At 42.8% G+C, this 69923-nt stretch overlaps 7 protein-coding genes and 1 long non-coding RNA gene across 9 annotated transcripts in view; 3 read left to right on the forward strand and 5 right to left on the reverse strand.

The window, feature by feature from the left end:
• Positions 1-436: 436 nt before the first annotated feature.
• On the reverse strand, positions 437-19483 carry LOC146557433 (uncharacterized). The gene is made up of 6 exons (XM_085247252.1): positions 19269-19483; positions 18887-19087; positions 4269-4402; positions 2578-2614; positions 1091-1163; positions 437-1006 (listed from the first exon to the last, which is right to left on the reverse strand). The coding sequence occupies exons 2-6, from the start codon at positions 19031-19033 to the stop codon at positions 915-917; spliced, it is 483 nt and encodes a 160-aa protein (XP_085103378.1). The 5' UTR covers positions 19034-19087; positions 19269-19483; the 3' UTR covers positions 437-914.
• Positions 6876-15355, reverse strand: LOC146557434 (sterile alpha motif domain-containing protein 3-like). Of its 2 annotated transcripts, none has more exons than XM_085247250.1 (10): positions 15219-15355; positions 14108-14192; positions 11323-11437; positions 10800-10988; positions 10628-10715; positions 9611-9772; positions 9290-9499; positions 8657-8822; positions 7730-7809; positions 6876-7576 (listed from the first exon to the last, which is right to left on the reverse strand). In XM_085247250.1, exons 2-10 carry the CDS (start codon positions 14187-14189, stop codon positions 7274-7276), a joined length of 1395 nt encoding a protein of 464 aa, XP_085103376.1. In that variant the 5' UTR covers positions 14190-14192; positions 15219-15355; the 3' UTR covers positions 6876-7273. The 2 variants fall into 2 exon arrangements, with proteins under 2 accessions (XP_085103376.1, XP_085103377.1); XM_085247251.1 differs by lacking the exon at positions 15219-15355 and adding an exon at positions 11658-11867.
• Positions 17358-18573, reverse strand: paqr8 (progestin and adipoQ receptor family member VIII). The gene is given in 2 exon segments (XM_085246700.1): positions 17358-17962; positions 17965-18573. Coding segments are annotated over 2 exon segments (1062 nt in total). The 5' UTR covers positions 18422-18573.
• A 3538-nt stretch (positions 19484-23021) lies between the features above and the next one.
• LOC146557436 (uncharacterized) lies at positions 23022-25803 on the reverse strand. The gene is made up of 4 exons (XM_085246570.1): positions 25670-25803; positions 24594-24742; positions 23716-23880; positions 23022-23641 (listed from the first exon to the last, which is right to left on the reverse strand). Exons 2-4 carry the CDS (start codon positions 24648-24650, stop codon positions 23474-23476), a joined length of 390 nt encoding a protein of 129 aa, XP_085102696.1. The 5' UTR covers positions 24651-24742; positions 25670-25803; the 3' UTR covers positions 23022-23473.
• A 6361-nt stretch (positions 25804-32164) lies between these two features.
• On the forward strand, positions 32165-39633 carry mcm3 (minichromosome maintenance complex component 3). Its single transcript, XM_085247466.1, has 17 exons — positions 32165-32371; positions 32615-32727; positions 33669-33877; positions 33981-34111; positions 34201-34439; positions 35875-35983; positions 36067-36220; positions 36594-36725; positions 36865-37073; positions 37162-37336; positions 37417-37543; positions 37626-37776; positions 38008-38148; positions 38234-38337; positions 38435-38508; positions 38898-38991; positions 39101-39633. The coding sequence occupies exons 1-17, from the start codon at positions 32297-32299 to the stop codon at positions 39297-39299; spliced, it is 2436 nt and encodes an 811-aa protein (XP_085103592.1). The 5' UTR covers positions 32165-32296; the 3' UTR covers positions 39300-39633.
• Positions 39634-41559: 1926 nt separating this feature from the next.
• Positions 41560-46664, forward strand: il17a/f3 (interleukin 17a/f3). The gene is made up of 4 exons (XM_085246753.1): positions 41560-43459; positions 43785-43990; positions 44080-44223; positions 46041-46664. The coding sequence occupies exons 1-4, from the start codon at positions 43451-43453 to the stop codon at positions 46162-46164; spliced, it is 483 nt and encodes a 160-aa protein (XP_085102879.1). The 5' UTR covers positions 41560-43450; the 3' UTR covers positions 46165-46664.
• Positions 46665-47697: 1033 nt separating this feature from the next.
• On the reverse strand, positions 47698-60644 carry stmn4 (stathmin-like 4). Its single transcript, XM_085246352.1, has 6 exons — positions 60519-60644; positions 53131-53204; positions 52814-52909; positions 51071-51276; positions 50259-50450; positions 47698-48918 (listed from the first exon to the last, which is right to left on the reverse strand). The coding sequence occupies exons 2-6, from the start codon at positions 53141-53143 to the stop codon at positions 48859-48861; spliced, it is 567 nt and encodes a 188-aa protein (XP_085102478.1). The 5' UTR covers positions 53144-53204; positions 60519-60644; the 3' UTR covers positions 47698-48858.
• A 5534-nt stretch (positions 60645-66178) lies between these two features.
• LOC146557440 (uncharacterized) overlaps positions 66179-69923 on the forward strand; it is a 5695-nt gene continuing 1950 nt past the window's right edge. Inside the window, exon 1 of the long non-coding RNA XR_014888654.1 lies at positions 66179-66897. This is a non-coding gene — a long non-coding RNA (uncharacterized LOC146557440). The remainder of the gene's footprint in view (positions 66898-69923) is intronic.

Below are 69923 nucleotides of genomic sequence, written 5' to 3' on the forward strand. Positions count from 1 at the left end.
GCAGTCTTTCTCATTCCACTGAAGACCAGACCAGGCCCAGAAATAAGGCAAGCACCCTGAACCCCGAGATGAAGTAAATGTGATATAATCTGTTATTAGCTTTAGCGGGCGTTTTTTAAGGCTTGGTGAGTCTTTAGCCTTAGCATGAGAATCTGTGGATACATATGATTTCAATCTTCTTAGCGCCAATGAGACAGCACATTTTAAAACTGATAAAATACGATCTGTAATAAAAAAAAAAACTACAGGTGACACTTATTTAAACCAATCAGAAAAGAGCTTCATAACAATTACATGATTTGGTCGTTTCCCTGTTCTGAGTGTAGTTAACACACTCCAGGTGTAATTTCCCAGCTTACTCTGAAGCTAAACACACATGACAGCTATTGAAATTAACACCAGTGAGCACCAGTCAGAGTGAAATAAGCTCAAAGACTTGATAGATACGCCTGTGACGGACTGCTTTAATTTCTCAGCTTCAAGAGTTTTCGATTTTACCACTCTCACAGTAAATCAGTTCAGATAACTGCTTATATTTTCTATGTGATGAGTGGACGTACTAAAGGCAAAGACAGGAAAGTTCAGCTTACAGAATCCAGACTTCTACAAAGGCTTCCAAAATGAAGACTATAGGAAATTAAACAGCATCCAAATAAGTGAAGGTCTGATTTGTTAAAGACGAGGTATGGATGGTAGCTCGAGCTGGCACAGGACAGAGCCAACTTTCCCTCCTACCCTTCCTCTTCTTTTCCCGTCCATCTGTGCATTTGGGATATGATCAAGTGTGGGAAACTGGGGTTTCTTTGCAGCGGGATGTTGTGGATGATTTGTCCCTCCTCCGGATTCTTGGGAGCTTCTGTTTTCTGGGGTGTGTTGTGTGGTTGGGGTTAGTGTTCAGGAGTATAACTGATTGTTTAATTTGTTCCTGCTTTCGGCCTCTGTGTCGAGAGTGTGTGTGGAGGCATGTTTTTGTGGTTTCTCCATGTGGAGCCTGAAGAATCTAGGTCTGGGAAAAAAATCAGATAAGAAAATCTAAGTGCAAATGTTCATTTACATGCAACAGAAATGTCTTAATCTGTGGTGAACTCACCGGACGCATTTCCCGACTGTGTGGCAGTTGTTCCATTGGATCCTCCTCCTCCTCCTCCTCTTCCATCAACATACTGTGATGGAGCAGGACCAGAGTTAGGACAACAAGGACATAGAGTGCTGTAGGAATGAGTCCTGAAACCAGGAAGTGAGCTGGCATTTTTGCACTCTGGAAATTTTTAACGTTTTATCTTGTGCCATAAAAACATGTAAGAAAAATCACGTGGTCCTTACCAGGTTCCCAAATGATTTAAACAACGCGAAACGAACAACACCCCGTCTTTATTTATTTAACAAAAACTAAACCAAAGTCCCGACAGAAGGAGCGTGTGAGAGAAACCGAGTCCAGCTGGTGGACGGACGGCCTCGCACTCGTCCCTGGAAGACTTTGGTCTAAGAGGAGCTCGTGGTCGACTCAGTGGAATTCACTGTCGACGCTCACAAAGTAAGATTACTGGCCACAGCGTAGCAACAAAAGAGCTTTCCCCTCGCAGACGTCTGCGGCTGTCACGGCGAGTCAGTGGTCGTGGTGGTATTATGGTTGCTTGACCTTTCATGGTAAATTTGGGTGGTTTAAAATGAAGCGCTAATTTGGTTATTTTGCCCTTTTGTGCCTCGTTGCCTCTGCACTTCTGCTGACAGCCGGCCCTCCAACACATCAGCACATATCCACGGTTTAATGTGTTTGTCTAAGCTCACTGCAGCATACTGAGATTGTTTTTTGAAACATCCTAATCCAATCAGGGTTTTGCAGGTAACTCTCACGAACATATAAAAAGCTTTAATAATCTTAATCTCTTCCTGACACTGCACAGCAGCGGTCAGTCTTAATCTGCAGAGACAGCGCTGTGATATTGGAAACAAAAGGTCAGCGCTTCCCTGCGTCACTTTAAAGAGCGGTTTCGCTTTTTAAATGGAGGCAGCGCACGTCTGTTTCCCTTTCATCTGAACTAAAATAAGTCTTTATTCACTTTTTGGTTGTTGTTTTGTTCCCTGCGTTCGTCTCTGCCAGTTTGCATTCATTGTGACGTTTCTCAGTAAAAACTAGAGAAGGCTGCGTGGAGTCCTTGAAGTTTTTATATTTGAATGAACATCAACGTTTCCATTTAATCATTTAAGTAACATCCTGCAAATGCAATAAACAGAGGAGCAAATGCTACAGCTGAAAGTAATCATTAGTATTCTGGATTTTGGTATGAATTAGTTTTTGCCTTGCATCTTTATTTCAGCGCTCCACATATGCAGTAAAAGTCTTTTTGTAGAGATTTCAGATAAAAACAAAGATGATTTCTGTCACATAATCGATTATTTTCATCTGTCCCACCCAGCCTGGCTCTAATGAGCCAGCATCACTGTCTCTGCCTCCCTTTTGACTCTTCATAATTAGCCAGTTATGGCTCATAATTGGAAACTAATGAACTGTGGCAGGTACTGCATGCAAGTTAGTTTCTACTGATGGGAGAGAGAGAACAAAGAGCCAGTTCATACCACTGCTCCGCTCACGTCATAGGCGTTGCTGCTGCTCCTGTAAACGACAAGAAGGAAAAGTGGAGGTCATTAAGCCGTATGATGGCATGCTGCTGTAGATTTGTTCCTCATCCACACAGAGTGCAAACAAAGGAGCAGAGTCCTATTTACATGCCAATGTGCCATTTTTGTTTTATGGCTCAAAACTCTGTCCATGTGTCATCGTTTTTTTCTCTCCTTCTACCTTTTCATTAAACATATCGACCACGACTTATAAGTGCATAGATTTACCAGTCCCATTGTCCACAGCTGTGTGCACGCTCTCACAGCCCAGCCCCAAATCTGAGAGGGCTGCTTGGACCACGAGGGCTAAAGCTAAGCTCAGCTGAGGGCAGGATACATTCCTCATTTAGCTGCTTGAATCGGGCCAAACTCATGAAAAACTTTGATCAGAATAAAATGAATTGGAAATTTAGCTTCTCTGGAAAAACGTCAAAATCACTCGGACTGGTTTCAGATTGCTTTGAGAAAAATTGTCCTTCATAGTTTGTTACACTTGCATTCTTCCTAGTAGCCAGCAGGTGGCGACAACTCCACAGAACAAGTCAGAAAAGACAAAAACCATGGAAAACTATACCAGTGGCTAACAATGTGTCAGTGAAACGCTGCTAGCAGATCCAGATCCAGACTGTTCTCGTCATGTCCAGTTTCAAAGAAAGTGATGGCAAAAACACCCATGCAGATGTCCCATCTTTTATATACAGTCTATGGAAATGTAAGACTTCAGGCCAGATTTGGACTTGCTGGTACAAATTTGTGAAAGCTTTAATGTACTTTGGTAAAACTGGAGTCTGGATTCTGCTCGACCTGTCTCAGGTTTTGGGACTGAACAAAGACGTCTGACTGCACTGAAATGTGTCTCGAGGAGTTGAGGCTTTCTCCAGATGTGCCTCGTGGGTTTCTAAAAAGCAGCTTGTCTAAGATCACGCACTGATCTGATCATCTATCGTTCTAAAATTTCCACATGTATCAGTCCTGTGAGGATGTGAGACCATATGTACACAACTCAATCAATAAACAATAAATTATATTGGTGCCAGATTGTTGCCACGCTTTATGTAAACAACCACTCATCGTGATGTTCCTGTTCAAGTCCAACTCTTCTAAATGAAAAAGCAGCAGGTGATACGAGTGTTGTTTCGCCTCGCAGTTCGTCACTGTTATGTCTGGCATGTAAACCACAATGATGGGCGTTTAAACACATGCACACACTAATGTGTGTAAAACTCCCGCCAGGGCGCGCACACACACACACACACACACACACACACACACACACACACACACACACACACACACACCTCATCGAGGTCATTAGGGTAGTGACGCTTTATGAGCCCAGCCCATTTGGTGCAGCTGCCAGATCACAGAGTGATTTGTGTCTGCGTCTTCCTCTTTCAACGGGCAACACCCTTCATCAGAAACCAGCTATCGGGTTTGACAAGCTTTGGGAGAGTGATGAATGGTGAGCAAAGTCTACAGGAAAATGAAGAGAGCCAACTAAAACCAGACTGTGTTGGTCAGGTCCCCGGACTCTGCTCCTGGCTCCTTTAATTCCCAGCATATTCCAAGCTTTTTAAGCAGGTAAACAACAGGAAAAGAGACAAAAGCACCCGAATGGATGTCCCATTTCATCGGCACACATTGCTCACCTGTTACACTTGGCACAAAGAGCCACAAGAGTGACGCTGAGGACGAGGAAGGCGACGAGGGAGATGACGCCCACCTCTGGAGAAAACCAACCCAGTACACCGACCATCCCAACTGGAGCCATTCTTGAAGTCTCCTATAAAGAAATAAAAACACAACAACATTAAAGGAGCTGTGAAGTAAAGTTCACGTGCACACAGTGGATCCTAGCTATGTGAAACTCCTGTGAAAGAACCATAACTATACACTGTAAGGCAAAATAAAACTAAAGGGCTCACAGCTTACGTCGCGTGCTGCTTGGCTCTGTAACTGTCACCAGCTGCTCGCAGTCATTCAACTGCCTCTGCTTTATGTGGCTCAAAGCATTCAAACAAGTTAGGGAGGGACCAGTTATCCAGTCTGTTATGAAGGAGGTGCTCGCACAGCCCATAAACAACCTATTGTCTCGTTCATTATCTCTGAATAACACTTGCGTCTGTCATGCCTACGCATTCCAGAAAAGCTGGAATGTGCATTTTATCGGAAAACTCCTGTCTGACTTATTTAAAAGATAAAATAGATGAATCGATACAGGAAGCTGTAGTGTACAAACGATAATAAACAAAAGCAGCTGTTTCCTAGAAAACACTGCAGGTGGTCACAGGCCAGCAGCTGCTTCGACCTCTAATCTTTACGCACTTTAACTATACAGTCATCTTCAAACTATGGTAATACAGTGTTTTGTGTTTTTTAACTCAGGACCGCCACAGGCACAAGAAACGTGTTATTTAAATGTGCTGTATTTTGTCGGTGACATGGCTCTGTTCTGGGGATATGTGGAAAGATCCCAGCACAGAACCATCATGACGGGGTCAAGGCATGAGGAGGAGGTGGTGGTGGTTTGGGCGAGGGGGTTGCAAAGTGGCTTGCAGTGCAACTGTAGAGTACATAAAGCAGATAAGCAGCTTATTTCCTATATGAGGTTTTCAGCAAAGACGTTAGCAGTGATGCGATGATGTGTGCGATCAGACTTTTTATATAATCCTGTCGACTCTGGGGTTTCAGAGGATATACAGTACACAAAAAGACACACACATGCTAGCTTCTCCATGTTTCTCACTGTACCGGCAGCTGATTGGCTCTGGCAGGTGAAATTATTCCCACAAAGGGTGTATTAGACAAAAAAAGGATCTTTGTTCTAATGCAGAGCACTGTCTGGACCTGGATCCAGACTGAAGGGATTATTGTGCTTTTGCAGGCTGCAGTCTCAGCTGTGCTCGTGGAATTACAAAGATTAATTTGAATAGGGTCAAGACTTAGTTTCATGACTAAGGGCTCATACCGTAGAGTAACTCCTGGAGCAGTTATCAGACCAGCTGAATGGTTGCGCACATGAACGGGTACTTCCTGTTAGGCAGCAAGTATAACCAGAGCATGGTGTGGAATTACAGTGTTTAATGGTTCCAGTACAGTCGAGTGACGGTCCTACATTTGTCCAACACATATGATCCAGTTTGACACACACACAAACAGGATATGCCACCTTTATGAAAGTTTGACATAAACAAGTATTCAGAGAATTGCAGTGGTGTTCCCCAGCACTTGCACAACACCCACACGTCCTCGCCTCACCACCCCGACTCGCATATCTTTGTGAGGAATGACACGAACACCAAGCAACGCGCCCACACCCATTACCTGTTTAACAGCCCCATCCTGTCACGATGACCTCCCGGAGCCCCGCTCTGTACCTCTCAGCAATTTTCCTTTTGCTGATATTCACATGAGATATGCTCAGCAACACAAAGTGAAATCAACAGCCACTCTTCCACAGCATTTCAGGTATTTGGACCATAGCCACGAATGCAGCAAACAAATAACTCTCTTCGCTTCCATTTGAAGAATACTAAGTGTAGAAGATTACTCATTATCATTGAATCTCTGCATACAGAGCTCATGAACAGGCTGCTGGGACACATATTTAGGTGATGTATTTCAAACTACATATACTTAATCGCTTTCGTCCTGAGACTTCCAGCAGAAAGATCGAACAAGTTCAGAATCGTTTGGGAAAAAGGCCCAGTTGTGCCCAAGAGCTACAAAACCTGCCCAGTAGCACTTTTAAAGGATGCAGTGTGAAGTTTGTCACGTGGAGCATGTTTACTGTGCACAGGAAACGTGAACAGACATAAAGACCCATCCAAAGGAGAAATCAGCACAGAGTCTTTATGAATCTGCTTTGCACTCAGAAAAATAAAGGTGCCAACTGGAACAAAAAGTGGTTCTTTAGACTGATGCCATAGAAGAACCTTTTTTGGTGCCACAAAGAACCTTTCAAACAAAGGTTCTTTGAAGAACCATTTCTTTCAGTGGTTCACTGAAGAACCTTTAAAGGTGCCCCAAAGAACCATCAAGAAATGGTTCTTTGGGGCACCTTTAAAGGTTCTTCAATGAACCACTGAAAGAAATGGTTCTTCAAAGAACCATTTTTAAAAAGATCCTTCAAATGGTTCTTTAAAAGAACCATTTTAAAGAACCTTTTTTGGGTGGTTCTTTAAAGAACCATTTTAAATCTTTCAAAATAAAATGTATCATAAATTGAATTTGAGTAGGGTAAAATAAATACAAGCACATATATTAATGGTTTATTGGCACTTTGTATTACAGAAAAAGACAAAAAGGCATTTTAATGCTAAGCACAACACCACTACTAATAATAGCATACAAGTCATTTAAACAGTAATAATTAAATATCTTTACTATAAATACATATAAATATTATACTATAGATAAAAAAACAATTTTTACATTAGAAATAGCAATACTTTCATAACAGACAATTAAACAACACATTTTTATCAGCATGTTTGCATTTTCAGTAAGACTATTTCAAGAACAATCTTTTTATTTAAATTATCAATTAACTGCAGCCTTAAGTTATGTAAGTTAAGTTTAATGTGGGACTCATGGTCCTTTGTTAGTCCACACTGGGACAATTTCAGTCTCTCACCTGCACTATGCTGGCAATCTAGGAGATATTTAATGCATTTGCCACTCTTTGCACAGCTACTGGTACAGGTGTAGTCAGAGTTCCCAAGTTGAGAACAAATGCCTCCAAAAAGCAAAATGTCTTTTTTAGTTCACTTGGATAGGCAACATTGTAGACATGGTACAGGGAGAAGACAATACCCATCGCCAATGAAATGTCCATTTCCCCACTGTCCAGAATCATTTTTTGTCCATCCATCTGGACATTGACCTCAGTTGAATCACTCAAGGGCTTGCCGTCACTGCTGCTGAGTACGATTGTAGGTATCGGGCTGTGTGGATCCTGAAACAGAAATTAAATTCTTGAAATGAGGAGTATAGTTTAAATAAGTATAAACAACAGCTGTCCCAATGAAAGTATAAAACTCCTGTAAAATACTGGATTTGTTCAAGACCCCCCCCCCCTCTCACCATACCAAAAAATATATAAATTTACCTTATTTATGACGAAGAGACGAGAGGCATTTTCTTTGAAAATAGATGGCAGGAGAAGAACAGCTGTGTTTACCATCTGACCTGAAAAATAAAGAGAAATATGTAAATATTTTCTGGCCAATTTTGTTAATACAAAGCAGTAAAGGCCATATGAGTGCCTTTATCAGGAGTTGAATGTCTTGCAGAACATAAGCATTAGTGCAGTAAATGTATACCTAATTAACTTTTCAGTGTAATTCAGTGTAAATGTTAAGCATTTATACAAAACCCCCAAAATGTTGTTCAGTTCTGTAAGTTGCTAGCTTTAAATAATTTGAGTCCTAAAGAACTTGCAGAGCAAGTCTAGCTGCCACTGAACATTTTTTGAGATAAACATTGTGTGAATGACTGAAAATCTTCATAGAGATACATATAGCATCGAGGGTATATCAGTTAAATCTTAAAGTACATCATTGCAGAGACGAGACAGGAGAAATGTCAGTCTGTGGATATTGTAAAGCAGCGGTCCCCAACCTTTTTTGCGCCACGGACCGGTTTATGCCTGACAATATTTTCATGGACTGGCCTTTAAGGTGTCGCGGATAAATACAACAAAATAAAACTAGTACCGGTACCGAAAAAAAGAAAATTTATTCATAACACACGTGAAAAGACCCAGGAAAACAGAGTAAACGATAAAAACGATAACAAAATAACGCTGAAAACCGATAAAAACCCTGAAAAACTATACATTTCACACCTGAGCCTCAACTCTCGCGGCCCGGTACCAAACGACTCACGGACCGGTACCAGTCCGAGGCCCGGGGGTTGGGGACCGCTGTTGTAAGGGACACTGTGTTTACTAATGTGCTGTATGTGAAACCTTAAAAAGTGGTATCTGAGATAGGAGTTAAAATTGTTTTTGCTCATTATTGCCAAGTGCCCTCACCTTTTCTTTCAGTGTCTGTCTGGCTCTCATCAACAGATTTTAAGCAGAGGCTTTTAAGGTTGCTGTTTGGGGCTATTGACACAAGCTTCGCTGCCAACTTACTGAATCCTCGGATTACTTTTTTGTCCACATCAGTTTTAAGTAACATGGAAGCCTCTTCAAGAAGCTAAAATAAAGGATAAACATATACATATTAGCTTTGTACCATAATATATACCATTATATAGCAAACCAGAACAATCATTATTTCACACATCAATTATCATTAGAGAAGAAATTATAATTTTGCATTTGTTTAGTTTAATTCTCAAGTACACATTGCTGTGCAAAAGGGATGTTTAGACTATTCTTCCCAAAAAACTATCATTGGCATCAGATTAGTCCAAAATTATCCTGTAGCATGAAAATAAAACCAAAGAGAAAGACATAGTCAATGTGGCAATTTCTGTTAGTGTTCTGTTAGTGTACTTTTATTACTCATGAAATCTGCTGAGTCAGTCACTTTGCCTGTCCTGTAGGTACATGATTATTAGAAGTCTGTATAAATGTGCAGCACATCAGTACATATTCGTGTTTTTGCTGTGCACTATTGTTATTGTTGTTTTTTGCTGCAGTTTTTGATAAAACACTCACCACAACAGGGATAGTGAGACATGGGAATTCTCGTAGAACCTCTTCAGTAGTATGCTGAAGAATGTAGTGTGTTCTGTACTTCTGTATTTTCCTGAGGTGCGTTTGAATGACATCCACATTTGGCCTAGTTTTTTGGCACTCTTGCTTAATCACTGATACATGTTGGTCGGTGCTCCTTTCATCCTCCCCATCGTCAAGAGGATTGATATCCTGGTTATTAAAAAGTTTAGCAAATATTGAGAGAAAAAACAAACAAACAATACTTTTAACTTTTATGTACAATTTAAAATGGCAAACAAACATTGAGCATATTTAACTTGCCTTGGTTTTTTTCAAAAGGATACAGGGCTGGATATCTGATGATCTTTTTCTTCCTGAATTTGGAACTGAGTATTTCTGTCTCATTTTTTCAATTTCCTCTACGTCTACTAGTGGTCTTCTTTCCTTTTTAAACTTGTTCCTGAGAGACTCATGCAGAGCATCCTACAAACGATAAAAATGTAACTAATTATTCATAAATAGGTGCAACTAGGTCCTCCCTTTATGCAAGACATTTACCAGAAAACTTTGAGTGACATAAAGCTGGTAGGTTTGCTGTAATCATGTCATAACCTAATTAGTTCCTATTTACAGATCTCTTCTTTAACTCTTAGGAGTTGATCGAACACATGATATAAAGGTTTGGAGCACTTTAGATTGGCTAAATACACTATAAAAGGTAGATAAAGTATTAATGGCAATATGTCCTACAAGCATACTCGTCATGATCTTTCAGTCTATATGTTAATACCTCTACCTTTTAATAATAATGTATACTTTATTGATCCCCACAGGGAAATTTCTCTCTTTGCATTTAACCCATTCACTCAGTGTGTAGGGACGGTACCTTGCTCAAGGGTACCTCAGGGTAGCCGTTCAGTTGATTCAAACCCCCGACCTTCCGATCATGGGATAACCACACTACCTACTGAGCTATCCCTGCCCTATTTTCAAATTTAATTTTTTAAATACAAAAACTACACTATCCTGATACAAAGGCAAACAGAGCTAATATAATGCTGAATTTCACACCATTCACTTGAGAATTCACAGAGAAATGAAACAATTAATTTAAAAGAGCAATTGATATTTTATTTATTGTTTGACCATACTGCACGACATCTGCCTCAAAAATCACAATACTAATACTTGTATTGTAGTGGCCACAAGGGAACAGATAACCTCTGAATATGTAGCAATGAAAATGTTAGCATGTTACACTCATTAGCCAATAATTGGGCAATTCAAAGACAATTTGTTGGACAATTGTATCAATGTTTGCTTTTCAGGAATACTTACATATCCAGAGCCATAACTCTCCTTCAAAAAAGGAAAACTCAGAAGGACAGTCCTCAGAAGCTCTACATACTGCACATGAGAGGGATACCTGCAAATTTTGAATGATGAACTTAAATTCTGATGTACATACTGTATTTTAAATGAATCAAATCTTAATTATATATAGACTTACATTGTCTCATTACTCAAGTGGTCAAACAGTGCTTGAATAAGCATGTTTTTGAGTCTGTTCTTGGTGGGTGACTTTAGTGCTGCATCTTTATTGGTCAACGCAGTGAGCACAGCTGGAGGAAACTGCACTTTGCAGTTAAACATAGGTTGGAGTGCTGACACAGTATGCTTTTCTTTGTGTTGCCTTCCACTGCAAGAAGAAGTAAGAAGTATTTTTAGAGTTTGTTACAAGACATGAATATACGTGTCCTTGTGTCCTGCATCAGGAATATCCGCATATTTAAAACGTACAATAACAGCTGCTGAACTACAGAAACAGAATCATAACAGAGAGTAAGAGTGGCTGTGACATTTCAATTTGAAAGTAAATGGGTGTGTGATGCACATCAACGCTGGAGAAACAGAACAGGGCTTGCGTCAACCCCTTGCCCCCCACCCTCCAACACCATAAACCTAGGGGAGGGGAAACACTGGATTGTATGAATGTACAATTCAGTGAATCAACCAGTCAACTTAAGACTCACTCTTTCAGCTTCTCTACAGCAGACAAAAATTTCACTTGGTCTTTCACTTTTGGAAAAAGACGCTCACTCATTCTTTCAGTCATCTGCAGAAGTGTCGATCCATCGATTTCATTGTCTGTGGCACAGAAAAACAATAAGACACGATCAAAACAGAAATGAGCATGTCAAAGATAAAGATTAAAAATATTATAAAACATTACTAAAAAAACAGCTATGACTTCATTAGTGTCTATAGATGATGACAGACCTGTGGAATAGCCAAAAAGTGGTTAAAATCATTTTAACAGTGGTTGACAACTCCTAACTAAAAAGTCATGGTTTAGGATGTATCTTACCTAACTTTGGTATGGACTGCCTTAAAAGGTCGGTGGATCAGTGTAATGAAGTCTTGACCATCACATCTGTATGCGTCCAAAGCATGAAAGTCTACCTCATCCCCAGGCTTGAATATCAACAGATCATCAGTCTCTCTGATGTGGTATGATTGAAGGTGTCTTATAAACTCCAGTGTTGTGAAAAGTCTTCCAACAAGAAACCAGTTGGCCCTGATATACACAATCAGGACTATTTTCACAAACAGTGGAATTTGCTCTGCATGCACAAGTTCCAAAATGAAGAAATCTCCAACTGCATATTTTACAGAGTTTAAAATGATGCATTTACTTGTCCAGAGTTTCTCATCCACAGTAACGGCTGTCTCCAAGTTTTGCAAACAAATCTGCAAGTTCACTGGAAGTTCTTGAAGTGATAAGTTATTAACTGCTGCTTGTGTATGATCGCTCCTGATGATCCGTTCAGGCTGCCACTCCCAGCATTGACGAAGCTGATTCCTCTTTGCCAAAGTCTGACAAATGTTAATATAGTTATTGGTGATTCTTGCTACTGTCTTGAAATATTGATGTCTGGCTTCAAACCTCATGCACCAATGAGAGCGGAGTGACCCATAATCAAGGATGAGCTGAGGATAATGTAGCAGAAAATGCAGCTTGGGTGTAAACACACCAGGAAACAGATTGATGAAATCTGTCAAAAAGTAAGTGATCAGTTCATGTAGATTACTAATCCAGTCAGTGCTGATGGTTGGAGCAAGAATAATCTCTCCTATTTCTCGAACCAAAAGATAAAGCTGCCAAAACTTGTTACCCTTTTCAATCCTGGAGCCTATGAGGAAAGGCAGAGTCCTAAATAATGTCCATTTCTCAACAGCAGTTCCAGAGATATTTCCATCCAGTGCTACCTTCTCAGATATTAGAGCAGGTTTGGAGGTGCAGTCATTCTGTCCAAAACTAAAAGTCCTTATGCTGTCATTCACCTCTTGGATAGTAACGGTTTTGTCCTCGTGCAAGGCTTTTACAACAGACTTCAAAACAAGAGGAATGACCCCCTCAAGAAAATCATGCATTAAATCAGGTGGGAATGCATTTGTGGTATCAAAATATGACAGCTTGTTGAAGGCACATGGGCCAGTTACACCATACACTGACCTACAGTGGGGGTCATCTTCAACACATTGCAGATGGTATGCATGAACAGTCTTTGTTCTAAGAACACAATCTCCCTCACTAATGATCCTAGACAGGTCCTTGTAATGACACATACAAAACCTGCATATTCTACCATTACTGAATGAGCAGCTAAAACCTGCAAGTGTGTGAGAGGTTAAGTTGTCTGCAGATATTGTGGCCAGACCACCTTTGATGCAGTACTGTCTGTCTTCAAATTTTAATCGTAATCCACGTTCTTGCAAAACCTGTAGGTCACAAATTAATGGTTCTAATATTTTCTCAAATCCATATGTTTTCACCAATCTATGTTTGACAAGTATCAACAGATGAATATGTCTTAAAACAGATCTGTCTTTTGGTGGAATATTTCCCAAAGTAAAATAAAATGCAGACACTTTATGTAGACGTTTCTTTGATCCTAATGGATTAGAAACTTCAAATTCATCACTGTACAACTGAATTCTCAAATGTGGGTTGTCTGTGTTAAAAAAATCACTTTCTTTGTAAATTTTCCCATCACTAAAATCTGTTAAGGTTTCAGGAGCACGGGATTCTGGCCTAAAAATTTGTCTTAAAATGTTAGGATCATTACATATTAATTCTAAGACTTTTAGAAGTGGAATATACTGAAAAGTGTCCTGTTTCCCAGTAAAAGGATCTATTCCCAGGATACATTCAACAGGTTCAATCAAGTTTAATTTCTCAACACAGTATCTGTCTAGTTGATATGCGTTGCTGACTGCACTGAAGCAATGTTCTACCAAACTATTGTCATCAATATAATGAAAACTTGATATATCAAAATTAAGAGTCTGCAAACATTTAGAAAATATCTCCCTATAGTTTTCAATAAAATACTTGAAAAGTGACTCTACTTCACTAAGAACAAATGTTTGAACTTTTCTATTTACAATACTTTTCTCTTGAAGATTCAAGGAAAACAATGCCAGTTGTTTTCTCACAGTCTCTGTAAAGTTCTCTACAAGTTCACTCAGAGTTCGTTCAGATGATCTGGGAAATTCAACAGTTTCCTGGATGACAGGGTCACAGTCTGGGGCAGACTCTAATCCTTGTTTCTGATATTTATGTTTCTTCCTTATGTGATTTTTCAAAGATTTCACAGACAAAAACTTTCTGGGACAGTCTTCTAGTCCGCAGACAATGAAGAATCCACATTCACTTTCATGGTATATCTGTTGATGTTTCAGCAGTTTTTCATATGTTGGTTTTCTTGTGGAGCACTGTGGACACTGATATGGCACATCCATAGAAATGCTCACCTACAAAGACCTGTTGATAATCTGCCAATTCATTTTCCCCAAGCCAAAGAGATACTTCTCCAGCAGTCCACTGCTGAGCCATGATCTGTTAAAACAAAACAAAATTCCATTACATTGTTTTATTCTGTGACATCAAAAACTTATTTATTTATTTTTTGTTCATTCATTTTCCAAGCCGCTTTATCATCATAAGGATCGGAGGGGTGCTGGAGCCTATCCCAGCTGTTTTTTTTAGGCGGGGTAGACCCTGGACAGGTTGCCAGTCCATGGCAGGGTCGTCATTCAGATATGTATGTTTGGATTGTGGGTGGAAACCCACACAGAAACAGGGAGAACATGCAAACTCCACACAAAAAGGCACCCGGTTGACCCTGGGAATTGAACAGAGTCTTTCTAGCTGTGAGGCAGCAGCGCTAACCACTATACCACCGTTTAGTCTAACTTTTAAGCCTTCTTCAGATAAATATTGATAATTTTATGCTTTGGATTATCTGGTCTTGTTAGTATAATGACCTCTTTTTTGCCTAATATATGATGTTGGATAAATGAAATGTACATAATTTTTTTTTAACTATAATAAAAACGGACATTATCTTGGTAACATCAAATGACTGGAGCATAATTTGTCAACTACTCTGAAAATAAGTTCTACAGTAACAGTCAAAGACACAACTTCTCATGTGTCACATTTCTATTTATTCAAAACACTTAAGTATTGCTGTATTTTATACAGCTACTCCACAATTCAAAGTACAGGCTACTGAATTTCTGAGTTTCTAGACCAGACACAGAGCTCACACAACAGGCTTCAGGCGCCATTTTGGTGACTTTAACCATATTATTGATTTTAATATCTGTCTAGCTGACATTAGTTTATGTACGCAGCACGCAATATAGCCACATATTTTACAGGCCAAATTATTTGGGAGCACCTTCACTTAATTGTAACAGTGGTTTTGTTAGGAAAACAGTTCTTTATACCAGATACTAAACTGCGTTAACGTCAAAGGCTAACGTATCTAACCATTACTGTTAGCACAACATTAACAGCAAGCTACAATGACGAGTAACAAAAACAAAACAATAAAAAGGTTTTATGAAAATGTTTTACCTTTTCCAACAGTCCAGGAATCCAGAATCCTTTAAAGACCAGCAGGTACTGAAGACTGTTATCCACTGGCAACGTCCGAGAGAAAGTTTTCTTTCCGTTAGAAAGTTCAAGGCTCGCGCGATCTGTGTGCGCATGCGCATCCCTACAGTTGCCCCCCCCCCTCTCCCTTTGGTTGTACTACGTGTTCTAACGTCTCTCTCACTCTCCATGTCTCTCTCTCTCCCCCTGTCATTTATTTGGCTTGGCACATATAATAATAAATTGCGCAGTGATAAACAAGTACTCAGATCACATGTGCAATTATTATTTACTTATATTATTTTATAATTTGACTTTACATACTGCTGGTTAGCTTGTAAAGCTCACAGTAACTAGTATTATCATTATGATATATGTTGTATATATATATATATATATATATATATATATATATATATATATATATATATATATATATATATATGTGTGTAGAGAGAGAGAGAGAGAGAGCGAGAGAGAGAGAGCGCGCGCGAGAGAGAGATCTGATATAGATCAGTATCTGAATCTGTCTAATATCCCCCGAATGGATTGTTTAGATTGTTAATTTATAAATTCACCATATTCATAAACGGCTTAATAATAAATTCTATATTCTGTTACCACATTATTTGTGATCAGTGGGTTTGCAGGGTGGGTGCTGGGGGTCTTCAGGCTTTGGCCCCCACCCCTGCCACCAGAATATTTTTGAGCAAGTGTTTCTAACTTTAATTTGAATATTCAGTATCCCACCATCTGCCCCCCCCCCCCCCTCCGCACACAAACAAAACACACAGTATAATTCACACCCTCATTAAAGTGAATATTATTTATGCCATTTTACACCAACAAACTCAGATAGCTAAGGATGAAGAACCTTTTGTTCTTTAAAGAACCATTTGTAATAGCTGAAGAACCATCTTCAAAATAAAAAGGTTCTTTGACGTATGATGGTTCTTTAAAGAACCATAGAGACATCAGAAGAACCATTTAAGAACCCTAATTTTTCTGAGTGTGGGACAGAGCTGAGCTAACCTATCACAGACAAGTCTACATGCTAGACAGCCAGTGCACTCACAATCAAATGAATACAGGTAAGGAATCAAATATTGTTCACTGCTGCTAAACGTGGACTTTCAACCTCAAAAGTAACCCAACAAGAGGAAACCACCGTACCCAGCCAGGGTCCAGCACACAAGCCTGTTAACAACCGCAACTTTTCATTCATGCCATCCTTTTCTAAGAAGTCAAACAACCACATATAAAGTGGTGACTCACTGAACCTGACCTTTGTTACCTTTGGACAAAGTCGACTCCCTCCTCTTTGAGATAAGCTGATAGTAATGAGGGTGGCATGAATTTTCTAATAAAACTGGAGCAGCAGAGCCTCACAAAATGTGGAAGTATCCCTTTAAAAGGAGCCTGACTCGCTCCCATTCTGGGCCGTCCCGTAAACTCTCACAGGGGGAAACTTTCTTCACATAATAGATACAAAAGGTGCGGCCGCAGCCTCAAAGTGCTCGACATACAGTCTGTGTAGCGGAACAAAGAATGGCCGAAACCTCAGATACAATAACCTACTTTCCTCAATGGGAACAAACAGGGTCGACAAGATATAGTGTTTAGCTTCCATTATAATGCCTGTAAACACACGTCGCTCACAGCCCGCTCCACACAACCTCCAAAGTTTATTGTGTTTCTGGTCTCTCACGTGAATTTCAGACGAGGACAAAAGCGCGTTAAGTTGATCTTCTCTGAACGTGATGTACAGTATAAATGTTTGTGTTCTCGATACGTTTCCAGCAGCATCCAGAGACGATTTTAGGTTATCGTGCTCCTGGATTACTCTGAGCCTCTGTGACCAGTTACATGGGAGGGTGACTCACTGTGGAAAACTTCACTCAGCTGTACTTAGCACATTAGAGCAACTATTTCTTTCATGAATCAGCAGTTAAATCTTCAGATATACCAGACCGGAAGACGTTTCAGAGTATTTTATTCTTCAAGTATTTCCGTGATAAGATAGTCCTTTATCTGAATCTTTTAGACAAAAGTAAATATATGTATTTGGTTTTGTTATTAAAATAATTATGATTTGCTCTTTGATTTTTCTTCGTTGCGCTCTCACTCGTCTTTACTCTGCAGTGCCTTGCTCATGTGCCTCATTGCGATCAGCGCCGTCAGGATACAGCACACGAACAAGACGGGGAAGGATACGCACGCCCACCACAACTGCCGCTCCCCAAATAACTCCACCACTGTATCCCTCCACCGGGCGTAGTCCTGGAACAAAGCCTCCAGCTGGGACAAGGTGCACAGGGACAGAAGCACGTGGAAGATTTGATGACCCTGGCCTGCAAAGTCACAGTTGCCTGGAAAGAAGCGCTCAGGGATGGAGCAAGAGAAGAAGAGGGCAGACAAGAGGAAACAGGCAATCTGGAGAGCGTGGAAGGGTAGCGAGGGCTCCTGTGACCAGGAGACAGTGAGCAGGCGGTGGGCTACGGGGCTGATATCCAGCACGTACGCTAGGCCGGTGGGGATCAGCTGGCACACTTTACGCTGAGGTGGATATGGCCACCTGTACCTGAACTTGGCGTAACAGCAACCGGTGCAGGAGAGCCACCCAAAGAAGGCGGCGCCAGGCAGAAAGATTACCCCAATGCGTTCTCGCCACGCTGGCTCAGACGCGTAGAAATAGTGGCCGAGCGAGCACCCATACTGATACAGGCCACACCCACGTAGTCCAAGAAGAAGAAGTAGTGCGCGCGTTCGGAGTGAGATTGCAGGAGATGAGCCGCCACACTGAGGTACAGATATGTGAGAGATGACACCAAGAACAGGAGCAGAGGTAGCGAGGTAACGTCATCCAAGGTGCACCCCAGGGTGTCTACATTGGCCCACCAGCGGAGCAGCAGGACAGGACCGGCCAGCAAGTGGGTCCACACGTTCAGGGACTCATTATGTTTCCGGAAGAGGCTGAGGAGGTAGCAGCGCCAGTCTTGCTGGACAGGACGGTATCCTGACAGGATGTAGGGTTCCCGGAACAGGCTGGGTACCTGGGAGGCAGTGACGGTGGGGCTGGGCGGCAGTAAAGAGAAAGGGAGGAAGTCTGAGAGGTGAGGGAGACGACGCGGGTGCTTGGTGCTCAGTGCTATGGTGCTGAGCCGCTGCAAAACCTCAGTCGACATCTTGATGATGAAGAACCAGAGGACAGAGCACCCTGTGGGAGAGATTAGATTAATGCAGGCTTTAAAGCAGAGGACTCAACGCGTTAAATTAAACCTCACGGGAGCACGCGGTGCGCTTTGATGTCACATTCAGAAGACATTTTTAGATGTGGATCAGCGGCAGGAAGCTGGGGATAAGATACAAAACAAAACAGATGAGGGGATCAAAAATCTCACAAAACCAGCCAAAAACATGCCAACAGAGACTGGTTTGGAAAACTCTGGAACCAAGCCGCTGCAGTTGGCAGTGTTTCCACTGTTGGTCCAGGCTTGGACTTCTGTGACATTCCAATTAAGAGCTTTCAGTCGCCAAAAGAAAAACGGCCAACAGGAGACCTTTAATTACGTGAGCCAGACATTCTTCTCTTTTTGTGTCATGTGCACCGGAAAAGCAGCTATGCAGTCAAACCTGTAACCATCACCCACCTGTGGTGGGAGGAATGTTGTCACAAAGCAACCCAGCACCTCCGCAGACAGCACGCACACCCGCCCATCCAGAACGCAGCTTCTGAATCTCCTCCTAAAAGGGTGCGCCCCTCTCTGCTGGCCCCCTCTCTGTTTCCCCTTGACCATGAACACCAGCACCCATTTAGAGCTTCTGAACGGCCTTTTGACCTGAGCCGCTTTCTGTGAGGAGCCCATTCAAGTTTGTCCAAGGTAACCCCGCATTAAAAAAAGGGAAAGAGGGGTAAAACGTCTCTTTTTTTCAACATTAAAACGAAGAAGCTCCGTGAGCCACACAGAAAAAATAGACTGCACTTCTTCCATCATATATGCATTTATATGACGACAGAAAAAAGAAACATACCTGCAACACAGGACACCTGTTGCCCGTCTGGACTCACGCGTCACTCCAAGAAGGTGGAATAAGACGTGTGCAGCAGCGCTTCTTCTCATACAAACACAGGGGGAGAACTACCACATGCTGGTTTAACGAGATGTTTCCGACGCTGCAGGGCGAAGGGAAAAGGCCTCAAACTACTGACCTGAGAGGCCGGAGGGGTGGGCGGGGTCAAAGTGACCAGAAACGCCCTCAAATGTAGTCGCCAACGCTTTGAGGGCTGTGACTGTTACACTCCGGAGCTCAGTGTGCCCGCGGTGTCTGCACTCACCTGCTCATTAGAAGACCAGTTTATCGGCACACTTATTAAAACACGTGTTGTTATTATTTTTATCTGGATTGTTTTTGTTTGTGATCATTAATTATTATTAAGTTGACAATAATTGTTTAAACGACTGAAGGCACATCATGGCCAAAGTCATACCGTATACATGCACGTGTGTCTCCATCTACTGGTCTGCACTGCGCACTGCACTAAGGCGGTTTGCACTCAGACGTAATGAGAATGTGACAGTATCCTGGTAACCTGAGGTGATCACATGTCCAACTTTATGTGGCCAACATCTTTAACCAAAATCAGGTCTTATTTGCTGTTATTAGTTGAACTTATTAGTCCAAGCGCCATGTTTCCCACCTTTATAATGTCTATGATGGTTTCTCCCTCACACCCAAACTCTAACCAGTGAGTGTAACAAGACTCATAAGACCACTTATACAGATATTATTGTATTTGGTGAGGGAGTTAAGATAAGATAAGATAGAACTTTATTAATCCCTCGGGTGGGTTCCTCTGGGAAATTCGACTTCCAAAAAAAGCACAGCAACGACCGAAGTTACAGTTACAGAACTGTTATTTATATTTATATATATATATATATATATATATATATATATATATATATATATATATATTATATATATATATATATATATATATATATATATATATAAATACAGAGACAAATATAAATAAAATATACAAAGGGGATAAATAGAATAAATAGGAATAAAAAATAAAAATACAAGTGAATTGCACATTTCAAGTATTGAGTCTATTGCACTGTTGACTATTTACAAAAAGTATTGCACAAAAAGTATTGCACAGTGAGGTGAAGAGGCACTACAGCTTAGTTGTTCCCCCCTCCTTTGTCCTCCTGTTTCCCCTCCCTCTCCCCTCCAGAGAGGAGTTAAACAGTTTGATGGCGTGTGGGACAAAGGAGTTTTTAAGTCTGTTAGTTCTTGTCTTTGGGAGAAGCAACCTGTCACTGAACAGACTCTTCTGATTGTTTATGGCCGTGTGCAGAGGATGCCTGGCATTGTCCATAATGTCCATCAGTTTCTTTAGTGTCCTTTTCTCTGCCACTGTCACCAGAGTGTCCAGCTTCATGCCGACCACAGAGCTAGCCTTCCTGATCAGTTTCTCCAGCCTGGATGAGTCCTTCTTTGCTGTGCTGCTCCCCCAGCACACCACAGCATAGAAAAGTACTCCAGCAACCACCGACTGGTAAAACATCCTCAGCAGCTTCCTGCAGATGTTAAAAGACCTCAGCCTCCTGAGGAAGTACAGTCGGCTTTGGGCTTTTTTATACAGGTGCTCTGTGTTGCATGACCAGTCCAGTTTATTGTCCACCCACAGCCCGAGGTACTTGTACTTGTTGACCACCTCCACCTCCTCCCCCTCTATCTGAACCGGCAGTGGACCTGCTCTGGACCTCCTGAAGTCCACAACCAGTTCCTTAGTCTTTGAGGTGTTGAGTTGCAGGTGGTTTGTGTGACTCCATGCGACAAAGTTCCTCACCAGACTTCTGTACTCCTCTTCCTGATCATCCCAGATACACCCCATGATGGCTGTGTCATCTGCAAACTTCTGAATATGGCATAATTCAGAGTTGTAGCAGAAGTCAGAGGTGTACAGGGTGAAGAGAAGAGGGGACAGCACAGTTCCCTGTGGTGCTCCTGTGCTGCTGACCACTGTGTCAGACGTGATGTCCTTCAGCCTGACGTACTGTGGTCTGTCGGTGAGGTAGTCGGAGATCCAAGCCACCAGGCAGGGGTCCACCTCCATCCTGTTCAGTTTTTCCTGAAGCATACAGGGCCGGATGGTATTAAAGGCACTGGAAAAGTCAAGAAACAGGATCCTGACCGTGCCTTTTCCCCCATCCAGGTGTGAGTGGGCTCTGTGTAGGAGGTACAGGATGGCATCCTCCACTCCGACACCCGCCTTGTATGCAAACTGTAGTGGGTCCTGGGCATGTTGTACCTGTGGTCGGAGGAAGTTGAGGAAGAGCCGCTCTAGAGTCTTCATAAGATGTGACGTCAGTGCCACCGGTCGGAAGTCATTCAGCTCATTGGGCCGGTTCCTTTTAGGGACCGGGACGATGCAGGACGTCTTCCATAGGGCGGGCACTCTCCCCAGTCGCAGACTGAGGTTGAAGACTCGTTGTAGCGGCTCCCCAAGTTCAGCAGCACACGCCTTTAGCATCCTAGGACACACCTTGTCTGTGCCTGCTGCCTTTCTGGGGCGAAGCTTCCTCAGTTGTCTCCTGACCTGATCCACTGTGACACTGGGAGATGTTTGGGAGGAGGGGAGGGGGGGAGATGTCTTGCTGCTGAGAGAGGGATTGGAGGAGGGGGGTGTCATGGTGTCAGGAAGGGGGGGAAGCGAGGGAGGCAGGAGAGTGGGGAGAGGACTCTGTAGTGAAGGTGAGCGTGAGGGTGGGGGGGTTGTGGGCTGGTCAAACCTGTTGAAGAAGTTGTTGAGTTCGTTTGCCTTCTCCACAGTCCCCCCCCCCCACTGTGCTTTTCTTGGTGTTGTGGCCTGTGATGGTTTTCACACCATTCCAGACCTCCCTCATATTGTTCCTCTCCAACTTCTGCTCCACCTTCCTCCTGTAGGTGTCCTTTGCTTCCCTCAGGCAGTGTTTCACCTCCCGCTGTGCTGCTTTCATCTCCTCCTTCACTTTGCTCCTGAAAGCCTTCTTCTTCATGTTGAGGACAGCTTTGACTTCCTGTGTTACCCACGGTTTGTTATTAGGATAACACCGTACCGTCTTAGCAGGGGCGACCGTGTCCACACAAAAGTTGAGGTAGTCTGTAAGACAGTGTGTCGCCCCCTCTATGTCCTCACCATGTGGGCTCAGGAGCACATCCCAGTCTGTGGTGTCATAACAGTCCCTCAGAGCATCCTCCTTTTCTGGGGTCCATCTCCGGATGGAGCGCGTTGTGACAGGCTGCCTTTGGACGAGGGGTGTGTATTGTGGCTGTAGGTAAACCAGGTTGTGGTCTGACTTCCCTAGTTGCACTCACGTTAAATCTTTGTCCTACACTCAGAAAAATAAAGGTGCCAACTGGAACCAAAAGTGGTTCTTTAGACTGATGCCATAGAAGAACCTTTTTTGGTGCCACAAAGAACCTTTCAAACAATGGTTCTTTGAAGAACCATTTCTTTCAGTGGTTCATTGAAGAACCATTAAAGGTGCCCCAAAGAACCATCAAGAAATGGTTCTTTGGGGCACCTTTAATGGTTTTTCAAAGAACCTTTTTAAAAATGGTTCTTTAAAGAACCATTTTTAAAAAGGTCCTTCAAATGGTTCTTTAAAAGAACCATTTTAAAGAACCTTTTTTGAGTGGTTCTTTAAAAAACCATTTTAAATCTTTCAAAATAAAATGCATCATAAATTGAATTTGAGTAGGGTAAAATAAATACGAGCAGAGCATAGACATATATTAATGGTTTATTGTCATTTTGTAGTTACCAAAAGACAAAAAGGCATTTTAACCCTCAGCACAACATCACTACTAATACATGTCACATATTAGTGTTTTAAACAGTAATAATTAATAAATATATTGGCTATACTATAAATAAATATATATATATAAATACTATATCTACAGATAACACAACAAATAATACATGTATTGTTTAATTAATAAAACATCAGAAAGTGATAAAACACATTAGAAATAGCAATAGCTTCATAACAGACCAATAAATCAACACATTTTCATCAGCAGATATTTGCATGTTCAGTAAAAACATTTCAACAACAAGTTTATGATTAAAATGATCAATGAACTTCAGCCTTACGCTATGTAATGTACTTTTCATGTTGTACTCATGGTCCTTTGTTAGTCCAGTTTAGGACAATGTCTCTGACGTAAGTTTCATATCAAATATATGTCATATCAAAACAAGCCCACACCTGCAGTTGTTTCAGTTTTTCACTGGTGTTTCCTGTCAGCTGGTCAACCTCACTCAGGCGGACATCCATATCAGCCAACCAAATGACAAGTTCCTCCCTTTGTGCTTCAAATCCCTCCCACTCTGAGACAAGGAGCTGAAAGAGAGAGAAAAGAGTCAATTATAAAGAAGAGAGAAAAGTGAAACCCTCCTCAGGTCTGACTCGCATACCTGCAGTTGACCTGTGATGGACTCCAGTTTGGCGTTCACGTCATCCCTCGTCGATGCCAACAGCCGAGTCTGCAGGGTGCCCTGGAAGAGCTGAGTTAATGTTCGACTCCTCCTGGTCAGGCTCTCCAGCTGGATGACCCGAGGTCTCCCCTCTCGCCGCTGCCTCTGAACACAGAAACACAAATTGCATCTGAAGCAGGAGGTGCAGATTTTTTTTGCTATTCTTTTCTAAATCCAGGCTAGATCACGTGGAGGTATTTGGAAAATTGTTTTGGCCAGTGGACGACTGTTGTCTTGCAGAAAGTCAAATCAATCAAACAAATGCTATACACAATCAATTCACAAGAACACATTGTAAAAAATAAGTCCAGTTCTTGCCTGATTTCAAGTGAAATCTGCATCAAAACAGGGTAAAATGAGTGTTTGCAGCAAATGTGAGCACAAAGCCTCACTTTGTACAAGCCTGCTATTACAGTTCTCCTCTATGCAGACGACTTTCCTGTTTTCAAGGCACAACTTGGATCTGCTGTACGAATCTTATGGATACACACTAAATGAAATAATAGTGTGCATGACTCCAGATTCTGATCCCTCATCCTAATATGGTCCCAACATAGCAACAGCAATAATGCAAATGTTGAGGCTTCAAAATACAAAGTCCATAAACCAATGGCTGACATGGGTTTTATCATAAGGGTGATAAATATACAGATTTCAGTCTGTCTTAGAGATTTGATGTTCATTTACCTGCAGATGCACGATACGTACCTGCTCCATGGTTTTTCACAACATTTTGCATATCACTATTTAATACAGGAAGTACGTGAACTAAAACATGTCATCGTTCTTTGTGAGAGGACCATATTAATGAAACAAACCTCAATGACATCATAGGGATCCCTAAAGATGCTCCTGCTGCTTCTCTTCCTCCTCATCCAAAGCTTCCTTCTCCTTGTCCTCAACTTCCATCCAATTGTAATTCAATCTAATTGTGTTTCTGCCCCTCCTCTTCCTCATTTTGTTGGAGCTGTGAACACAGTTAATGTGAATCTGGATTAATTTGTGCAAACAAGAAAAATCTACAGCTTTTTGGTCAGAGGTGCTCTTGTGATTTAAGCCGGGTAGAGTAGATTTATGTGTTGATGCTACCTGCTTCAGCTCTGGCTGCTGAGTGATATTTACACCCTGGCTGGATAACAAACTTTAACCATGTGCTGAACTTTGGCCCAGCGTTGATACCTCTTGTTAGTATAACGACCTCTTCTTAGCTTGTATGTATGATGTATGATGGTGGATAAATGAAATATACAAAAAAATTTAACTATATTACAAAAGAACATCTATCTTGGAAACATCAAATGACCGGAGCATAACTTGTCAACTAGTCCGAAACTAAGTTATGCAGGAACAGTCAAAGACACACCTTCTCATGTCACATTTTTATTCATTTCTATATAATTCGATTAGACAATGAAGAGTCATCTAATCTAATTATTCATTCAAAACTCTTATGCATAGCTGTATTTTATACAGCTCATGCAGAATTCAAAGTACAGGTTCATGTGAGTATTTAATGTACGGCTCAGATCTACAGAATTTCAGAGTTTCTAGAGCAGACACAGAGCTCACAACAGGCTTCAGGCGCCATTTTAGTGACTTTAATAATATATTAAATTTTAATTTCGGTCTAGCTGACATTAGGTTATGTACGCAGCACGCAATTGAACCACATATTTTAGAAGCCAAAGGTTCAAATTAGCTGGGAGCAGCTTCACTTAATTATAACAGTGGTTTTGTTAGGAAAACAGTTTCTGTATACCGGATACTAAATTGCGCTGACCTCAACGGCTAACTTATCTAGCTAATCGCTACTGTTAGCACAACATTAACAGCAAGCTACAATGACGAGTAACAAAAACAAAACAGTAATAAGGTTTTAATGGAAATGTTTTACCTTTTCTAACAGTCCCAGAATCCACAGCTTCAAAGTCCAGCAGGTACTGAAGACTGTTATCCGTTTCGCTGTCACCGTCCGTGAGTTTTTTTTCCCCGAAAGGTCAAGGCCCGCCGCTCGCACACTCTGTCTGCGCATGCGCATCCCAACGACTGACCCCCTCCGTCCGCTCCCGGGAGGTTATAGTATGACGTGTTCTGACGTCACTCTCTCTCTCTCTGTCATTTATTTGGCTCGAAACACATATTAACAAATTCAGAATCAGAATCAGAATACTTTATTGATCCCTGGGGGAAATTATTTTTTGTTACAGTGCTCCATTTTAAACCAACATTAAGACAAGACAGACAATACACTAACTAAGAATAGTACAATATATACATATATATATACATACATACATACATACATACATACATACATACATAAGTCACTCATAAATAAATAGTTGGAAAAGAAACATGTGTAGTTGTAGCAGTAACCAGTGTGTTAAGTGGATGCGTTGTACAGGGAGATGGCCACAGGCAGGAATGATTTCCTGTGTCGTTCAGTGGTGCTTTTCGGTAATCTCAGTCTCTCACTGAACGTGCTCCTGTGACTGACCAACATGTCATGGAGTGGGTGGGAGGTGTTATCCAACATTGTCTTTATCTTGGACAGCATCCGCCTCTCCGACACCACCTTGAGGGAGTCCAGCTCCATCCCCACAACATTGCTGGCCTTACGGATTAGTTTATTAAGTCTGTTGGTTTGCTCAGTGATGAACAACTACTCAGATCATTTACCTAAGCTGTGCTTTGTCAAAACGAAGTGTGTGTTCATTACACTGACATTCTGTTCTGCAATTGTTATTTACTTGTATCTTATAATTTGACTTTACATACTGCTGGGTGGTTTGTAAAGTTTACAATAACTAGTATTATCATTATGCTGTATTTTCAAAAATATATAATAATCTCAAAATTAATGCCTTGGAGTAGAAAATAGTAATGCTTTATTAAAATTTAAAACTAAAGTACACTTGAATGTGTGTATTGTGTCTACTGTTTGTTAACTCACCATATTCATAATGTGTTTGTGGGGTTAGGTGTGTGTGTGTGTGTGTGGGGGGGGGGGGGGGGGGGGGTTAGGGTCTTTAGGCTTTGGCCCCCACCCCTGCCACCAGTATATTTTTAAGCAAATATTTCTAACTTTTATTTGAATATTCAGTTTCCTACCATCTTCTCTTAAAGGGTAATTGCCAGGTAACCCGCCCTCCCCCTTCGCACACACATGCACACAAAGAAAACACACAGTATAATTCACAGCCTCATTATAGTGAATAAATATTTATGCCATTTACACCATCAAACTTAGATTGCTAAGGATGAAGAACCTTTTGTTCTTTACAGAACCATTTGTAATAGCTGAAGAACCATCCACAAAATAAAAAGGTTCTTTGACGTATGATGGTTCTTTAAAGAACCATGAAGCCATCTGAAGAACCATTTAAGAACCATAATTTTTCTGAGTGTACATGTGATCATGCTGAATCGGTTATAGCAACATTTTCCACACCTATGCCTCGGAGCACAGGTGTGAAGTTCCAGGGATTACAGTCAGTGCTGTGAAAACGTTTTTGCTCCCTCCCTGATTCGTGTTTGCATTTTTGTCACGTTTGAGATCATCAAACTAATATTAGACATAGATGGCCAAATACAGAATGCAGTTTATAAATGATGATTTCATTTATTAAGCAGAAACAAAATGCTATCCAAACCTGCCCTTTATTAAAAACTAAGTGCCCCTCGGTGAGTTCACTCTCGTTAACCACACCCAAGCCTGACTAGCAGGTGACCCAGCCCTACTGCCAGACCTGTCGAAGAAATCACTTAAACAGAACCTATCTTACAAAGTGAAATAGGATAAAAGATATCAAAACCAAACCAAACAAAACCCACGTCAAGCCATCACCTAAAGAAAGTCATTAACACGCAAAGGTTAAAAAGCATTTTCTAAGGCTTTGGGACTCCAGAGAACCACAGTGAAGGTCATTAAATCCAAATGGAGAAAACTATAAACAGTGGCCAGGAGTGGCCCACCTACCAAAGTTGCTCCAAGAGCATCAGCGACTCATCCAGGAGGTCACAAAAGAACCAAAAAAACATCTAAAGAACTGCAGGCCTGACTCACCTCAGTTTAGGTCAGAGGTCATTCAACACCGGGCAAAAAAGGCATCCATAGAAAGGAAGTATTTCAGTGTTATTGCTAACTACTCTTAAGCTAATGTTGTGTTCAGCCTTTACAATACAAATGAGACGTGCATGATCCCTAAACCTCGTCCCCAAACACACAACTGTCTGCTGTACCTCAGCCCTCCTGAGATAAGTGACAGATCAACATTTGGTAAGTTCCCCAGACAAAAGACACAAAACAGCCGGCTATGAGATGGAATTATAAACTCACTGAAAACCAAGCAATCAAAAAATAGGACAGAACAGGGAATCACGCCCACATTTACACTAGAGGGATAATATTAAATGAAAAAGATGAAGAATTCTGCAGAAATGACATGCGTGATGCTCAGAATTTGTTGGCTTGATGTGTCGTCCTCGTGCCCCACAAACATGTTTTTGGTTTCTGGCCACACTTTGGTAATTTGACACTAAAATGATTCCTGCGAAATTTCAACCCTTTAGAAACAGTAAATGATTTTGGTGAGGAAATGATGATCACAGGAGAAGAATTAAAATAGCATGATCCAAATATAGGATAATCTTTTGGGAACCTATTAGTCAGTGCATGATGCCAGCATTCAGATTAAAAAAAGGAAAAAGTAATTATTCTGATTATAATACCGATGAGATATTCGTGATTGCAGAGTGGACCAAATATAGCAGGTGAAATTACATTTAAAGGACTTTTTTTTTTTTTTTTTTTTTTTTTTTTTAAATGACATCAGAAACAGCAGTATGCGACATTACGTGATGGCAGAGCTTCAGTTCATCCTTTGTCATTTTTTTTTTTTTTTTTTTTTTTTTTTAATAAATAGGACAGGGGGAATGAATGAGAGAGAGAGGGGGAGAGAAAGAAAGAAAACCCAAGGGGAGAAGAGACGGTGAGAAGGGGGGGGAAGAGAGACAAAAAAAAAACAAAAAAAAAAAAACTCCTGGGTCACCTGTATGGAGAAAAAAAAAAAAAACAAACAAACAAACAAACAGAGGAGACAGCAAACAACAAAGAGCAACATAATAATAGAGAAAACAAAGCACCATCACAATAAACTAGCTAGTCATAGATATCAGTATTTACTAAGTAATAAACGATATTGTGCAGCACGCAAGATAGACAGCGCACAGTGTGCTTTGAGGCAGCAGCCAAGAAAGCTTTAGTCCGCGTCTGTGAATACCCATGTGTGCATACCTGTGTGGATCAGCATGCTTGCATTCCAAAGGTTTCTCCATGTAATGATCTGCTAGGGAGTGTGGGGGGGCCACAGCCCCGTCCTCCAGGGTGTGAAGCGGGTATGGAGGAGATCAAAACTCCAGACATCCAGAGGCCCCCAGAACACAAGAGACCATGGAAGACCAACAGAGGGGCAGCCGCGCCACTGTTCCAGTGAGAGCTGAGGAGAGTCCCAGATGAGGGCTCACTCAGCAGCCGCGGAGCAGAAGCCAGGGGGGGTTGCAGTGACGCGCCCGTGAGCTCCGCCGGCCCCCAGCTGCGCCTGAGTGACCGAGCCCTAGGCCGAGAGGCCGGGGGCACCCCACCTCCAAAGGGGCCCGAGCGAGCCCCAGGCCCCAGGCCCCGACAAGCGGCCGCCAAGGAGTGAGCCGGTGTGTACCCGGACGCCCACCCCCAGACACAAAGAACCACCAACACACCGACACCTGAGGGAGTCCGCCACCGGCAGGGGAAGTGGTGGTGGGTGGAGATAGGCCTCCAAACCTTGGAGGGCCTGAGGTGTCCCCAGAGAGGTGGCGTCTGATACCCAACCTGACATATAGACACAGACATACAGGCACACACAGACACAAACATCCATTCCCACCCTCATGCTCTCATATGCACTCACTCCACACTCAACCAACGTGGAGACAGACATAAAGAGACGCTGTACACACAATCACACTCCCCAAGCGTACTCTACAAACCGGGTCTAGGTACCCTTGCCCCTGGAGGGGGGAATTGCACCCAGACCCAGGTGGTGTTACCCTTTTCCCTGCGGTGGGGAGAGGCAGACCACCCCGACTCCGCAGCAGCAGGGAGGCCCCACACCCCAGACCGCAGTCGGACGGCCAACTCCTCCTACTAGCCCTCCCGCTCCAGCAGGCCGCAGAGAATGGGGGTGGGAGAAGACTCCAAACCTCCCTCCACCCGCTCATTGTAGTGTTGATGCATATGTGTTCTAAGGTGCAATTAAAACCCAGGAGGGCATGGAGCTACCTGCCAAGGAGCAGCAGGTAAGCGCATAGTCCCTCCTGCTAACCCTCAATGACTAAGTGTATTTAAAATTGAGAGGTGGGCAACGACGTCAGGGGTGAGGTATACACCCTGATGGTGATTTGGACTCCGTGATTGTGCCCACCCCCAAGATCCTATATGTATGTGTAATGAGAGTGTGAATAATGTGAATCTCTAAGTTGTGGGATAAAATTGAGGCAGAGGCAGCCAGAAGGGGACAGGGGGGGGGGGGGGGGGTAGCCTCCTCTGCACCCTGGTGACATACCCCCACTCCAAGGCCCTGCATGTGTGGGTGGTTGTGGAGGAGCGGGAAGAGGGAGGCAGCTGGAGATGGGGAGGGAAGGAAGGGAGGGGCAGGTAACCCCTCCCTGGGGCCAGCTCCCCCGCTGACCCCAGTAGGCACTCCCACCCTCCGCGACCCGCCAGGGAAGGGGGGCCCAGGCCCATCAGACCGGGGCCCAGTGCAGTAGCGCCCCCCGGCTCCACAGAGCCCTGGACAGTCCACCCAACCCCACCACAGAGAAAACTGCACCCACCCCACCAACCACACATCTTCCAGACTACATAAGACGGTAAACGCCCAGGCTGAGATCTTCCTCCACCTCTCCTGTATCTCCCCCTCCTGCAGAGAGTTCCTGAGAGAAACATTTAAAGGACTTAAATGGGTGTTGATGCTGATGAAAGACATAAAACTGTCTGTGATGATAGATAAAACATGTTATTCACACCTGAAATGCAAAGCAGTGCAGATTAGAAGGTATTTGTAAAAACTAGCAGGCAAAACAACTGGTAAAGACATTAACCTTGTATATAAAATGTATAGAAGTCCATTACTGTATATAGTAACTGTTAAGTCTAATATACCCTAGTAAGCTATAGTACTTTTTCCTTTGGGAACCATCTGTGCAGTTCTGTTGAAGAAAGATGTTGAATCTATTTAATTATTCTTGAAAAATAATTTATTTCTGTGCATTTTTTTTTTCACATTGCATCAAATTAAAGTTGATTACATCGATTAAGCATCATGAGGTGGAGGGTGGTTCCCTTTTTTTTTTTTTTTGCTGGGAGTTTGCAAACCTATTAGTTAAGTTGCTTAATATTTCTGCTAAGTTCTCTTTAAAACACCAGAATAAGGACGATGTAGTAGGTTTAAGTTTATTAGATTGATCAGTGTTGCTGAACTATGAAATATTTTGGGTGCAGTGTATTTTTTGCATACAGGTATAACAGAATAGCTTTAGTGTTTTGTTTTGTTTTTTTAAACTTGAGTATGAACTTATACAAAAGCAAGATATTTAAAAAAAAAAACAGTTTTATTGATTAAAATCACACTATATCAGATTCATATCGGTATCGGCCGATATCCAAATTTATGATATCGGTATCGGACATAAAAAAGTGGTATCGTGCCATCTCTAATTGGAACTAATGAATTTTTCCAAAATGTAAACTCCAGATCATGAAAATCATCAAGTTCCTTGAAGTCTATAATGTTTGGTCAAAGCACAGATGTCCACATAAAAATAAAAAATAAAATACTGAAAATAGTATATTACTATTTATTATTATAGTACACAGTATGTATGCAAGTTATTATTGTTCATTTTCAGTCTTATTTTATATGAAAACTTTTAATTAAATGCAGATTGTCTGAAATGATGCTTAATGTTTATCAGTGGAAGAGTAAAATGTAACTTTAATTTGAAAGAACACATGCATGCTCCATTTGTCGTTCTTCTTATTAAAAGTCTTGCTATGTTTTCTTATTACTGTTTATATATTTGACACTAACAGCTTTCTCTTAAAAGCTTCAAATAAATGCAAAAGTCCCACTAAAAAATGTAAACATGTGTCTATGTCGCCATCTGCTGGGCAAACATGAAAAAATCATTTTGTTCATTTTTAACAGCCTGCCACTTCCTGATGGGTTTTCGCGGGAGTTTCTCAGGGGGGCGGAGTCACGTGGTAACACGAGGCCCGCATTGGACAGTTGCACGTTTACCCGCCGACTATGTAAAGCGGTGCGTGCCGAATTGACCAATCGCGTGTCACGCTGAGCTCGCGGGCGGCACGTAGTGGCGCGAAAACCCTTCAGTTGTGCGGCTTGACTGGAGCGGAGCACTCGGAGCGGAAGGCTGTGCGGCATTTTACCGACTTTTCAGTAACAATAACAAAGCGCGCATAATGGCAACCGACGTGGGAGATGACCGGGAGATGAGGGAGGCTCAGAGGGACTACCTGGACTTTCTGGACGACGACGTAAGTCTGTTTTTTTAAATTCGCTTAAAGTCTTTGTTTGGAGCTCAGATGACAAACCATGCGGTCACAACAAAAGAGCTGTAATTTTGTATATTACAGAAAAAAATAATGCTGCTGTCAGATTGCAGATATTAGGTATAAAAAGTGTGCTTTCAGAGTTGATGTTTTTCAGTCATGCTCGTAATTTTAGTCGCTAAGCGACGTCATCAAACGTGTGCCCGTTTCTTCTGTGCATACCTGCAGCAAGACCAGGGCATCTATCAGAGCAAAGTCCGGGACATGATCAGCGAGAATAAGGCTCGGCTCATCGTCAACATCAACGACCTGAGGAGACGCAACGAGGCCCGAGCTGCAAAGTAAGACAGGAAAACTGGCTGATGCCGCACACGAAGCTGTGCTGGGCCGCACACGCAGGACTGCTTGACCCCCCCATGCTTACCTTATTGCTTAAGATACTTACACAAACCTACTGCTCCGATACAGAGAGCAGTGTTACTGAGTTATTACCACGAAAAGGTTTTGAAATGTCCAAAATGACGTCATAGTTGATGGCAATTGGCCTCCCTACAACATTGTGAGGTCCCTACAAAGTGTTATGTTGAATGGTTCCATTAATCTTTACTGTTTTTTAAAAAATAAATATTTAGACGGAAACGCATGCTCAGTTTTTCTCTTCCTGCTTAGGCTTACTTAGAAACTCGACAGGTTTCAAACTCACACAGACTGTATGTAAAGATGGCTGTAGCCATCACCCAGGCTCAGACTGAGCTTCACTTATCTTGTTTTGAAACTTGTTATAAGGAGCGAAGGCTGAATCTGGCTGGAAAAACTGAGGGATGCTCAGAGACTGGTGACCTCTTAGACACACATCCAGGTTAATTCAGCCTTTGATGGGACCATGATTTACAAAATGATCATGATTTTGTGCTCAGTATAACTTGAAACAAGCAGCAGGGAAGTGTATACTGAAGTCAAAGTGCTGTTTGCCATACAGTTCAATACTAAGAAACTTTATTTCTGAGACCTGAAGGATCAACGCCCCCTACTGGCCAGCAGAAAGAATACAGGTTTAACGCAGCTTTACTTTGTCCAAAACCAGACTTGATTCATACACATTCTTCTTCCTGTTGTCGAACCTTTGAGCTCGACTCCTGTTTCCATACTGAGTAAGTAAAAAAAAAAATCTGTGTGAAGCTGCACTTTGGGTGGAAAACTCGACTTGTGTTTCTCAGGATGTCATAGCCCTTGAAAACACGCGAAAAGCCTTGATAATAAAATCCATGGTTTGACTTTGCAGACTGATGAACAATGCCTTTGAAGAGCTGCTGGCCTTCCAGCGGGCCCTGAAGGACCTGGTGGCCTCTGTTGACGGCACCTACGCTAAGCAGTACGAGGAGTTCTTCATCGGCCTGGAGGGGAGCTTTGGATCCAAGCATGTCTCCCCCCGAACGCTCACCTCCCGACTGCTGGGCAGCATGGTTTGTGTGGAGGGCATCATTACAAAGTGTGAGTATATTGTCTTTATTTATTCGTGTAATCTTTAAGTGTTACAAAGTCTGTATCAAAGTGTGTGGAATGCCAATGCCTCCTGTTTGCTTCGTCCCTGTAGGTTCCCTCGTCCGTCCCAAAGTAGTGCGCAGCGTTCACTACTGTCCAGCCACTAAGAAGACGATGGAGAGGAAGTACACGGACCTGACCTCCCTGGATGCCTTCCCCTCCAGTGCCATTTACCCCACCAAGGTAAATGCGCCTCATTCTCTGTAGACTTGGGTGTGACTGCTGTCTTTATACTTACGCATTTATCTTGTGTCCTGTTTGACTCGAAATAGGACGAAGAGAACAATCCTCTGGAGACGGAGTTTGGGCTGTCCATCTACAAGGACCACCAAACCATCACAGTGCAGGAGATGCCTGAGAAAGCTCCTGCTGGCCAACTTCCGCGCTCTGTGGACATCATTTTGGACAACGACCTGGTGGATGCAGTCAAACCAGGAGACCGGGTGCAGGTGGTTGGGACGTACCGCTGTCTGCCTGGCAAGAAGGGAGGATTCACCTCTGGCACGTTCAGGTCAGCTGGAATAAAATGCTAACTGGGGTTTAACGGGTTTACCTCACTTGCCTACCATTTGTCTTCTAACTAAAGATGGACCGATCCGATATTACGTGTCGGTCCAATACTGACCTAAGTGACTGGATCAGATATCGGAGAGAAATAAAAAATGTAATCCGATCCATTAAATATCAAACAAGCACCTCACAAAACTTGCAACGCGCCGTAACTCGGCTCATAACCGTAGCACGTCGCAGCAGTATGCATCATGTGATAGAGCGGCTGTGGCGTGCGAGACCTGTCGGTGGTCTGGTTGAGCATTTGGAGCTTCGCTACCAAACCGGCATTTCATCTCCGAGCAAGTGATCCCAGAGAGAAGTAAAGCAAGTGTGTAAGTTCATCTCTGAATGTTTGTAAAGCATTCGCATGTTAAGCTTAACAAGCGATATATGGAGCGACTGCCTCTCTCCCTCTCCTGCTGCTACTTCAATCATGAAACTGATCAATGATCAGCTGATCGTCTCTCTTGTTTGTTTTTGACCCACTTTGCACCAGAAAGAGGAAACCAGCAGCTGAACAACAGCAGCATGTTTAAGCTTGATCAGCTGCTGTTAGAATTTATTTAATATTACTTTCTACTCCAGGATCTTTTTCTACGTAGCTGACGTAACTGTGCAGGGGCGGATCTAGCAAAGTTTAGCCAGGGGGGCCGATAGGGCATGAACAGGGAAAAGGGGGCACAAAGACATACTTTTCTTTCTTATTCTCATTTAAAATGTCGAGCTTTTAATAAATAATTATCTGACACCCAAAGTTTTAATCTGATGTAAAATGTATAAAGTCCATTATTGTATATAGTAACTATTAAGTCTAATATACTCTAGTAAGCTATAGTACTTTTTCCTTTGGGAACCATCTGTGCAGTTCTGTTGAAGAAAGATGTTGAATCTATTTAATTATTCTTGAAAAATAATTTAATTCTGTGCATTTTTTTTCACACTGCGTCAAATTAAAGTTGATTACATCGATTAAGCATCATGAGGTGGAGGGTGAGGGGTGGTTCCCTTTTTTCTTTTTTGCTGGGAGTTTGCAGCCCTATTAGTTAGGTGGCTTAATATTTCTGCTAAGTTCTCTTTAAAACACCAGAATAGGAGGATGTTGCAGGTTTGAGTTTATCAGATTGATCAGTGTTGCTGAACTATGAAATGTTTTGGGTGCAGTGTATTTTTTGCATACAGTATAACAGAATAGCTTTAGTGTTTTGTTTTTTTAAACTTGAGTATGAACTTATACAAAATGCAGCAAGATATTAAAAAACAGTTTTATTGATTAAAAACACACTATATCGGATTCATATCGGTATCGGCAGATATCCAAATTTATGATATCGGACATAAAAAAGTGGTATCGTGCCATCTCTGCTTCTAACCCCTCCCTTCTCTTTAACTCAAAGGACCATCATGATTGCCTGCCACATCAAACAAATGACCAAGGAGGTGTCGCCGTGCTTTACTGCTGACGACGTGGCCAAAATCAGGAACTTCAGTCAGACTCGTTCCAAAGTGAGTCATCTCGCTGCCTTCTCACACGTGGAGGCGTAATCCTAAATGTGAAACTAAACCCTTTAAATCTTCGTCCTTTGTAGGATGTGTTCGATCAGCTCGCTCGTTCCTTGGCTCCCAGTATCCACGGCCACGAGTACATCAAGAAGGCCATCCTCTGCATGTTGCTGGGAGGCGTGGAGAAGGTCCTCGAGAACGGCTCGCGAATCAGAGGAGACATCAACATCCTGCTCATCGGTATGAGGGCGTCGTCCTAGCTCTTGGAGTTGTAGCTGTCGAGTGTGGAAGAGTGAGAGCGTTGCTTTAAGTCAGGACTCACTTTCATGGTGACTCAGATTGTTCTAAATTTCTGGCTACAAGCTTTACATTCATGGACACAAGGCAGAGGTAAACCTCACGAATGCAGCACTGAACAATAAAATGTGTTTGTGCCATAAATCAGTATCTGTGAGAGAGACACCAGTGAAAAGGGACCTACACTTGTTCCTTGTGCTGCACCACAGGGAACGGCTACCTGAACGACTGTGCTGACAAGCTCAAGGACTCACACGTGGACATGATGGTGGTTCAGTTCTGATGGGGGGGTTAATGGTGTGTTCGTGTTTCCCAGGCGACCCATCGGTGGCCAAATCCCAGCTCCTGCGTTACGTTCTCCACACAGCACCCCGAGCTATACCCACGACTGGACGAGGTTCATCTGGTGTGGGTCTGACCGCCGCCGTCACCACGGACCAGGAGACGGGTAACGAATGTCCCCCGAATTTGTTTAGCCTAAACAAGTGAAGGACGTGATCGTCTGTTCAAACGTCGGCATTCAAGTGTTACACACCTGCTGTAAGTGCATTTCTTCCTGCTCAATACCAACATTTGTCCTCCGCCAGGCGAGCGTCGTCTAGAGGCTGGGGCCATGGTGCTGGCTGACCGCGGCGTGGTGTGCATCGACGAGTTCGACAAGATGTCCGACATGGACCGCACAGCCATCCATGAGGTGATGGAGCAGGGCCGCGTCACAATCGCCAAGGCCGGTATCCACGCCCGTCTCAATGCCCGCTGCTCCGTACTGGCTGCTGCCAACCCCGTCTACGGCCGAGTGCGTGACCACACCCACATCTGTCTCTGCCTGCTAGTTGATTTTGGACGAGACCTTTAAAGAAAACTCTGCTTGTCCCTTTCTGCAGTACGATCAGTATAAAACCCCCATGGACAACATCGGCCTCCAGGATTCGCTGCTGTCGCGTTTTGACCTCCTCTTCATCATGCTGGATCAGATGGACCCCGAGCAGGATCGCGAGATCTCGGACCACGTGCTCAGGATGCACCGCTACCGTGACCCCCGCGAACAGGAGGGAGCCGGTACGTCACTCGTAATAGGACGGCGAGATGAGACCGTTTTTGTCCGATTATTAAAACAACAAACGCGTTGTGTGTTTCAGCCATGGCTTTGGGCGGGACCGTAGACGTCCTGGCGACAGACGATCCAGACGCTGCGGTCGAGGAGCACGAGGAGCTGCAGATCTACGAGAAGCACAACAACCTGCTGCACGGAAGCAAGAGGAAGAGGTCTGAGAGCACAAGCGTGCCTTTGTCTCCTGTGTTGATAACGTGCGACTGCAACAGAATAGAAACGTTTGCTTTGTTTCAGGGATAAAATTGTGAGTAAGGAGTTCATGAGGAAGTACATCCACATCGCCAAGGCTGTGACTCCTGTGCTCACAGAGGAGGCGGCCAATCACATCGCAGAGGAGTACTCGAGGCTGAGGAGTCAGGAACAGCTGGGCGCCGATCTGGCCAGGGTGAGCGTGAGCCGACAAATCTCATGTGACGTAGTAAAACCTGATGGTTTCCCAGACTGAAATGTTCACGGGAGTCCTGAAGTTTGAGAAAGTGGAGGCAGCTTGTTTGCACATCTGAAATGTTCCGGGTTGCTTGAGAAGCTGCTGTTTGTGTTCTGGTTAAACCCACTGAGATGCAGATGTGCCCTGATGTGTCAGGACCCGAGTGCTAATCCTCATTCCTCTCCACAGACCTCTCCGGTGACGGCCCGGACTCTGGAGACTCTGATCCGTCTGTCCACGGCACACGCCAAGGCCCGCATGAGCAAAGCCGTGGAGCTGCAGGACTCGGAGGTCGCAGTGGAGCTCGTCCAGTTTGCCTACTTTAAAAAGGTCGGCGTTGTTTCTGCGTCCTGAGCTGAGAGGTCGAGGACCTCTGCCGTTCAAATTTATTCATATTGTTTTTTTCTCTCTACAGGTTTTGGAGAAGGAGAAGAAACGTTCACGACAGGAGCACGACTCTGATTCGGAGGAGGAGGAGGAGATGCCCACGCAGCGTTCACAGCGAGCTGTGAGGAAGAGGTAGTGACACATGAACCCAGCCCCCCATGTGATAAACAGCTTTTTTTTTTTTTTAAATGGTGCCTTTGCTTCAGCACTGATGCTTTGTGTCCTGCAGGGGGCGACGTGGCTCTCAGGGCAGTGAGCCCTACAGTCCGTACGACTTCAGTGAAGACCAGGAAGTCCCTGAGAGTGAGCATCATGTGTTGTCACGCCACAGTGTAGTCGGTCGCCTCTTTGGTGCTACAGACCAAATGAACTTTCACATCATCCATAATAAAGTTGCCAACATTACTGTCAGTACTAGTATGTTCCTGTTCACTGCACTGAGCTAGAAAAGCAGGTTTAATATACTTTTTTTAAAAATTTGACTCTTATAAAATAGCAAATTTGGCTCATTTATATTTACATTACATTTTAAAAAGGCAAAGTCAGTATCGCTGCCGTGTAATAAAACAATATCATTATGAATTTGCATCACTGTAGGGAAGTCTTTGAGCGTGTAGTTCTGCATGGTTCAGGTTTAAGCAGGCTTCATGTTAGGTTCTGCATCAGGTCTCACTTTGGTGTTTGTTCTTCAGTTCAGGCCGGCACCCCGAAACCAGCCAAGCCCAGAGAGGACGAGCCCATGGATGCCTCGCTGCAGGCTGGAGATGCTGAGCTGTCTGCAGAGAGGTGTGTGTGTGCGTGCGTGCGCGTGTGTGCGTGTGTGCGTGCGTGCGCGTGTGTGCGTGCGCCTTTATTTTGAAATGTCACGGCTTCTTTCCTGTCTTTCCTCCCCCAGGCTGAAGGAGTTCAAGTCGTCGCTGTTCGCCGTGTTCCAGTCTGCTCACGCTCAGTCGGTGAAGATGAGCGCGCTGATGGACGACATCAACAAGGAGCGTCAGAATACGTTTGCAGAGGCCGAGGTGCGTGGCGCTTTGGCCCGCATGCAGGATGACAACCAAGTCATGGTGGCTGATGACATCATCTTCCTCATTTGAGACAGAAATAAAATTACTTGGACTTTTAAGAAGCCGTGGATCATAGCGCCCCCCGGCGTTCATCGGACACGTCATCTGTCGCCTCATCGCGTTTGCTTTGGTTTCAGCAGCTCGGCTCTGCAAACTGGGATGAAGATAAAGTCGTATTACTTCCTGCACTTGTTTCAGTTCAGTGGTGGAAACGTTGCCTTAGAGCGTCTTTGGTCACTGCTCCCGGCGCTCTAAGGTTTTTACCTGCGTTTGTCTCTTCTGGGCTTGTATATAGTTGACACGTGTTGTTAAATAACTGTTGTGAAATATAAAAAAATAATAAAATGTCATTGGTGTGAAAAAAGGCTCTTGATTTAAGACTGAAAGCGCCGTACCTGTGCACACACGTGGGGGAAGTGGCTGCATGTGTGGTGCTGGTAATCTCTCCTGCAGGTACACAAGTGTTTACAAGAAGCATTTTAAAATCCCCGATCAATCCACACCTCGGTGTGTGTGGGTGGCAGCTCCCACGGTCGACACAGACCTCAGAACTGTTTAGGAAGTCGGCGTTCAACCTCACCCTTCTCACTTTTTCATTCTGGTTATGTGCTGGTGTCAGTTTCTCAGGTTTGCCAAAGGTCAGATGTGGCAGCGCCTCACAATCACTGCTCTGAGAATAAACTGAACTGCGGCTGCGATCGTGCTGAAGATAAGAGTGTGAACTCGACCTGCCTCAGCAACAGCGTTTCGTTTCTCTGCCACCATCCAGGACGCGGGGCCTTGAGGTCTGAACTCCTACGCCCGATTCAGCCCGTGACGTGTCAGTCGCCGTCGTTCCTCGCAGCTGCAGCCACAGTTCGATCGTAACAAATATTATTTTAAATGGGGCGATTATTCAGTACCGGGTTTGGCATCTTATATTGTCCTGGTCTACTCTGAGTATTTCCACACAGAAAATAAAAGTACAGGTGAAATGAAACTGTAAAGCTAATCGGAGCATGTTTGGTGTGCAGACCACAGGCTGCAAAGAGCAGATTTGGGTGCTGTTTGCAAAAACCCCAAAGATCGAAGCAGAGAAATCTTTATTAACACGAATATGGTGTTAATGTTTCTTCTTTGTAGTTTGAGAAAAAGGAAACGTGTGCAGCATTTTGTATGAGCACATTTCTTACTCCTGTGTGAAATATCGTGTTTGGGACGTTGTCTGCACGACACAGATGTGTGACCGTGTTTTACACACAGCTGCAGACGCTCGCCGTTTTACCTCTGACCTTATCTCCTCGTACATCGCGCTTTGGATCAAACCTCCATACGACCTGTCGCCCAGTTTTTGTGTAATTTGGCGAAGCTCAGCTTCTTCCTTCCTCAAGAACGGCTTCGTGCGAGCCTCCACCCCACTGAGAGCATTTCTGAGCAGCTGAAGGATGTTTTGCTGGTGTCTCTCCTGTTAAGGACGTGACTTTAGGATACTTCTCATTTCTACAAGGACTGGATTAAACATAAAATCAGCCAATGAGAAAAGAGTTTTTTGAAAGACCTTCAGAAATAGAAAATATAAATACATTAGGGCTGAAGACTTTGTTTTACAGTACTGTAAATGACTTTGCAGTGTCATTCTTATAAATCTGATATCAAATCATTTATATATAAACTTTACGTGTATCAGCTTTGTGGTTATGGTAAACCCAGCGCCTCATTTCACATAAAAAGCGTGGGATTCATTAGTTGACCTCATTGACGTGTTTTCAGTTTCCATTGCACGAGTCCATCAGCGGCTCAGCGCTGCTCTGTAATTCCCTTTAACTCACTTCTTTTACCCTAGCTTTCAGAGCCATACTTGTGAAAGAAGCCATATCAATAAATAATCTTGAACTTGGGAATAATTATGCTGTTTGACTGTTACATAACCCGCCATAACTGAGAAATACATTTGGCTGCTGTGTCTGAGTAAGGAAGTGATGCTTGTTCAAAGAACATAACAATACAAAAAGAAATAATCTGTTCATCCTAAATCCACTGAGACTTGAATCAGGTCTTTTATGGTGAGTGTGAGGCTGTTAACACTGTGGCACTCGTTTGTTTCAACCTGATTTACACCAACTCCCATGTAAATGGGAGCGCGTGCTTCCCTTTAACTCCCCGCTCTGTGGTTACATTATTAAAATAGAACATTTTAAAATTGTTTGTTTATATGGAAAAACGGCTACACTCGCCGACTGCACCATAAAGTGAACAGCCTGGCCATAACTTCACTTCAGTTGATATCTCTCTAAAACACTGTGTTTGGGACACTCAGGCTTTGGTTCATTTTTAAAGGTTTGAAACATTAGAGAACTCAGCTTGGCTTTAATTGAAAAGTTTGACACAATGGGATAATAATTAAGTTGTTATTTTTTTCATAGTGTGTCAGTTGAGAAAGCAAGTGTCCGTCTGGTGTGTCCGCTGTAAATATAAGCTAGTTAGCTTTGTTTAGCTTAGCTTGGCTTGACTGGAAATGGGAAAGTCCTCAAGTTAATCCAGCTAAAGAAGTTTACAGCACATTAAAACACACAGCCTACCTCAACATGGACTGTTTATACTTAATGTACAAATGAAACAATCAGAATGTCAGTTTTGGCAGATTTGAACTGCCATAGCTTGCCATAGCTTTATGCTAGGCTATGGTAAGCTAACTATTCCTCTTTAATTAATGAATATCAAGTAGTATCAAAAACTCTCAACAATTCTTAAATTGGTACGACAGCCAATAAATGGACTTTATAGATATGGCGTTCCTGGGCCTGCGCTCTCCTGGAGATCTTGGTTTTGGGATCTGCGGGAGCCGCTCGCCTACTTTGGGGCCACTGCACCGAGGCCTCCAGTTACCACGCAGACCACTGCTGCCTTCACCCTCAGTCCTTCTCCAGCTTCTCGTGTTCATTCTTCCCGATGTTGCTATCAGTTGGTGTTGCTACATCTATCACTAGAGCTGTTTGTCCGTCTGTATCTGGAAGTCCAACGGGATCTTAGCTCGGCCATTCTCAGTCAGAAAGAAACTTCTTTATTTAAAAATGAAGTTTTTTAAAACCCATGTTTGATTGTTGAGTTTCTATAGTACTGTTGGTTTGCCTGATTTTAGATGGCTTTGTGCTTTTACCTGAGCTATCTGGGCCAAACTGGGGCTTCTAAAAGCACTTTACATGAAAGCTAAAGAGCTTGGAAAGAAAGCTTCTTCGGTGTTCTTCAGAAACCATTTCTCCTAACTTCACTATATATGTTACACAAGGAGAGAAGATGTTATCACATGGCTTGCATTTAAGAAGTATGTTGATTCATTACCAGAAGCTGTGTCAGCATTTCCTTGACCTACATTGTTTAGAGTGAGTTTGTGCGTAGGTGTAGTTACTAGCGTACCATTTTCTATGTTTCAGAAAAAACAGAAAAAGTTGATGCAGTTCAGCTTAATTTGTTTGTTCCTGTTTGTTTCTTAAAGGGATAAAAGTTACAACTTGATGTGAGTCGAGATAATCAGAGCTCTGCGGATGTACACACACACACACACACACACACACACACACACACACACACACACACACACACACACACACACACACACAGTAATTGTCACTATTTCACTTTGCTTTTTGATAAACTAAATTCCTTGCAACTGCATTTGAACACCTGTATCACATTTTACACCTTGAATTTGACTTTCACATCAATCCCTGCTAATTTTGTTTGTTGCTGAACATTTCCCCCGATGAAACTGTGAAGCAGATTATAATTTTCCCAACAACTTCAAAACGACGGAGGGGTGCAGGACAGCTTCCACACCTTTGTCTGACACCTTCTGAAACATTGAACGTTTGTGCAGGGCAATTATACTTTTTGTAGCAGGTCAAAATGGGGTCAAATGAAAAAAAAAACCCCAAAGACCTTAAGAGTTTTGAAGATTTCATAGTAAATATGCTACATGATACAATCACACATAACACGCACAGTTAGTCGGCACGGAAACAAAACTCTTTTCGAATATCAGCCGCGTTTCTTCAGAATCGGTGACAGTCAGAGCGGAAATGCATCTCACATGTTGCCAGCACACCAACTCAGTGTGCCGGCGTATAACCGCTGCTCGACTGCAGACGTTACAGGATACCACAGGAGGGCTTCACAGTTACGCTGGGCTTTGAGGCAACACAGTCATGCTGCTGGTGAGTCGAGCTGCTTTATCCTTAACTTTTATCGGTGATTATTAAATTAGAGCCACTTTTAGACAATGTAATGTAAAAAAGTAGCACATTTGATTTCTGAACACTTATTTCATGACGCTGTCCCAAAATCAGGATGCCGACATTTTCCCTAATCTGTAACGCACGGCAGTGATTAAAAACAAAATGCCTTTTGGATTTATTCACTGATTATCCAGCCAACTAGGAACTGGCAGCAGTCGTAAAGTTCTATTTTCTTTGCTCACATGTGTTCTAGCTGATGAAGCACTTTGACACGCTGTGGCCTGCGCGCTCTTGTCTTGCTTAGGTGTTGAGAGCTTTGCTGGTCCTGAGTTTGGCTCCCCTGCTGCACGGCGCCAGGAAAAGCCAGTCGGTCTCAGCAAAGCTGGGGCCCAGAGCTGGACTGAAGGGCAACAGTGTGAGGTTGGTTATAGATCCTTCAGTGCTGCCGCACTTCACCGCAAAATCTCCCTCAAGCATCGCCAACATGTCTCTGTCACCGTGGACGTACATGTAAGACCCTGCTGTTATTCATCTATGTTTCACTGGGCCATGTTAATCTTTAGGTTACAGTGTTTTTTCTCTGACCCATCCGTCCGCAGTGACTCGTCCGTGGACTCTCGTTTGCCCAAGCATATCTCAAACGCCCAGTGCCTCACCACTGGCTGTCTGAGTCCACAGGGGGGAGGGGAGGATAGAGGCCTGGAGGCTAAACCCATCAAGTACGAAGTTCTGGTCCTCCACAGGTGAGCTGCTGTGGAAAATACTCGCTTTGCACTTGGTTTTGTTTTCATCAGAACAGCTAGAATTGCTCTTGTGTTCAGTTTCAGTTCATTTGCAGACAGCCCTGATAATAGAAAGAATCCAGATTGAAGCTCGTTGAGCACAAAGTACATAAAGAGACAACAGCCACAGAAATGTAGGAGCTCAGTGCAGGGATACAGTTTTCACCATCATCATCGGTGAAAGCTGTTCTACCAACGGAGCGCAGTCACAGACAAACACGGCGCTGGCGCTTGTTGGACATTTCTCTCCGTACTTCACGTCCTGATATGACTGCGCAGGTCTCAAACAGGAAGAAGCAGCAGGTCTTTCCACTTAACCTAGAAAACAGGAGCCGCTGGGTGTTTCCATGCCGATGCCGACTGACCACATTTTCTTCCTCACAATTTCTTTCTTAATATTTTAAACTTTTTAAAATCATCAGCTAAATTCAAAAACTGTAGATACGTTACAAAGTGTATCCAATGTTTTTCAATTAGTGTGCGGTGATCACTCGGACTTTAGTTTTCAAAGAAAGGACTCGTTTTGTTTCAAATGTTATTCGTTTGTTGTTCAATAAATTCTGTGGTTAGTTTGTTTGTCACAATGTGATGCGCAACATTTAGCTTTGAGGGGTTTTTTCTCTCCAAAACTTTGTCATGAGTGGCATTAAAAATATTTTTTTACTATTTAGTACTAAACGTTACTTTTAAAAAATACTTTACATTACAGTATTTACAATATTTAATAATTTATACTACTACTACTACTACTAATAAATTAATACCCTGTCATTAGCCCTTTGGTATTTTTCCTTTACTTTTACTAAGTTTACTTTTTAATTAAACTATTTTTAAAACTATTTTTTAGTATTTTAATACACTTTGTGTGGATATGAACTGAAATATAAATCATTTTGAATCTAGTCTTCAAAGAAATCCCAAAGAGCTGCTTGTGTTGATCTGGACGTCGCGTTTTCAGTCGGACGTTTCGTCGCTCATCCAACTTCCTCAGAACAGAATCCACATTTTGGGATTTCCTTGCCTGGATAAGCATCAACACGTCTTTAAAGATTGTTTTCTCACACGTTTGTCACTCGGACCTCTTCCCAAACATCAGCGAATGAATGTGGGCGTCTGGTAGCTGAATAATGTTGAGGGTTTTTTGTTTGTTTTTTTAAAGTTTTGTATTTAGATCAACTATATTCCTCAATTTTCCAAAAGATCCATCAAATGAGTCTGCAGTCACCAGGTATCACTGTTTGATAAACACAGTTTTAGAGGGTCCACGAGTGGGCGACGTGGATTCTTCAGCCTAATCTGTAACGTTGTGATCAGGGCCGTCCCATTTTGTGCTTTTGTCATCAAATATAGCTCCATATCACCCGGGCTGTTTGGCACTGTTGTCATGCTGCAGAACCAATCAGATCCATCCTTTGTGGCAATCTGTGATAAAAACACAAACATCCTGAAAAACCGCAGTGCAGGTTGTGTACAGTAATGTGTTAGTTAGCAGGTCAAAGGCATTTCTATAGAAGCAGAACCACAGTATACATACAGATGTACGTTCTGGTTTTTCACTGTTGTTTCCCATATAAACCACATTCAAGACAAAACAAAGATGTTTAGAAAGTCGTTGCATAGCTTGCAGCCTTTGCAAAATACGTGTAACTGAATTAAACTGAGAGCCTTCATTTCATTTATCTCCCCCACATTATATAAAGCCCCTTCAAACACAGTGCTCTCGAAGGGGCTGTAACCTTTCAGTTATATATTTACAACTCTTTCCTGCATCACCACAGGGTCCTCAAACCGTCTAAGAAAAAAGGGAGGAAGGCGAGGAAGCAGTACATCTTCACACTGGGGACAGAGGTGATCACAGCTGGCTGTACCTGTGTGAGGCCCACTGTCATACCTCAGGGGTAGGAAGGCGACGACTTGTGATGAACGCATTTCTTTCAGCACGCTGTTTTTACCCTGTACTAACCTGCATTCTGCAAGTTTGCTTTAAGTTATAACAGGTTCAGATATGAAAGTAAAATGTGTAACATGAAAGAGTCATTTTTGACCTGTGTGATGTTTTAGTGCTTGCGTTTCCCCGTCTTAGCTGTTAGCAGTAGGGCTTGCTTTGTGACTCTGATAGCTTTAAACAGCTGCAAAGTGTGTGTCTGCCCCCTTGTGGTCGCGAGGGCTTTATTGTAACTTTAATCAGAGATGGTAGACGAAAGAATGTGAGCCTTGAATTGTTGTTGACATTATTTGTACATGATAAATAATATTAATTTTGTGGATATGTGTCTTTTTTATATTTGTTCCTATTTTATTCCTAATTCGGTATTTTGCTTTTTACATTTTATACGAACTATTTTCATTTCATTGTAAACATTATAATTCATAATTAAAAATGTGTATCTTTAACATCTGAATCAGCTGTGACACAAATAATAAACTCAGGTCAAATTATCTTTATGTTAATAAATGCATTTCACAGTATTTTTAATGACAGCATTATTTTTTGTTGGTTGCTCCTTTTTTTGTAAAATATTATAGACTCACATACATGTAACTTTCATTTTAAGCTAAATATTAATTGACTATAGTGGCACTCGATGTCCATCTGCAAGCTGCCTTGCAACCCACCTTCATCCCAGCTCATCCTTTCTGCAAGTAAGTGCTTATGCGATACCCCCAGCCCCTGGGAGACACCTTTGACTGCTTTTTCCCTTGTAGGTAGCAGCTTATCTCTGCCTGCCCCAAACTATGATGTAGTTTTAGTCATAATTTAAGCACCTAAACTCATTTAGGGTCAGTCTATTTTTTGCCAGCTGAAGATTATCGAATACTAAATCTGAAGTTGATTCAGTCGACTAAAATATAAATACATAAAAGTTTGTGTTTTTACCGAGAGTTGCTCTACACGTTTTACAAAGTGTCTTATTTTCTTTGACATCAGTTTCGAGATGTGTCCACTCTTTGCTTTCTCCTTGGCATCGACATTTTTTATGCTTTTTCAGGAGAAACATAGAGCATGAGCGCTAGTTGTACTTCCACCTCCGTTTCCTAGGGACTGAATGGTGTGCGTGGTAAACTTTGCTACACGAGGAGCTTACTTCTGATTGGATCACTTCCAAACTCCTCCCACCTTTCTACATGACTTGATTCGATTCGATTGAATCTCGTCTCTCCAGAATTTTCTCATCTCATTTTTATTCCGGGACAAAGTCTCGGCACATTTCATCCTAGTTTTTCTACAGATTGCATGCAGTTGCAAACTGATAGCAGACTGAATGTCTTATGGCCATTTTATCACCACCCTGGTGAACCAACGTCGCTTTGCAAGTTGAATACACAGAATCATTGTGATTGTGCTGTGATATCCCAGCTACCAGTGTTTGTCTGTCACGGAAATCAGTGTCAAAAATATCACCATCAAATCTGAAAATTATGAGAAAGTTCGAGTTCAGCCAAGCTGCTTTTATTGATCATGCCAAATAGGTACAATCAACCCAGCCTTGAAGATATACAGCAACACACAGTTACAGCAAGTACAAAGCCCATGTACGACTCCCCCGTTACAGCGCAAACATTTGAGACACTTCAATCAAATCAGCATGACCAAACCACTTAAGCACATTTGATCCCCATTTTAATGTTTTAGGTTGGAATTGCTGTGAAAACCATAAACAATCAGAGACACCAAAGCAAGTCAGTCAGATCACAAATCGACCCACCGAAGCCAGAAATACGTCCAAACTGTGAACTGCAGTCAGTCACTGTTTCACCTCCTCCTAATGTGAATGTTTTTACTGTATATGTTCACTGCTCTTCTGGTATGAATACCGTGTGTGCTTTGACTTGTGCTTAATGAAATAAGAGTGCAATCAGTGCTCTAACTCTAAGAGACTCAAATGCATGTCACTGATCTACGACTACACTACAGCTAAAGTCCCCCCCCAGTTATTTGTTTCATATTCATAAAGCATTAGTGAGATTCACAGACAAACCCCAGACGGAGTGAAAGAAACAGTGAGAAGTATGAGCATGTGGACCGAGATCACTTTGTGTTTTCATATTTAAAGCTGGTCCTGTGTATTTAATGAATCCTGGTTTTCAGTGGAGTGGAGTTGGTTATGGCTGAGTGAGGCTCTGAAACTACTGTGTCCAGTCTGAATAAAGCACATCACAGATTTTCAGGTTTTATGAGGTAATGATCACATACTTAGTCTAATTGGAGAGAAACTGCGTCTCTGGCTGTGCCAAACTGGAAGCGTTGCCAAGAAAAAACACAGCTTCACTAAAATCATCTCCTGATGCTGAACACAGAAAACAGGAGCTCTAATTCCTTTTTTTTACTCAGTCATGATTGGATGGCTGTTCCTCTTTAAAAAACATTAGCGCCGACGTCCCCCCCCCCCACCCTCCCACGTTCCTTTAGAAAAAAGAGAAATTTTAACATCAAGAGTGGCTAAACTTTATACAGCTTGCTCAGAATCATCGCAGCATACATCAAATATGAAAACCAAAATCTGCCCTAGTTGCTGTTGAGTTCTTCTTTTAATGCACTGTTTTCCCCCTTTTTATTTTTTTTCCTCGCTCTTTCCGTTCCCTCGTGCCATTCGTCTACCGGCAGGCCTCCTCCTTCATCTCCTTGTTCTTCCTCACTTCCTCTGCATGTTTGTCCTGCCAGACACAGAAACATGAGTGCCATTATCATTTAGGAAGATATTTTCATTAATGAAGGAGACGCCGGCGTAAAGGTTTGAATGAGAGCGAGTGGGGAAGAACTGAAAAAACTTTATTTCATTGCACTAATATTCATGGTTGCTGATCAGGTTTGTGAGCAGTGCCAAACCAGAAGAGAAAGTTCAGCTGAAGCTTCGCTTCATTTACACTCAAAAAACTCGTGTTTAGCTCTCAGTGTGTGTTTGACGTTTTGCTCAATATGTCTCTCATGTCTGTAACTTTGTAGCTGAAACAGTAAAAACATGAACTTGTTGATGTTCACTCTGTGTTAGACTAAAACCAGCAACGTTTCATTAGTGTTGCTACAACAAGTTGCCTGGCAACAAGTTTGGGTTCAGAAATAACACACGAGACAGTAAAGAGTCGTTTTCACAGTCTGCGATACACATGGACAAATATCAGTGTAACTTCATCCGAAGCTATTAGCTGGCTGTGAGAAAATATAAAACTGCTGCCCTCTAACTTCAAAGCTTGCATAAATCCTTTTTAGCAAGAGAAAAAGAAGAAAAACATTCAAAAGTCAAATTTAAAAGACAGTTTGCAATAATGTAGCAAACCTCCCCACAGACTCCCACGTTTAACTGTCCAACTACGCTGCACCAAACAGCAGGTTTACAGCCCAGTACAAAAACGGTCCCTGCCATATTAACTCTACGGTGGGTCAGGCTCATCCATCTGGATACAGATCAGGCTTAAGGTTAAGGGCGTGGCTATTTCTGATTGACAGGTGTGCAGGGAGCTGATTCCTGTCTGCAAAAGCAAAATAAAAAGGAGTTTCTACGTTATCCCAGGATATCATGAAGACTGGATGAAAAGAGAAGCAGCAGAGTTTGTCTCTCCAAAGTTAAACGTGTTCTGTTTGAACAAAGACACATAAACGACCTTTTCATGCTGCTTTATTTTACTAAAGTCAAAGATGGGCCAGATTGCCTCCATAGTTAAAGCACAAATACATGTGCATATATAAAACATATGGTTGGCCTGGTGTCGTAAAAGTAACATTAATATGACATTTGTGACAATGCTGTCGAACTACTACATGTCATATGTTACACTGACACATCAGCACCACAAAAACCTTGCTCAGCATTATCAGCACTGGATTTTTACCTAACCCCCCCAAACAAAAATAATGGTCCCACGTGGGAGATGAACCCTGGTGTTCTGTGGCTGTCTGCTGTGTGAGAAACCACACAAAGCAATGATTGTTTGAGATCAGTTTGCAGACCTCCCCTCTAACGGTCGGGAGGCTCGGGGCTTAATCGCGGCCACGTTACCTTCTCCTGCAGCCTCTCCAGCATGGCTGCCAGCAGAGCCTCCCTGTTCTCCTTGTTGGCCTCCATCTTCTGCTCCAGCTTCTCCTTGGCGTTCTTGATGAAGTTGTTGTTCTCCTCAAAAGCTTTCTGGATCACCTCGCGCTCATGCTCTCTCTTCTCCGCCAGGTGCTTCAGCAGCTCCGCCTCCTGGCACTGGAGGAAGATGGAGAAGTGAAGGCAGCTGCTCATCCTTTACACAATACTCAGACTGCAGGTGATAAGCAGGCTGTTTGCAGTTTTCACCTATTTCAACAAAGTTCAACTGTCAAACATGTTCTAGTTGAAGGGTGCAGACACAAACTGAAATGTGTGCGGTTGTCAGCACCTGTAATCTTTGTCCTCAGGTGGGCCAAACCTCATAACTAATACATTAGATCACTGTGAGCCAGTAAAGCCAAAGAAATTGGAATTGCCTCGTTTCCAGAGAGCGCTCTTCCATCTCTAACAATCTTTTCACTCTCCTCACCTTTCCCCTGTTTGTCTCTTGCCCTCGCTCCATCATCCTCTCTGACAGATGAATATGAATCATTGTCTTTGTGTCCTCACAGGATTGTCTCTGCTCTTTCATCTGCCTCTTTTCATCTCCCCCAGCTCAGTTCCTTCTTTCCGTTCACTCCAATACTCCCTCCCACTTCCCCTTCATTCATTTTAAGCCTATTTCCGTCTCTCCGATAAATCACACAAAGAGTGCTAACAGATGTTTAACAATGGCTGAACGAGCCACAAACAGCGGATGTTTTCTGGCGGTTCAGATGACGCGCCCGCTCCCTCACCTTTCGCCTCTCTTCAGCCGCCTCTAACTTCTTCTGGATCTCCTCCAGGGATGGGTCGCGGCGCTGCGGCATGGAGGCATTGAGTTCAGGCAAGCCGTCAAAAGACGGGGGCTTGAGGATGACCTCGAAGGCCTGGCCCGATGCGCGTTTGTTCAGCTCGATAACTTCTACGTCTTTGATGACGCACCAGGCCAAGTCCACTGCATCTGTGTTGGTGGATAGCAGCATTTACTGTCAGAGCTGAATCCATGACCTCATCTTTGTTTGTCTTTAACATCGCCATCATGTTATATTTTAAAACATGGAAACACGTTCAGAGAAAAGAACAAGAACAAAAAGATCTTGAGTCTATTCTGTGTACTGGAGGATGGCTGAACGATAGCAGCAGGGTTGTTTTTGCTTCTTTTAAATATATATATCTATTTAAATAAACAAACACAAACCCTTCCTCACAGGCAAGCCAGCGTTTTGTTCATCTCCATGATTCAACTGAAGCTGGACTAATGTGCTGTATCTCGAGGTTAGAGAGACCAGTCGTCTATAATGAGATCTCTGTAAACAGACCGACTGAACTCACTTTATTTAATAAGAAATGTCAACGTGTGCTTTAAAATCGAATCAAGCTAAATGTCTGAGTATTTATACAGTTTCATACATATTAGGGGGTTAATCAGTAATTTTTTTGCATTTAAAATCAGTTCGGTCTTTTCACAGATCTTTAATGGTTTGGAAGGCAGTTAAATCATAGCTAGATGTTTAGAGTTGGTGCCATAAATAGAGGAATGTGTCTTTATGATTACACAATGAGATGCTGCTATAAACATAAATCAAATATTCCTGGGACGGAGCCTCGGGGAACTTTGTAATAAGGAGGAAAGAGGCCTGGATGCTGAATGATCACTGACTGTGCTCAAAACTCAAACTTTCACGTTTGTAAAAGTATGACGTGGTCAGCTGCACCAAACACATTTAAAATCAATAAAGAGATTATAAAGGTTCCTTGTGATGTACCAAGAAGTATCCAAGATCTATCGCTTAAATAGCAGCAAACACATTTTATTGTCACTATGCACACGTACAAAGAGCTGGATAAGAAAGAAGGATGGGGTTCAAACCCACGCGTGCAGAGCACAGTGGATGAGCAGTCCGTCGCCTTGGCCACTCGGACACCTCGTCTGACAGCTGGAGCGATGCTGGAGCATAAACTTAGGCTGAAATGCAAAATGTCAATGATTTGGAGAGTCTGGTTTACTTTGAGATCGAATGTTTTACTTTAGTCAGAGATCTGGAGGAAGAACACAGAAAGTGTTTCACTCTGTAGAAATGACGCCAAGACCGAAATATAAGTTATATGTTCAGAATTTAGTTGCAGTTTGCAGTCACTCCTGATCTGTTATAACTTTAAAAAGATTCAAATTTAGATAGAGGGAAACAAAACTGCTTCTTGCTCACTTTTAGCTCCAAAGGTGATTATTTAGAAAGACCCAGAATTAGGACAAAAGGATCAGCGTGCGTCAGCACTGACTGTGGGCCTGGGTTTACTGCAGATCTAATGAGACATCTGTGGATGAGATGTTCTTGTGTTTGTCTGTAGTTGCTGAAGTTGCTGGTTTTAGACAGACAGGAAGAGAGGAGCTGAAGTTTGAGGAGCATCAAACTTCAGCCACAGAGACTGCTGTCGGTCTTTTATAAGCGACTGTACCCCTAATAAACACCAGTGCTCGTGCAAAGGAGATTTTTTACCTTCTGCCTTGTAGGTCGGGTTTTCTGCAGTGCGTGGGTTCAGGCATGAGCAGAACAGAGACACCAGGGGGAGCTCTTTGACCTTCTCTTTATAGGCTGAGGACACACACAGAAGATCAAGCTGAATCATGAGCACGCAGTCGAGGACTGACGACGTAAGTCATGCTCGTTATGTCATACCAGCGGACATAATAACGACACGCTGCACGACACAAATACTGCATGCTCATATTTGAACAGATCGGTCGCAGTATAGTGTTTAAAGCAGAGGAGCAGGGCGTGTGAGGTGAACGGGTTTGTGCTGCGACTGCATTTACCTGCCAGAGTCATGGTCTCACTGCAAATGTTACTCTCCAGGGACGCTGAAGATCCTCCTCACTCTGTCAGAGAGCTGTGCAGGGACAGAGACAGAGAGCACTGAATGCAGGAGCATCGAGGGCACAATCTGAGAAGGAAGAAGCTGAGGAGACAACAGCGTGAGCCAAAAGTGTAGAGCAGCCAAGTCATGATTATTGGACTCATGCAAAGCTGTTCTAGCAGAGTCAGAATAAAAAGATAAAGGCGGAGCGTAATGCAAAAATCCCACCTGAGAATAAACTTTAAATTAAAGCTCACATTATCAGATCAGAGCTCTTCAGACAAAAACTATTCTGGGTAAAGATCTCTGACCTTCCCAACAACAGTTACCTGACATGTAGAAAAAAGTCAGAGTCAGTCGGGTGTTCCTGCACTTTAAATGTTGTTGTTTCACCATTAAAAATGGAAAAAAATAAAGAAAAATGTTCATCAAACAGCAGAATGAAGCTCTGCTGTTCTAGTTCGTCTCAGGCTACTAAACTGTTTCTTTTGTTTGTGTGTGTTGAGAAACTTTCCTGGGGTGGCTGTAGCTCAGGTGGCAGAGCAGGTCAGCCACTAACCAGAAGGTCGGTGGTTCGATCCCAGGCTACCTCCAGGCTGCATGCCAAATATCCTTGGGCAAGACGACGTTGCCTACTGGTGGTGGTCAGAGGGCCCGGTGGCACCAGTGTCCGGCAGCCTCGCCTCTGTCAGTGCGCCCCAGGGTGGCTGTGGCTACAATGTAGCTGCCATCACCAGTGTGTGTGTGGATGACTGAATGTAGTGTAAAGGTCCTTAGGGACTGAGTAAAGTGCTATACAAATGCAGGCCATTTACCATCTATCAGATACAGTAAATGTGCAGAAAGTCGAACATCCAGCTGAAGAAGCTGCAAGTCAAGCATATTTTTCGAGGCGTGGCAGAGAAGCTGCTGCAAACCTTCTACAGACCTTTAAAACACCGCCTTTGCCTAACAAATTCAATAATTCATAATTCAACAATAATTCTGTTTTTCAATGAATTTGGCAACTGAAAAAAAGCAGATTGCACCGAGGCACAAAGGCAGCAGAGTAGAACCACCTGCCGTCGTCTCCTCCTCAGATGGTGATAGGTTTGTAGCTTGAACCTATTCGCTGGAACGTTGAAGACAATATAATTACACAGCAAGCAAGACACGAAGTAGGCAAAGTTCTTCATGTTTCTCGTGCACGCCGTTCCTTCGCTTGACCCCAGTTGCTCTCGTCCGCTCCCCCGTAACACTGCTCTTTTATTGAGGTTACATGAATATGCATAGGTTCATTAACATACGACATATACATACACACAAAGAGTACCTTGCCTTTGTTGTGTGTGTGTGTGTGTGTGTGTGTGTGTGTGTGTGTGTGTGTGGTCAGAGTGTGACCGCATAAATGACAACTCTAAGCATATATGAGTAGATATTTCTAAGCATAAATAACAATCACCAATACAAAACCTAACAGATGGTCTCGTCAGCACTGAGCTGTTATAAATGTGTCTCTATCAAAACTTCTATCATTTCTTTAACTCTGAACTGTTTCAATGAGCCTGATCGATAATCCAAACAGACACACTTATCTGCCTCATCGGTGCTGTAAAACATTTTGTGTGCTAATTGGATAATCTCATCCTTTTAGATTCTGGGAGTGCTCTGCACAGCTTACTGACCCTTCCTCGGTCCACTGCACACACTAATTACGTTTGCTTAAATCCTGGGAACCAGTATCACTGGCATGAGGACACACACCCAGCTCACTGTGAGGTCGAAAACAATAAAGCAACATTTGAACGTCATGTAACAGCTGGGGTCCTTGATACAGGCCTAATTGAGACATTTGCTATCTTCAGACCTTTCCCACTGTGTTTTAAAGGTAAGTGACGGAGCTCCCACCAGCCAGTGGACAACGTCACCGTGGCTACACCCATCTTTTATATTTGATCTCTGTGTATGATGTTGTTCCCTTTAGATTTAGTTGAACTCACCATCTTGAAAACCTAGAGGATGGAGCTTTGTGGGATACACTGTAGCCCAAATCAGGACCTTTTCTCAACCTTACATAATAAAAGAAAAGCAAATAACAAGTGAAGTCTAAATTTAAAGGCGCTCTGTCTTCAGACTGAAAGTCAGATGTACTTGGAGCGATGTCTACCCCACACGCGGCCCCATTACAGTCAGCATTCATCAGTCCTGTTAGTTCTTCTCAATTTCTCATGTGAAGAGTGCCTGCTTGTGTCGTTTCTGACATTAGGAACAAACGACTGGCATGTGTCACATTAATGATGTCCGGTCCCACTCTGTTAGTCCATTAAGGCCTCAGTCACGGGCTTAGAGACTGGTCAGTGACAAATGAGTATGTATTACCTGACTGGTTGCTGAGTGGTTGCTGGAGATTACTGGCAGTCGCCACAGTCACCTGCAAACAACCCAGCCGCATGTAGTGAAGCTTGACCAAGTGTGATGCTGACTGGAAACCACTTAGTGAGTAGTTGCCGAGGCTTGTAGACAAGTTGCCATTCCCCATGCAAGCTAGGAGTGCAGCCAGAAAGTGAAACTAAGCAGAGTCTTTGATCGAAACTTAAAGTGTGGTGTGACGTAGAGAGCACCTATATAAATTATTATTATTATTATTATTATAAATATCTAGGCTTCCGTTTGTGCTTCAGACCTGGGGTTGTGTGTTCAGGTCTCCATATCCCAGATATGTAAAATAAAGATCATTTTTAAAGTAAAAGGACCACTTTTGAGCCGTGTCTTTTTTGGCCGTAAAGAATCCAAAACAACCAAATTTAATACAAGCAAACCTGTATACCAGTTGGCAATTTAGCAACTTCCTGCAACCACTCACACCAGTGATGTGTGACTAGGTTCAACCAGATGCAACCAGTTGGGGAATACTGTTTATTTTCTAGTGACCAGTGGTTTCCACTCAGTCTTCAACCAGTTTGCTATAAATTAGAATCCCATTTAATATGATGGTGAATTGATATTAAATGATGCTAAACACTGCCAGCACTAGTGCTAGCTGATAACTCCCCGAGCTCCACCTTTTCCTCCAAATGTGATCACATCAGCAAAACCGAGATAACACAAATGCTAAACTCAAAGCTTTAACATGTTCGTAAACAGCTGAAACTACCTAAAAATTATTTTATTGTCTTTTGGCTTTTTATCTGGATGCACTAACAATTAAAGGTGCTGGATGTGTTTCAAGCTATGCCAGTTGCCTGTTGAACGTTTACTCAGACAGAAGCAAATGAGCATATTTCCCAAAAAGTGTCTGTCTGTCCGTCTACAAATGAGCCTGTCAGCAAGCCTGAACGTCCGTCTCCACACAGAGACACAAGTGTCCTAATGAGACAACCCGCATTACCGAGGAAGACAGATAGCTCATTATACTGCAGTGAGCTCAGGCTCACCTGGCCACCCTGACACGGTTCCCTGAGGGACAGACAAGGACAAACACATGATTTTGCACAGCACACACACACTAATCAAGCAGTAAACGAACTGCTTTGCTGCACTGTTGTAATGCACACGCACACAGGACACACACAGCTGCTTCTCATATTATGAAGCCACCCAGGTTGCAGATCAATGCACTGCTTCCTGCAGGAGTAAGAGTGTGTCACTTCGAGTTTGGGAGAGAGACAGAGGGTGGAAACATTTGGGGTGGTGTTGGTGGGAAATTTTGCTGACAGCTACCTTATAGGCTGTTGAGGTTTTTCATTATCCGACTGTATGATATTCACTGAATTTGAATCTGTGCTCCTTAATTGGTAGAGTCTTAACCTTCCTGCCTTCTTGGGACCTTTTTGTGCCACTGCTATGTGTTAAATGGCTGCCATTTCCACTGTGTTCAGTGGAATATAACCAAACTTGCCACAGGATAGTTTTTACCTGTCAATGTTAATATTCCAGTGTGAATTCCTTAAATCAGCCTAAAATGGCTGAGCAGCAGAAATCCCCACACCCATCACCCTGGGGACCATTTTCTGCCCATTGACTTCCATTATAAACGCTATTTTTCAACCCCAAATTATCATCATATGATTTTATTTTTTCTTCTTTTCTTGGATGTCAATGAAGACTCAGGGCCTTGAAGTTTTAATTTTTAAATTGCAAAAAAAATGCAAAAAAAATAATGGCAGGTCAAAATGTATGTTGGTGCCAATCTTTGGTCCATCTAAAGGCCTACTTATAATGACAATCACATATTACTTCAACTGGTTTTTTGTGGAAATATTTAGTTTCGTTTTTTGGTTTTTGGGGCTTATAACACAGGGCGCTCATGTAATAACACTGGGATTTGAAGGGTTAAAACAACGAAAATATAATTAAAACTTTACATGAATATTTCAGGGAGAAGTAGTTTTACAAGGTTGGCTAATTTAAAGTGGAATAAAATATGGATATATGGTCTTTTTATGGCGTGGCTGAGAATGGTCCCTAGGGTGATGGGTGTGAGTTTTTTAAAGGATGGCAGGAGGGTTAAACAAAGAAAAAAAGCAAACAAGCCCCCAAACAACAGCAGCGAGCACCGATTGCTATCAGAAAATGTATATCCCCCAACTAGTCGGCAGTGTTTCCTGTAAGTCGCTGCTCTGGCTGGTTGAAATCTATTGAAGGTTCTGCACCTTCTTCTTGTCCTGGTGGTTGCTTTGTTTGTTAGCAGTGTGAATGTAGTTTGGCCGTAAACACTTGCTAACTATTAGCTGAGCGGTAGTAAAACGAAAGAATGAGGTGCACTTACTTACTTTCAAGGAAAATGGTCCACGTTTGCAGTTTGTGTCACACTGTTCACGGTTTCACTATAACTCAGAGATTATACAAAACCACCACCTGTGTGGCAGCATGCTAGTGACCAAAGCAATCACATGTACGTTTTTGCCAACCGGTCAAGGAATACACATATTTTCTCAGGCATGTTTGGGTCGCAAGGAAAAAACGGGGCTCACTGAGAGGTCTCTAGGCCCATGTGACCGGAGCTTTTGGCTCATTTTCCCAGCCATCAACCTCCAGCAACCTTTTATCACTAGTCACTGAATATTAATTTTGCCCTCATGACCGATCCAAATGATTCTGGATCAGTCTCATTTGAGCCTCCATTGAGACCATTGTTACATGCGCAATGGGCGACCGTGGCTCAGGGGGTTGGGAAGCGCATCTGTAACCGGACGGTCGCCGGTTCGATCCCTGGGCTCTCTGTCCTGGTCGTTGTGTCCTTGGCCTACCGCCTACTGGTGTTGGCCAGAGGGGCCGATGGTGCGAAATGGCAGCCTGGCTTCTGTCAGTCTGCCCCAGGGCAGCTGTGGCTATAACCGTAGCTGCCTCCACCAGTGTGTGAATGTGAGAGTGAATGAATAGTGGCATTGTAAAGCGCTATATAAATCCAATCTATTATTATTAAATCTTTGCCTTGACCACTTGCAGAGAGTCAGGTAAAAGAACTGATGCTATTCATGTTTTACGCTAAAGATGGAGCTAACAGCCAGGTAGCTTAGCAAGGAGACCTGAGAGTTGACTGACTCAAAAAACTGACAAGTATGAAACTCATTCATAAATTCTTGGTTTTATTGGCTGCTTCAATAACAATACAGCTAAGTGGGAATTAGCACTGAGCAGAGCCACGCTAGATGTTTCCTTTTGTTTCCGGAAATTGTGCTAAGCTAAGCTAGCATTGTCAGCATGAATGATTTGTCATATTTTAGAATATTTAATATTTTTCAGCACTTTAACATTAAAATGACATTCAGTTACTTATTGATTGATAAAAAAAGAAAGATTGTATCCGACTGTGTGTTTCCTCAGGTCTGAAGAGGTTTTCTTCCTGAGAGGCTTTAAGCCTCGTGGTAAAAGTAATATTAGGGCACTTTTCTGGTCAGACTTAGAGTAACGAACACTGATTTGATAAAATTTAAATAAATGAATTGGTTATTCTAAATTTAATATACAGTGCTTTATGTCTATAGAGTGAAGCACAGCACAGTATGAATGCATGGCTTGTAGCTAAAGCGTGTTTACTAACCTCTATATAAATGTGCCACGTACATTTTTATTTCATATTCTTTCTCAGCATCACTAAATCATATTTATTTTGTAGTTTAGCTGCATAGGTCATATATAACCACTTTCTCCTCCAAATCCTTCTCATCTCACTGAATTTGTTGTTTAGGAGATCATTTCTGAGAGTCGATTAAATCTGTATAAAACCTTCTTATCTTATTATCGTCCTATTTCAAAACGTTCTCTGAAACTGATCGGCATGGTCTGCACATGTCTCGCTCAACACAAACACGCATATTCTTTCAGCTGTGATTTGTACTTGAGCTGATATTTGCTTTTCTAACAGCAGTCGTCTCATTTCCATTTTTCACAGCACTGAGCTCAAGAAGAACGTTTTTTTGTTTCCATGGGAGCAGAATTTCATGTACTACTTGTAATTGTATTTCTTGTTTCTAATATTATAATATTAATAATAATAACTCTGTACTTGTGTCATCACTTAGCATTGTTCATAGCAAACACCAGGATTGATCAGACTCTCGGAGACAAAACATTCCTCTGACATTGGTTTTGTCTTCACAGATTGTTGTCCGTGAAGGTTCTCAGTCATCCAGGTCATCGTAGCCCTGTGGGAGTGTCCCCCAAGAGGGACAATAGGGCTTAGATCTGGGATCTCCATTTTCCACCATTTGAGACTAGAACTGAAGAAGCTTTTCGGACGAGAGGTGAAACGTCTTCAAGCAACTTAAAGAAGTCCAGACGCTTTTCTTTCCGAGCTCCTTAGACTCGACAGATTGTTGTACTGTTATGTTTTTCTGCTCCTAGAAAGCTGCTATGCATGCATATTAATCAATTCACTGGGAGATTACTGCTACAGCAAAGAAACTGCAGACTTAAACCTGATCAACCAGACAAATCTGAACTTCTGACGGTTCTGAGCACATTTTAAATTCAGACCCTCGCCTGTATGACTCTGCCTTATGCACAAACACATCAAAACACCCTCCATTTTCTCCCCGGTCTCTCTGTCTGCCTCTCCTTCCTTAAATCAGACACAAAGCTGCATTTGGACATATGGAGAATCAATAATAAATGATGTCTCACGCTCTACACTTTGACGATACACTCGGTTCTCTCCCTTTCTGTCACCTATCAGCAGGAACCTTTGCCGCTGCATCATCACTCTGCCTTCCTCACCCTCACCCTGTTCCACCCCACGGACACGCTTGAATACACGCACATGCAGGTACTGCTCATTCATGCCATGAAAGTTAACCTGAAGAACCCAAAGTGGCACACAGTGCAACACAGATGTGTGCAGCCGTGTGTCTGGCGCTGCAGACTTACCCCCCTCTGTACGGCGTCTTCTCCGCTGCTGATGTTGAACCGGTGACTACGGTTACCCCGTCTGGCTGCAAGGATGCAGGCGCCAGGCAACAGCATCAGCAACAGCATCGATGCTGCCTCCATGACATCACCATGGAGACGCCTCATTGGTCTGAGACGCTGCCAGCATCTGATCCTTTCAGCCAATGGGAGCAGACAGGAAGGATGGTGGGGAGGGACGTCAGCTCTTTGTGTTGTACTGCAGGGTGGGTGGTGGAATCAGTGTTTTAATGTATGGTGCAGGAGTGTGTGTGTGTGTGTGTGTGTGTGTGTGTGTACTGTGCATGAGAGAGAGTTCAGGGAAGTAGTGTGAGAAACTGGGGGAGCTTTGTCTCAGCATGCGGCCCAGATAGGAAGCACGCAGAGCTCTAAATTATTTAGATCCTAACTGTAAATACAGGAGCGAGAAGAAAATCTCGAGCACATGCCGTGTATCACACATAGTTGTTATGGCAAGTATTATTATAACCACAAATACCAGTTCTTCTAAAGAGGAGACTGGGGGAAAGCCTCGTAAATGCTGTTATTTTCCAATGTTTCACTGCTGTAATCTACAAACAATATGTACCTGCTGCATATAAGCTTTTAATCATACACCTGTGCTCTTCCTATTTGGCATTAAGGCCTTCTAGCAGTGCTCCTAGTGTAATATCCACAGCATTTTATTCCTGTAGAGGTTAACAGCACATTCTGGGCAAAGAAAAAAATTCTGTGTTGCAGTTTAAGGTTGTATTGCAGCCGACTGTAAATGTTAGTTTACAAGCATCGCCGTTCAGCTCCACTGTATTCACAAATAAAAGTACATGACAGTATATTTACAGTTTTTCACGTTTTTCAAAATGTATTAAATTTTTACAGGGGATGTTTACAGCTACTGTACTTTACGCATGTTTTACTGTAATGCAGCCGCTCTGTGATCGCTGCTTCTATCTTTGAACCTCAGTATAGTGATCTGTATCTGCAGTCTCAGGCTGAACCACTTAATGCAAAGTAACATTAAATTACACATTTTTCTTTCATGTTTAAGGAAGGTTAAAGGTTTTGGGCGTGTCGTTTATTGATATACTGAAAAGTAAAAAGGACAGGGTGGCTTTGTTAGCTTAGCGTTAGCTTGGCGATCTGATAGCCACACTACTGTATGTGATGACATCATTTCCACTTGACTGTAATGTTTTTTTCTGTATAATGTTTGGTTCAAAGATAAAGTTTTTACAAATGTTGCATATGAGAAAACACTGACAGTCGTACTGTAATGTGTGATTGTGATCTCAGACTCCTAATGTTTTTTATCCATATCAGATCACATGACGTTGTTACGTTGCCAACCAACCACCTAAAATCGCACTTTTGACTGCACTTTATATACACTGGGTTACTGTAGCAGACAGTGCCATGTGATTATGCAACTTTTAACACCTTTTACTGATATGACCCTTAAGCGGTGTGTACACTACTCTCTGTGGCCACACCTACAAATGGCAGCTAGCTTCCAGTTATCACTTTTTGTAGCATTTCTTCAATTTAACACCTTATAAAAGCATAGTATGATTTTCATAACAAACAGAATCAGTAATTTATAGTCACAATTTATACGTGAACTCTTGTGACAACATCATGTTGCCTAGCAACCACCTACAAACCAGCTAAAATGACCCATTTGTTGCATTCATGTACCTACACCATCCTTTCATTAATATCATATGATGCAATATGCTTGATGCTTCGTTAGAATATTTTAATACATTTTGTTGAGACGAATCGTGACAAAGCTCTGTTGTTGGATCCCGGCAGCCACAGACTGCCACAGTGACCGTTGTGTTATTACTGGCCTAATGTGACACCAGAGTCGCTCTGGAAAGGCCTGCGAATCCCAACGTGATGTTAAACGCTGTTTGCAGAGTGTTATTGCACTTGGTCTCACAGTAGCTCTGCTGCAAAGCTGGCATGATCGTGTGTTTGGAAAAGCTTGGAGCTCATCTGCGTTTTTCCCCGGGGGAACACCACTCCTACTAAAGCTCCCACTCAAACTTCTTCCTGTAGTGGATCTGAACGCCTGTTAGCAATGCTTTTGTTATAGAGCCTTGAGGCGACTGTTGTTGTGATTTGGCACTATATAAATAAAATTTAATTGAATTGAAATTATAGCTGATTCGGACGATGTCAATAACAACACAGCTGTTTTAAATAGCTATGCTGTCAAGACATCAGAGTAATAAGGAAGGCTTGACAGTAGCAAAATAAAATGTAAAAGAACAGGGCTTAAGGACAGGACAGTGAATACTGAGAAAACCCTCTGCTGATGCAGCTCACACAAGCAACATGATGTCATCATGGCGTCCACCAGCACATGAAAGAGCTCACGGCGCAGCAGGAGAGAGAGCGATATGCATGAGGTCACATTAGGGCGTGTCCCGCTGTCGCTGTCTCCTCTTCTCCCCTCACCGTGCTGACTGTAAACCAACGTGTGACACTGGACATCACACACATCCTGGAAATGAGCTCATCAGGGGAGGGGAGAGAAAAGAGACACAGAGAGGAGTAAGGAGTGGTGGAGGAGACACCCTCCAACATCAAACAGATTATTTCAGTGATTCTGGGGGAACAAAGATAAGAGGGAGGGCCCGAGCAGGGGGAAAACAAGAAGTGCCAAAAAAAGAGGGGCGCCGACAGGGAACACCCACGGGAGAAGTTGGGAGAGGAGCAAGAAAAATGCTCCTGGGGAAACAGCAGGAGGGATCAGAGGTTTTACAGAACAGCCTCTGTACGCTGGGACGAGCCGGAGAAACGGACAAACTGAATCTTTCCTCCAATAAAAAAACTAAAAGCCCATCTCTACCTTCAGGTGGTGGTGACCTGGTTATAGTCTTCTTCACAGTCAGTCACATATGTTTTTAGACGATTTTGATGCTCAAAAGCAAAACAAGTATGCAGAGAAGGCGGTACTCATCTTAAACCAAACTCATATCCTGATAACCACTTAAGGGCCTGCAGTGAACGCGCACACTCTTCCCCACTATGTCTGCACTCTGCAGGTCTGCAGATCCTCGTAGCCTGTAAAATATAAACAATTACAGCAGCTCAGTGGCAGCACGAGAGTCTGACATCATCCTCCCGATGAGATCATCCCATAAAACTACTGGTCTTACTCATTCAGCTAAACGTGAATGTGTGTGTGTGTGTGTGTGTGTGTGTGTGTGTGTCCGTATGTGTCCGTGTGTGTGTGTGTGTGTGTGTCCATGTGTGTGTGTGTGTGTGTGTGTGTGTGTGTCCATGTGTGTGTGTCCGTGTGTGTGTGTGTGTGTGTGTCCATGTGTGTGTGTCCGTGTGTGTGTGTGTGTGTCCGTATGTGTCCGTGTGTGTGTGTGTGTGTGTGTGTCCATGTGTGTGTGTCCATGTGTGTGTGTCCGTGTGTGTGTGTGTGTGCATGTGTGTGTGTGTCTACGAGAGACTGAGGAACTCTAGTGGGTGGTGCAGGTGTCAGTTGTAGGACAATCAGATTAGCTGTAACAAACTGTGCTGTGATGAGATTGAAGCTGACGGGCTTTTAAAAGCATTGATCTGGACGAGGGAAAGCCACTCCCACACCAAGTGAAGACTAATCCCTTTTTCTCTGAACTACAGAAAAGTTAAAGCGCCGTTCACCTCGACTCAAACTAAATTTAGCCTGCATTAACGCTACGCTAACAGAAGCTGTAAAACAGAATCGGTAACATGACCACATCCTTTCCACTCTGTCGCAGCGCTGCTAATACCAGCAAAGTTGTCCTGACATGTTGTGCAGGCTTCATGCTTGTGCATGTTTGTCAAAGACAGCCTGTCTGCAGCCGGCTGTTACCATGGAAACAGAGAACTGAAAAATGCAGCGAGAAAGGTGAATGACTACCAGAGAGTGAGTATTTGCTCATGCGCTATTTTTGTGCACAGGTTGAAAACACCTTGGAAACGTGTTGGTTTTAGTGACCAGCAGCGGCTGCAGGAGCCTCGTGGAGCTGTGTGATGCCTTAAATATGTGGCATTTCATTGGAACTGTGCATCAGCGCGCTCATGTACGCCTATGGAGGCAGAGATCGTTACACAACTAAAATCATCATTTGCTAAAAATTTCAACTGAAGGTTTTAGTTTGTCACAAATGCTAATCTGACAAACTGTGTTAGCCATTTTAAGATGCCAGTGCAGTAGCAAGCAGAAGGTTTCCTGCTGTATTTTATCTACCGAAGCATCCAAGCTCAGCACCTGGGTAACGCCGGCCCATTTTTAGAGACTTTTTCCTACTTAGGAAATCCAAATGGTAAAAGGTTCATTCCAAAATCACCATATGGGACTTTTTTTGGACTGTGGCTGAAATGAAACCCAACTCTAAATCTGGACAGCTTCTGCTGACCTGCTGAGGTCATCAGAAGGTCAGGTTAGGATCTGAGTTGACCTAATCTTGTGCCATACAAGTGTTTTTCTATAAAAGTCCTACAAATAAAAAGATTCCAAGTGTTTTGTCTTTTAGTTGATGACACTGTTTCAGTTATATTGTTGGTTTATGATCAGAGCCTAAATAAAATGAATTTGCTAACGATCAGAAAAATCCAGAAAAATGGAAAAAATGAGGAAAAGGTTCAAAATAATTGTTATTTTGGATGCTTAAAGTCAACAGACTAAACATGCAGATTCGACCCATCATCAACTTCATCAGGTCTTCATAAAAAAAAACACAAAACAGTCCATCTCATATCCAAGTTTGACTGTTTTTTTCTATCAGGGAAACCAAATGTGCCTGTGAGGCAGATCATTTGTTTCCTGTGTGCTTTCCTGTCGTCCTGGATCTTTTCGTATTTCCTGAGCATGCGGACTGATCCAGGATGCTTGCGTCCCTTAATGGGCATAAAACATTTGCAAACGACTTCAGTACAATAACATGGACATCAATAAAGTTGCTTGTTAAAGCACGAAGACTGTGTGAAGCAAACCACATGGAAGCAGCAGTGTGTCAGTGGGAGAAGCGCTCAGCAGCAGCAGCAGCTGCAGCCTGGGGTAAAGCCACTTTCATTTTCCCTGTGTGGGCGCCATCTTCTGGACAACCGTGGTCATGTTTCCTGACGAGGCACAGGATGTTTTAACCCGAGTTTGAACTTGCCCCAGTGAACCTCTTAAACTAAAGCCTCGCTCTTTGGCTCCCAGAGATGATACATGAGATGGTGAACAGCTGTCTGTGTTACACGGTCACCTCTTGTTGTTTTCCTTTGTCTCCTCTCATTTACCAGAATCCCTCCGAGTGCTTCCCTTCAGGCCCAGAGTGAGCAGTTCCAGGTATCTTTTCTAATGTTGATAGATATTCTGTGTAACAGTTGGTGAAATGTTAGTATTTGACCACTAGGCGGAGCTCTTGTAATGATAATGTAACTAACTCATTTTATTTTGTATGTTTTATTTTTGTGTTGAGCATGTTAACATTTTCCTTTTTTGCCTACCGGATTGGTGTACAGTTAATTTGATACATGGAAAATAGCCGGTTAATTTTGTAAATATAAGGTAAGGGCAGAGGTCACTTCCTGTTTTGGGAAGTAAGGTCAGAGAAGCTGCTCATGGTGACGGTCTAGCCGTGTGAATGTTAAAGAAGAAATGTTAGGTATTTTAGTACCATGGTAGCATTTACTGGATATTGTTTTATAGTGACATTATGCAGGAAAACTCTGTCATTCAATAAGGCCCCTTTGTTTCAGTGTTTTTCTCTTTGACCCAAGAATTGATGTGTGAGAATCACAGGCTGGTACAAGGTTGAAATACCACAGAGATCACTCCCTCAGCTACATTAGTTTCTTAATCTTTTAGACGCCTGTTGAGGCCAAATGGTTTGTTTCAGATTTCACTAATGTAAGAACTCTTTGTTTTGTGCCTTGAAAATATGTCGCTGAGATAATCACAATTGTAGCTGAACTAATAAACTACACAAAGGATGCTTCTTCACCCAAGGGCAGGAAGACGCTCCCTTATCTTGGTCTGTACTGGTTTAAACTGATAAATCTGCTGTCTCATGAATTTTACCCTCTATATAAACTGTTGTACTTGTGAATAAAGTTGAGTCACTTTGGGAAGACAATCTAAAGCAGTCTCTGTTTTCTTGTTCTCCCAAGCTGCTCCCGAGCTCGTACTAACACGCTGAATGGCATGCTTGAATATTACTTGAGAATATATTTGACTGTGTTACAGACTAAGGGACATTCTCTGCTGATAGGTGAAGGTACATTCTCTGCTGATAGACGTCCACGCCTCGAAGGAAGCCGATCCACGGAGTAGGCCCTGGAAACGGTTTCCTTCAATTTTGGTGTCAGAAGTGGGATCCTGACGAAGGTAAGCACTGGTCTTTTATTTTATAAGACTGTGTTATGCCTTTCTCAGTGATCCACATAGAAACGGGATACGCTGACGAGGCCTTCTTCAGTGGCCCACATAGTAACAAGTGGGATACGCTGAGGAGCCTTCGTTAGTGGCCCACATAGAAACACAGGAAGTTGCCTGTTGTTTTGTAAATAAAAGCAGAAAGGACACAGGAAGTTGCCTGGGGTCATAAAACGAGAAGTTGCTCGTTAAAAAGTGAGAAGTTGCTCACTAAAAAGATAAAATTGCTAGCAAAAAAATCAAGTAACCTCAGGTGTGCCACAGCAAAAATAAAAACTAACTTAAATCCTTCAAAGCGTCTAAACCCCTCTGGAAATCACTGACCATGGGTCAGAATAATTCAAAGACCTTAGACGGGTCCGATAAAAACTCAAAATTAACTGTAAAACCGAAAAAAAATAAAATATAAAGTCTCAAATAACGGCTCAGTATAACTCCCATTTCCGGTTACGTGTAACCCACGTCCGCGAATCGGTGAAGACGTCCATGATCACGTATCCAGAACATGCGGAAGTGCTTATGTGACTGACTTTGTTTACAACTTACGGACTGTAAGTTCAATGCATTCTAATTTATTTCCGGAGCCCTATCCCGAACGATTATCGCCAGAAAACAGGTCAGTAAAACTGAAGGCCAGTGCAGATACTACCACGAAAGCTAAAAGTGTTAAGATAAAGTTGAATTTTGATGTAGAAGGCTCAGAGGAAAGTGAGAAACTAATGTATGCAGGATTACCCGCTCCAGCACAGCAAGGAAGTTTCAGAGGACGGAAGGATAAAAGTAGAGATATGTGTTTTTATTGTGGCTCAGTTTTCCAGCAGCCGCAGACACCCAGAGCAAAAATGAATTTGTGTATTTCATTTAACATAAAGGGTGAAATGTTTGCTGACACTGATAACAGCTGTTTTCTCTGCCCTATGCACCGACACCATGGAGAAGGAACATCCTCTGTGTCAGCTGGACCCTCAGCAGAGAATGAACTCAACATCCTTTTTGTCCGGTACTCTATGTCACACACTGTGCCAAAAAAAAACGTGTACAGACGCCACTACCAGGTAATCCCATGACTGGGAGCCACACTTTTGTTTCTCTAAGGTCAAACAGTGATTTTGTTACATAACTCAGACATAGGTTACGAAATATGTCGACACATAGATCTAACCTACCCTATCCACTGTACTATTTCTGCAGTTACATTGCCAGCTGAATACCAGAATATGACATTATGGTCAAAAAGTGAGAATGATATAGGATTTATTGACTGTACACTTTATCACGTACACCTATTAAAACACAACAAGCCAGTATATGTCAAGCAACATCCCATTTTTGCCGAAAAAGCCGCAGCCCTAGATGTCATGATAGGAGATTTATTGACTACAGGAGTAATAAAGCCCACACTCCTGTCAATCCTGTGCCAAAGCCTAACAAACCTGGCGTATGGCGTTTCATACAAGACTTAAGGCAAATTAATGCAGTCAACATTCCTCTGCCACCTCTCGTTTCAGATGTTCACAGCATATTGACATGCATTGCATACACATTTTACCGTGGTGGATTTATGCTCCGCTCCTTTTTCTCAGTACCTGTGCATGAAGACACACAGCCGTTATTTGCATTCACACATAGAAATAAGCAGTACACTTGGACTCGTTTGCCCCAAGGCATGATAGACAGCTCTGCTGCTTTCTCAATGGTGCTTCACTCCTCCAGGGCTGCACCCTGATCCACATGTGGATGACCTCCTCCTCTGTGCTGAAAGTGAAAAACTATGTCAAACTGCTACACACATGCTACTCCAGCACCTCCAAAAGACTGGCCACAAAGCATCAGCAAAGAAAATGCAGTACTGTCAGACTTCTGTTCAATATTTGGGATTCACACTGTCTCACGGAAAACGTTCCATGACTGCAGACAGGGTCAAAGCTGTGACCTCTGTCCCTCGTCCCACTACACAGAAGGAAATGCTGTCCTTCCTAGGCATGGTGAACTATTGCAGACAGTGGATACCAGACTGTTCTTTTCATGACCACATTCTGCGTGAATGCTGCAAAAAAGAGAAGCCTCCTCGAATACTGTGGTCCACAGAAATGACTGCCTCTTTCAATGCATTAAAGGGAGCGCTGACCTCCGCCACTCAAAGGTGCTGCCTGAATTGTTCAGGGGATGCCGGCCTGCCTGAGGGCAGTAGCAGCTTGCTCTATCATGATAAGGGACTGCGAGAAGCTTACACTCTCACATGACACTATTCTACACACCAATCACCAGGTCACGACCATTCTAGCAAACATAACTACACAACATATGCAAATCTCACTATAAAAGCGAGCAGCACACCCAATTCGCCAGCACATTTATTGATCCTATGCTGTGTTCTTCTGACCGACAGGATGGCTCAGACAGGCTTGACGATCATGACTGCATGACACGTATACAGGAATCCACAGCACCACGTCCAGATTTAGAGCAAACACCTATCTCAGACTCAGCCACGGTTTATGTGGACGGGTCCTGTTCAAGGCCGAGTGACAACTCATTTCTTTGTGGCTATCCAGTGGTAACAGTGCCTGACATCATACTAGAGGCTCACTCATTACCATTTCACTCAGCACAAAAAGCAGAGCTCATGGCTTTAATACGCGCCTGTGAGCTCCATTTGGATAAGCGTATGACAATTTACACAGACAGCCGCTATGCATTTGGCGTCGTACATGACTTTGGCACATTGTGGAGACAGAGAGGATTTAGATCTGCTGACGGAAAATAAATTGCTAAATTCTGATTTTGTTCAAAGACTTTTTCAGGCTATACAGCTACCATCGGCCGTTGCAGTTGTAAAAACGAATGGACACAGTACAGCTGACACAGACGAAGCAACAGGTAATGCCCTAGCAGACGTGACAGCCAAAGCTGCAGCTGCATCACAGCTCCCACCTCCGCAGGAAGTATTATCTGTGCCCCTACAGCTGCCACTTGTT

The sequence above is a fragment of the Mchenga conophoros genome, linkage group LG15 (genome assembly GCF_057382185.1).
Source record: "Mchenga conophoros isolate Kocher_MC1m ecotype Shallow Benthic linkage group LG15, M_conophoros_male_GT1.1, whole genome shotgun sequence".
NCBI classification, from domain to species: Eukaryota; Metazoa; Chordata; class Actinopteri; order Cichliformes; family Cichlidae; genus Mchenga; species Mchenga conophoros.

Bases quoted from the DNA above. Each gene is read 5' to 3' on its own strand.
- il17a/f3 (XM_085246753.1), top strand. The intron at 43,991-44,079 runs GTAAGACCCTGC...ATCCGTCCGCAG, and splicing joins CTGTCACCGTGGACGTACAT to TGACTCGTCCGTGGACTCTC. The intron at 44,224-46,040 runs GTGAGCTGCTGT...GCATCACCACAG, and splicing joins GAAGTTCTGGTCCTCCACAG to GGTCCTCAAACCGTCTAAGA.
- stmn4 (XM_085246352.1), bottom strand. The intron at 51,277-52,813 runs GTAAAAAATCTC...CCACCAACACAG, and splicing joins CCCGACCTACAAGGCAGAAG to ATGCAGTGGACTTGGCCTGG. The intron at 48,919-50,258 runs GTAACGTGGCCG...TGTGTCTGGCAG, and splicing joins TGGAGAGGCTGCAGGAGAAG to GACAAACATGCAGAGGAAGT.
- LOC146557433 (XM_085247252.1), bottom strand. From the start codon at position 19,033: ATGGTCAAGGGGAAACAGAGAGGGGGCCAGCAGAGAGGGGCGCACCCT. The intron at 4,403-18,886 runs GTGGGTGATGGT...ATTTCTTTATAG, and splicing joins CAACATTCCTCCCACCACAG to GAGACTTCAAGAATGGCTCC. The intron at 1,007-1,090 runs GTGAGTTCACCA...TTTTTTTCCCAG, and splicing joins ACAGTCGGGAAATGCGTCCG to ACCTAGATTCTTCAGGCTCC.
- mcm3 (XM_085247466.1), top strand. From the start codon at position 32,297: ATGGCAACCGACGTGGGAGATGACCGGGAGATGAGGGAGGCTCAGAGG. The intron at 34,112-34,200 runs GTAAATGCGCCT...GACTCGAAATAG, and splicing joins GTGCCATTTACCCCACCAAG to GACGAAGAGAACAATCCTCT. The intron at 38,149-38,233 runs GTCGGCGTTGTT...TTCTCTCTACAG, and splicing joins AGTTTGCCTACTTTAAAAAG to GTTTTGGAGAAGGAGAAGAA.
- LOC146557434 (XM_085247250.1), bottom strand. From the start codon at position 14,189: ATGGCTCAGCAGTGGACTGCTGGAGAAGTATCTCTTTGGCTTGGGGAA. The intron at 8,823-9,289 runs GTGAGTGTTTTA...CCTTTATTTTAG, and splicing joins GTCTCACTATCCCTGTTGTG to CTTCTTGAAGAGGCTTCCAT. The intron at 7,577-7,729 runs GTAAATTTATAT...TTTCTGTTTCAG, and splicing joins GTCTCTTCGTCATAAATAAG to GATCCACACAGCCCGATACC.
- LOC146557436 (XM_085246570.1), bottom strand. From the start codon at position 24,650: ATGAGGAGGAAGAGAAGCAGCAGGAGCATCTTTAGGGATCCCTATGAT. The intron at 23,881-24,593 runs GTTTGTTTCATT...TTCTGTGTTCAG, and splicing joins ATCCCTATGATGTCATTGAG to AGGCAGCGGCGAGAGGGGAG. The intron at 23,642-23,715 runs GTATGCGAGTCA...TCTCTCTTTCAG, and splicing joins CCATCACAGGTCAACTGCAG to CTCCTTGTCTCAGAGTGGGA.